Source organism: Rhinoderma darwinii, chromosome 2, assembly GCF_050947455.1.
Source record: "Rhinoderma darwinii isolate aRhiDar2 chromosome 2, aRhiDar2.hap1, whole genome shotgun sequence".
In the NCBI taxonomy this organism is placed as follows: domain Eukaryota; kingdom Metazoa; phylum Chordata; class Amphibia; order Anura; family Rhinodermatidae; genus Rhinoderma; species Rhinoderma darwinii.
In genome coordinates, this window is record NC_134688.1 from 37,384,184 (window position 1) to 37,445,131 (window position 60,948).

At 43.6% G+C, this 60,948-nt stretch overlaps 1 protein-coding gene across 1 annotated transcript; it reads right to left on the minus strand.

Annotated features, from left to right (window-relative positions):
- Positions 1-32,371: 32,371 nt before the first annotated feature.
- On the minus strand, positions 32,372-51,432 carry LOC142740473 (collagenase 3-like). Its single transcript, XM_075849974.1, has 10 exons — positions 51,289-51,432; positions 50,334-50,578; positions 48,810-48,958; positions 44,366-44,491; positions 41,268-41,429; positions 40,992-41,109; positions 40,285-40,418; positions 36,581-36,740; positions 34,830-34,933; positions 32,372-34,024 (listed from the first exon to the last, which is right to left on the minus strand). The coding sequence occupies exons 1-10, from the start codon at positions 51,406-51,408 to the stop codon at positions 33,924-33,926; spliced, it is 1,419 nt and encodes a 472-aa protein (XP_075706089.1). The 5' UTR covers positions 51,409-51,432; the 3' UTR covers positions 32,372-33,923.
- Positions 51,433-60,948: the final 9,516 nt, after the last annotated feature.

The window sequence follows — 60,948 nt, forward strand, 5'->3', positions numbered from 1 at the left end:
ATCAATCAATCACTAGCGGAAGTTAAGAAGAAAAAATTTCTCCGAGATTCTAAGGATTATGCTAATAATGAAGTGTATTCTTGGACTAGAGAGGACAGAACACCGAATAAATTCAAGTCCATTTTGAAAAAACGGAACTTTGGAAAGAACAGAGACATTAATGCCTCCAGGGTCAGTTTCAGTTCCATGGAACTGGAGTCAGCGACAACTTCTGACAGTGAGGACTCAAGTTCAAGACCACAAGTCAGAGACAGAAATCAATTCAAGGCCTCAAAAAACGGGGTCGAAGAGGGGGGAGAAAACATAAACCATTCAGAGCAGGACCAAGGTCGTCGCCTGAGACATCGGAGATTATAACACCTTTACTCAGTGTCATCAACTTGTCATCTACTGTTCTGACCTCAGCACAAGAAAAAGTGCTCTCCCTTGGTCTTAATTTTGCCCTCGCGTGCAATTTTGATCCCTTCAACACACTTAAAGACATTAACAAATTTGTCAGAGACCTCACTATCAAGAGACATTTCACCCACAATATGGAACCAGATTCAGACAGCCAAGATTCTGGGATAGAAAAAACATCTATTAAGGCTCAAAACCCCAAATTTTATCGATTTGATGAATTGAGAACACTTATAGATCTGGAGAGTTTGAGCCTAGAATCCCAGTCTCAGGAGGTCAATATTTCCACGGAATTGAAAACTAGTAACCCCAAGTTCTATCCACTAGAATCAAGAATTGAATCAATGGACAGATTTCAAATGGCTGTGGAAAAAGATCTGCAACTTCTTGCAGACTCCACTGTAACTACGAAATTTCCCAAAAATCTGTCCAAGGATTCATTTCTAGCACTTAAGTCTCTAGAAGACAACAAGGATCTCGTTATTAAAAAATCGGACAAAGGGGGAAGCATTGTAATCATGAATAGAGATGCATACATCGCAGAAGTCACCACTATGTTATCTGATAATGACACTTATAAGATCTTGGATCATAATCCCACCAGTAACTTTCAGATAAAAATGAAAAAATTAATACAAGAGGGTCTGGATAAGGGCCTTCTTACCTCCAAACAGTCGTCATACATTGATGTGGACTTTCCGACTATTCCAATCTTACATGCTCTCCCGAAAGTGCACAAGAACCTGAATCCTCCGCCAATGAGACCCATTGTATCCGGTATAGGGTCACTCCTAGAGAGATTTTCGGAATGGGTGGACTCCCTTTTGCAACCCTTAGCAACGAAGACTCCAGGTTTCCTCAGAGACACTCAAGATGTTCTCAGATCCTTTGAGAATGAATTATGGTCTCAGGATTTTGTTTGGCTTAACTGTGATGTCATCTCATTATATACTAATATACCACATACTATAGCACATGAAGCATTGGAATACCATCTGCACAAATATAGCCCATATAGTCATGAGCTTCAATTGTATATTCTAGATGTCTCACTTTTTTTGATGCAACATAATTTTTTTACATTCAACCATAAATTTTATCTCCAACTTAAGGGTGTCTCGATGGGGGCAAGATTTTCACCCTCTCTGGCGAATTTAGTGATGGCTTGGTGGGAGGAACGATATATTTTTTCTGATAAAAATATTTTCAATACACATATTTATTGGTATGGTCGTTATATTGACGACCTGCTATTTATTTGGAAGGGACGAATCTCAGACATTTCTTTCTTTATAAATTACCTCAACTCCAATGATGCCAATCTTAGATTCACCCATACTTTTCATCCTAATAACACCATTTTCTTGGATTTAGTTTTGGCAGGGATTGAGGGAGAAATAATTCAAACAAAAACACATCGCAAACCCGTTTCGGGGAATACTATTCTGCACGCGAAGAGTAATCACCCTAGACAAACAGTTACCTCCATTCCCGTGGGTGAACTACATAGGGCTAGACGTAACTGCAATACGGAGGCGAATATTCTTGCGGAACAAAATACTATCTCCAAAAGGTTACGCAATAGGGGATATCCTAACTGGATACTTGAAAGAGCATCCAGGATAACTTCCAAAAAAAACAGGGAGGACATGCTCACTAACAAAAAGAAATACCCAACATTGGATTCAAATAAACCGGCTATTATTCTTCAATATAGTAATCAATTCTCATTAATAAAGAATATTATCCTCAAACATTTACCTATTCTCAAGGAGGACCAAATTCTTGACAATATCTTAAAAGAAGGATGTAGAATAGTTGCCCGGAAAGCTCCCACGATAGGCAATGTTGTGGCTCCATCGATGCTACGACCAGATATACATAAAAGCTCGTGGTTGGAACAAAGGGGATTTTTCAAATGTGGCACACATCCCTGTAAAACCTGTTCCTATGTTTCCCCTAGAAAAAGCTTTTCGGACTCAACAGATACTTACAATTTTTTCATCAAGAATTATATTAATTGCAACAGTGAGTCTGTGATCTATGTGTTAGAGTGTACTTCATGTAATCTGAAGTACATAGGCTGCACCAATCGAAAATTTAAACAGAGGTTTTTAGAACATTTGAGTTATATTAGAAACCCTAATATTGTAAATACATCGAATGCAGCCAAACATTTTATCCAACACCATAATAGGTCCACAGACTCACTGAAATGCTATGCTATTGAAAAGGTATATACACCGAAACGGGGTGGTAATTTGAAACATAAAACGTTGGGCAGGGAGGCTTTTTGGATTTTTCGTCTAAAAACAAGGCACCCTCATGGACTCAATTTGAGGAAGGAACTTATGTTTTATTATTAGATCATTTCTTTTACAACCTCCATCTTGTAAATTATTGGCTTAGTTTCAATAAAATAAACATAAAGTTCGATCAAAAATATCAACAATCCAGAACTTGTTGGATAATAAACTTCCGAGTTTTCATCCAAGGATTTCCTAGTGTCGGGGTCAGCGTGCCTAGTTTTACCCCGACGGCTTTCCCTTGTATTAAAATGCGAATATAATTCCAACATGGGAAGGGACACTATAGTCCTGGCCAGCTTTGTTTTAATTTGTTACTATGAACATTGTTTCGTTATAGAAAAATATCAAATTAATAGCAAAGTAAATGTTCAATTTTGAAGCTTGAACCCCTTATTTGATAAGTATATAAACATATTCGTATGAGCGGTAGTTTTCCCTGTATACCTATGAGTTGTATTATATATCAATAAAAAGGTTTTTTGCCTTTAATTAACAACAAGCTCAAGGGGTAGTAAATGTTGTGAGATTCGTCCATACCATAATATATGGCCATTATTTCTGGTGCCAGAGGGTCAATACAGTCCATACACTCTTATTGTATAGGTAGTAGTAAACTAACAACCGTAAACTGTCAAATTTGATTTGTTGTACTTTGGGTACACTACACTACTTCGATGTCAAAACAAAAGTTTAAATGCATGGAGATATATACGCCAGTGCTAGTCACATTTTATTTCTTTTAGATTTTTCGCACCTAGGGTGCATTCACACTATCCTTTTTCACACCAAACTGTATTTTGATGAATGGGGTGTTTGTCATCTAGAGCTTATATCCGGTCGAGTCCAAACATACATATAATTTTGTTCCTTTTATATTTACGTCGTAACCCTCCCGTTTTTCAAAGATCAAAATAGACGTAGCTGATTGCTATTAATAAATATATAAGATAACCACATATATACTTACCACGATTTCATCCCGGGTCCTGGTGCTGTGAGTCACAGATATCTGGGTTTGACGGAGGATAGGACACGACGAGAGACTGGTCACGCGGTTGCGTTCCACCTCCAGTCTCCTGAACCGCAATTTAATACACCTGTATCAAACCGGATATAAGTTCTCACCCCAACAGTCAAATCACTTACTCTTCAGCCATGATTAAGGACGAGGAGATCGTCTGAAACGCGTAGGCTCCACACACCTACCTTTTCTCCATTCATTCACCTTTCCTCTGCAGGAGCCAAGTCTCCTGGTGTTTTTTACGTCATATCAATAAAATTGGAACGAGTTTCCATTTTAACTTACCTGGAAATTGGACTTATTTCTCCCTGCGCTGGATCACATCTACTGTCTTTTGTGTCTCTACTGACGTGTGCCGACACGGGGATCCTGGCGCAACAAGGGCACCAAATTCATTCACTGCCCTAAGGTGAGCTGGAGGTTCCCTCCTATCTTTTTTCTCTAACTGTTTCAGCACCCTGGACTGTGACTTCCGATCACAATATACATCAACCTGTAAAAAACATAGAAGTTCCTACTTACCGAGAACTCCCTGTTTCTTCCTCCAGTCCGGCCTCCCGGGATGACGTTTCAGTCCAAGTGACGACTGCAGCCAATCACAGGCCAATCACAGGCTGCAGCGGTCACATGGACTGCCGTGTCATCCAGGGAGGTCGGGCTGGATGTCAAGAGAGGGACGCGTCACCAAGACAACGGCCGGGTAAGTATGAATTTCTTTTACTAGGGAAAGGGCTGTCTCTTCTCTCTATCCTGCACTGATAGAGAGAAGGGAAGTACTTTCACCTAAATACGCAACGGCTAGTCCGCATAAATGTAATGCCCAATTTAGGCAGAACCGCAACAGAATCCGCAACGCAGATTATGTGCGGCATTGATGCGGACAGTGGCGGAAAAAATATGCCACGTCTGGTCATGCCCTTTTAGGTGCACATAGTTTAGTGATTAACTTTTCTAAACTTTTATTTGGGAGGGCATTGAAAAAAACAGATATTCCGGTATTGTCTTTCACATTTTAAATTTACGCTGTTTACGATGCGCTGTAAATAACATTGTTACCTTGATTGTATGGGTTAGTATGATTGCGGCGATACTAAATATGTATAGTATTTGTTTTACTACGTTTACTACGTTTTACGTTTGCACAGTAAAAACATTTAAAAATGAAAATTGTTTTTACAACGCCACATTTCAAGAGCCGTAACTTTTACATTTTTTACATCCGCCGATGTAGAACAATACAAGCTTAATATAATGCAAATATGAGATTAGTCAGGCAGCTGTATCTTGCACTGAATCCTGTATTCGTCAGGTCAGCGGGACTGATGGGTTTAGTGTCAGCGGGTCATATGAGTCTCTGGCAATACGGAAGGGGAGACAATACAAAAAAAATGGAAAACGAGGGAATACACAGACACATCAGCACATAATATATGATCCCAAAGAAGAGATATTCAATATCAGGGACCAAAGAGCAATATAATCATCATTCAACCATCGATGAAGGTCATCTCCATCCCAAAACTCAGCCCAAGTAAGTCTACCAGATCCACCATAGTCATCGGACATGAGTTCCTCCATCCTCCTAATATTGTTTATCACTACCACCCATTCACCCAAAGAAGGAGCAGTGGTTACAAGGTGTTGTTCTGATTGGTACCAGTGGCGTAACTACCACCGTAGCAGCCGTAGCAGCTGCTACGGGGGCCCGCGGCATGAGGGGGCCCGTGTCGCCCGCCGGCACGGGCCCCCACCATGGCCGGAGGCTCCGCTAGCAGCCGCTATGGCTGCTACAGCTCGACGCCACTGAACACTACGGCAGAGCAGGGAGGTATCTCCCCGCTCTGCCAGTAAACAAAAGACATGTATCCCCTATCCACAGGATAGGGGATACATGTGTGATTGCTGGCAGCGATAAGGAGAACGGGGGACTGAAAGTCCCCTGAAGTTCTCCATCACAAACCTCGGACTTCCGGGGTCTGTGTCGGCAGCTCCGTAGAAATGAATGGAGCGCCGGTCGCGCTTCGGCGCATGCGGGACCAGCGCTCCTTTCATTTTTATTGAGCTGCGCAGACACCGGAAGTCAGAAGTTAGTCATGGAGAACTTCGGGGGACTTTCGGTCCCCCGTTCTCCCTATCAATGCCAGCGATCACACATGTATCCCCTGTCCTGTGGATAGGGGATACATGTCTTTTGTAGGAAACCCTGTAGGTCGCATTTTTTTGGGAGGTTGGGGACGCTGAGTGAGAGTAATCCAATAATGGAGTAGCAACAGGGAAATCAAATTCCCCCTTCTTCTTCTCTGTGTCTGTTGTGCCTTAGAAAGATAAAGGCTGCTGTAAACACAGCCTCAGAGGGCATATTTCCCGTCGCTGTCATCCATAGGCTGTACTAAAGATCCACGTTCTACGAATACATAATAGAGCACCCCTAGAAGTCGACTGGCTTATAAAAGGGACATACACCGTTTTTTTTCTCACGGTGTAGATATCTACAGAGGGGGCTGTATGGCGTTATCTACAGGGGGGTTCTGTATGGCGTTATCTACAGGGGGGCTGTATGGCGTTATCTACAGGTGGGCTATATGGCGTTATCTACAGGGGGGCTGTATGGCGCTATCTACAGAGGGGGCTGTATGGCGCTATCTACAGGGGGGGCTGTATGGCATTATCTACAGGGGGGCTGTATGGCGCTATCTACAGGGAGGGGGCTGTATGGCGTTCTCTACAGGGGGGGTTCTGTATGGCGTTATCTACAGGGGGGCTGTATGGCGTTATCTACAGGTGGGCTATATGGCGTTATCTACAGGGGGGCTGTATGGCGCTATCTACAGGGCAGGCTGTATGGCGTTATCTACAGGGGGGACTGTATGGCGCTATCTACAGGGGGGGGCTGTATGGCACTATCTACAGGAGGGGGCTGTATGGCGCTATCTACAGGGGGGCTGTATGGCGTTATCTACAGGGGGGCTGTATGGCGCTATCTACAGAGGGGGCTGTATGGCGCTATCTACAGAGAGGGCTGTATGGCGCTATCTACAGGGGGGGCTGTATGGCATTATCTACAGGGGGGCTGTATGGCGCTATCTACAGGGAGGGGGCTGTATGGCGTTCTCTACAGGGGGGGTTCTGTATGGCGTTATCTACAGGGGGGCTGTATGGCGTTATCTACAGGGGGGCTGTATGGCGCTATCTACAGAGGGGGCTGTATGGCGCTATCTACAGAGGGGGCTGTATGGCGCTATCTACAGGGGGGGCTGTATGGCATTATCTACAGGGGGGCTGTATGGCGCTATCTACAGGGAGGGGGCTGTATGGCGTTCTCTACAGGGGGGGTTCTGTATGGCGTTATCTACAGGGGGGCTGTATGGCGTTATCTACAGGTGGGCTATATGGCGTTATCTACAGGGGGGCTGTATGGCGCTATCTACAGAGGGGGCTGTATGGCGCTATCTACAGGGCGGGCTGTATGGCGTTATCTACAGGGGGACTGTATGGCGCTATCTACAGGGGGGGGCTGTATGGCACTATCTACAGGAGGGGGCTGTATGGCGCTATCTACAGGGGGGCTGTATGGCGTTATCTACAGGGGGGCTGTATGGCGCTATCTACAGAGGGGGCTGTATGGCGCTATCTACAGAGGGGGCTGTATGGCGCTATCTACAGGGGGGGCTGTATGGCATTATCTACAGGGGGGCTGTATGGCGCTATCTACAGGGAGGGGGCTGTATGGCGTTCTCTACAGGGGGGGTTCTGTATGGCGTTATCTACAGGGGGGCTGTATGGCGTTATCTACAGGTGGGCTATATGGCGTTATCTACAGGGGGCTGTATGGCGCTATCTACAGAGGGGGCTGTATGGCGCTATCTACAGGGCGGGCTGTATGGCGTTATCTACAGGGGGGACTGTATGGCGCTATCTACAGGGGGGGCTGTATGGCACTATCTACAGGAGGGGGCTGTATGGCGCTATCTACAGGGGGGGCTGTATGGCGTTATCTACAGGGGGGCTGTATGGCGTTATCTACAGGGGGGCTGTAAAAAAGGCACTATCTACAAGGGGGGGGGGTTGTGTGACACCCAGGGGAGGGGGGCCCCAGTCAAAAGTTTGCTATGGGGCCCAGTCTTTCCTAGTTAAGCCCCTGATTGGTACTATTTTGGGGTACATGGGACTTATTGATTACGTTTTATTACATTTTTTGGCGGGGAGGTGGAAATAAAAGACATTTTGCTGTTGTTTTTTGCGTTCTTTTTGTATGCTGTTCACCTGCGGATTAATCAATGTGTTAACTTCATTGTTTGAGTTGTTACGGTCTCAGCGTTCCCATATATATATATATATATATATATATATATATATATATATACATATATGTGTGTGAATTTATTTATTTTTATACTTTTACTAAATAAAATTACTTTTTGCTGTTTTATATTATCTTTACTGTAATCTTTTTTTGTTTTTTCATAAACTTTAACAGTTTTTTTTGTTTGTTTTTTTTAGTCTCACTAGGGGACTTCACAATGCGATCTTCTTTACTTAGTATACCAAATTACTATTGCCTGTCAGTAATAGGCAGTTACTAATGGCAGAGTTGGGGGCCTTTATTATGCCCCCGGCTGCCATGGAAACCCATTGGCGCCCCGCGATCGTGTCGCAAGTGTTCCAATGGGGTGACAAGCACCCTAAAATGCAGCGGTCACTATTGACCTTTGGCATCTAAAGGGTTAAACTGCGGGAATCTGAGTACTCTCCAATTCCTGAAGTTCTGTCCGGAGCCTGGTTATGTATAACAGCCGTGCTCCTGCCGCTAGTCTCGTGGGTACAGTGGCAGTACCCATGAGATACAAGCGATGGATATATCCTTTACGATGCAGGAACTAGCATCTGCTTGTGATGGATATATCCGTCGCTCGTCATAAGGGGTTAATATAGATGGCGCATACTTAGTTTAGGCCGTCAATATTTGATCGTTTTGGGTCTGACTCCTGGCATCCCTGACAATCAGCTGAATGAAGGGTCGCGTCGATCCAAAGAGAGACACATCCTCTTTATTGTTCACTAGGCACAGCGCTGTACATGTGGTTGTGGCTGTGCCTGGTACTGCAGGTCAATGCAGATCAGTCCATCAGTAATGGGGGTTCAGGGAGAGATGTATCAGCATTTGTTGTCTGGACAACTACTCCACTTTCTACTTGCAGAACTTTTGACGCATCTCCCCCAATTGTGTGGTCGTAATATGGTCTTGGACATTTATTACTCTGTAAGACTGGGATAAATTAACCCCTTCCCTATTAGATGTACAGTTAATTCATAGCCGGGAAAGGGAACTATTGAGTGGGTTCACGACTACATCGATGCAAAAATGAAAATTTTGGAATGTGAGCAGACAAAACCCAAAAAGTAAAACCTGAAAAATGGCTGCGGCGGTAAGGTGTTGAGGATTAATTAAATACAAACAGTTTTTTTATATATATTGCTCCTATGCATCTGAAATTAAAAATGACGAAACTTTGCAAATAGTTTTGCTTAAAAATCTTTTACCGTTTTGTGTTTGCAGCTACTATGCAGACCTATGTGACTCCATAGTTACAGATTACAAACAAACCTACCCAATATAGATTGGCAAGATGTAGGGGACAGATGGAAGGGAATATGACTGCAGGATCAGACTACACAGGGCTTGTTTCTAGTCTTCCACCATGGAGCCACATAGGTTTGCATAGGAGCTGTATACACAAAACGGTAGAAGAGTATGTGATCAGAGGATTTTTATTTTATTTTAGAAGTATTGACGCAATAAAAATGGTTGGAAAAGTGTACAGATGGTTTCAGTGATTTTAGTAGTTGAGAGAACTATACGGCTTTCGGCGGGAATTCCGGGCTAAAAACCACGCCAAACTGTAGTGCAGTGTTTCGCCCAGAATGTCCGCTGCAGAGAACTGCAGCACTTAGCCGGCCTCACTCACCCCAGGAGACTTCTGCAGTCTGTGATTGGCTGCAGCTGCGGTCACATGGGATGAAGCATCATCCCAGGAGGCCGGCCCTCTGACGTCATCCAGGCCGGTCTCTTGGGATGATGTTTCATCCCATGTGACCGCCACTACAGCCTGTGATTGGCAGCAGCGGTCACATGGGATGAAACGTCATCCCTGGAGGCTGCGCTGGAGGGAGGAACACAGACTTCTGGGTAAGTATGTGATTTTTTTTTTCTGAGTTGCGTTTTTTGCAGCGGAATCGCTACGAATCCGCTGCAAAAAACGCAACAACTGCTATTTGTTGTGGGATTTACCTCCCCTTTGAATTCAATGGGAAAAACCCGCAGCAAATAAGCAGCGCTTACACAAATACAACTGACATGCTGCAGAATAAAATTCTGCAACGCAGGTCAATTTTTGAGCAATTTTCTGCTCCGTGTTTACGCAGCGTGTGGATGAGATTTGTTTTATCTCATCCACTTTGCTGCTACTGTATTTGCTGCGGAAAATCCATTGTATCCATTGTATTTAAGCAACGTGTGAACTGACCCTAAAACATAACTTAAATCAGGATCAGTACTACAGTAGATAAGTATTACAATGTTTTGACAAAGTGACTGAAAGTTTTATGTCTATTATATCTATTCATATATTGTGAAATTATGTTTGGGGGGAACGTATGATTTACAGGAGTTATTCAGACAATCGTAAAATCCTGTGAAGGTCCCCAAAATAGCAAAATAATAAACTTTATGATAAAATTCTGTCAAATCCTTCTGTCTGGCACCACTGGCCTCCATTGATCCTAGTCCTCGGCACGATGACATCTCGATCATAATCACATCACGCGACTCCAATAGCATATCGCTTATGTATCACATGTGAAACTGCTATAATTATTTTTTACTGTTAACTAATTCTGTGTTTAATAATAATAATGATAATAATAATAATAATATTAATAATAATAATAATAATAATAATATAATATTATTATTATTATCATTACTATAATACTATTCATAATAAAATAGATCTGCTGAAACCTAATCAAGCTTCTTGTCATTGAGGCGAAAACATATAGCACTGTAGTTGAAATATGAAGCTATACAACAGCAGCCTCTACTGGTCATACAGAATAACTAACATTTATCTGTCGCTTCATTTGCCTATTGGAAGGTCCCCTAATTAACCCCTTCCCGCCGCAGCCCTCTTTCAGATTTCCATTTACGTTTTTTCCTCCCCACCTTCCAAAAGCCATAACTTTTTTATTTTTCCGTCGATATAGTCCTATGAGGGCTTTATTTTTGCGGGACGAGTTGTAGTTTTTCGTAGCGCCATTTATTGTGTCATATAATGTACTAGGAAACAGGAAAAAAAATATTTCTGGGGGAGAAAATGAAAAAAAAAACAGCGATTCCTCCAATGTTTTTTGCGCTTCGTTTTTACGGAATTCACTGTGCAATTAAAACAACATGTAAACTTTATTCTGCGGGTCAATACGATTACAGTGATACCAAATATACAGTGGCGTAACTACCACAGTAGCAGCCGTAGCAGCTGCTACGGGGCCCGCGGCATGGGGGGGCCCGTGTCGCCCTGACAGGCACATTACATTATGTGCCAGGCCTGGAGGCACGGGCCCCCTCATGCCTAGTAGTAGCATCACGACACTAACGTTACACTAGGCATCCGGGGGGGGGGGCGGGGGCCCGGTGATAGCCGCGGGGGGGGTCCGGGGGCCCGGTGATATCCGCTGCACTGCACACTGTGCACTGATAGTCGAATAGGACAGCGATAGGTGGTAGGTGGAGCGCTCAGGCAGGGGAGAGGACAGGGGGCGGAGCTAAAGGGAACGAATGACGCGAGACTTCACCAGGACTGCCGGAGTACTAGTATCCCATAGGACGGGCGGAGGACAGTCACAGGACGGGAGGACGTGCAGACTGCAGAGGACAGGTACATCAAGTTAAAAAGTTCATGGGAGAAGGGAAAAGTTTTTAAGTAGAAAAATCTGCCTCATAATTCCTTCCGGAATTTTGAGGCATATTTTGAACACTTCCCGCGTTTTTCGTTGCGTTTTTTGTGACGTTTTTTGGCCATCGGGCCGTGGGCAGAAAAACGCAGCAAAAAACGCATTTTCTGCCTGCCATTATTGTCAATGGGAAGTCAGAGACAGAAACGCCCAAAGAAAGGGCATTAGGCTATGTTCACACAGAGTATTTTGACGAGTTTTTTGAAGCGGTAACCGCATCGCAAAACTCGTCAAAAACGGACAGAAAATGCCTCCCATTGATTTCAATGGGAGGCGTCGGCGTCTTTTTCACGCGAGCAGTAAAAATGTCTCGCGGGAAAAAGAAGCGACATGCCCTATCTTCGGGCGCTTCCGCCTCTGACCTCCCATTGACTTCAATGGGAGGCAGAGAAAGCGTATTTCGCGGTGTTTTATGCCCGCGGCGCTCAATGGCCGCGGGCAAAAAACGCTGCGAAAATCGGCGTGCAGGGAGTGGAAAATCTGCCTCAAACTTCCAAACGGAATTTTGAGGCACATATTCCTCCTGAAAAAAACCTCTGTGTGAACATAGCCTAACGCTTCTTTTTCCCGCAGGCGTTTTTTACTGCTCGCAGGAAAAATGTCATGGATTTCAATGGGAGGCACTTTCCCCCTAAGGGTATGTGCACACGGTAGCAGGCTTTTACGGCTGAAATGACAGCCTGTTTTCAGAAGAAAACAGCTGCGTCGTTTCAGCCGTAAATGCTCCTCCTCGTAATATACGAGGCGTCTGAGACGCCCGTAATCTTGAGCTGTGCTTCATTGAGTTCAATGAAGAACGGCTCAAATTACGTGGCAAAGAAGTGCCCTGCACTTCTTTGCCGAGGCAGTCAATTTACGCGTCGTCGTTTGACAGCTGTCAAACGACGACGCGTAAATTACAGGTCGTCTGTGCACAGTACGTCGGCAAACCCATTCAAATGAATGGGCAGATGTTTGCCGACGTATTGTAGCCCTATTTTCAGGCGTAAAACGAGGCATAATACGCCTCGTTTACGTCTGAAAATAGGTTGTGTGAACCCAGCCTTAGGGTGGGTTCACACGACCATGTTACGTCCGTAATGTACGGAACGTATTTCGGCCGGAAGACCCGGACCGAACACAGTGCAGGGAGCCGGGCTCCTAGCATCATAGTGATGTACGACGCTAGGAGTCCCTGCCTCGCTGTGATGTCAGGACCACAGCTGCGCTCCGGAGGAGGAATGTAAATACTGTCAGTTACTATAGTAACGGGGCCCCGTGTAGTTTATTACATGGACCCAGTAAGTCGCTTGCTCCCGTGAGCGGGTTTTAGCGCTCGCTGGAAAAAACGCATCCGTTTCCGTCTGTTTTTTTACACGTTTTTCTGCGTCAAAAAGCATGCTGAAAAACTCAGTGTGAATTCCCCCTAACACATATACTGATGCCTGCCCTCTGCCACGTTATATAACTTCAAACTTCACACACATTACATTAATGAAAGGGGTCCTCTGGGCATTTTATATTGATGGCCCATCCTTAGGATAGACCATCACTATCAGATCAGTGGGGATCCGTGATTGATGTGACTATAGCGTTCGTCTGACTTTTCCCAGTTAACAAGCACAACACCATACACACACGGGGCGACTATGCCTGGGATTGCATTCAAGTGAACGGGACTGAGCTGCAATCCCAGGCGCAGCTGCTACCGATGTGTACGGCGCTGTGCCTGGTAAACACTGAAGAGGCCAACGCGACGAGTACTACGGCCCCTCCAAAAAAGCTGATCGGCGGGTGTTCCGGGAGTTGGACCCCCGCCGATCTAATATTGATAACCTATCATAAAGATAGACCATCAATAAGAAATGTCCAGAGGACCCCTTTAACACCCTAACGACATGCCACGTACATGTACGTATAGCAGCCATCATGGGGAAGTATGGAACGGGCTGAGCGCCCCCATACTCAGCAGGTGTCGGCTGTATAATACAGCCCAGTGTTGCAGTGTAGCTTTAGGGGTCGCAGTAGTCACAATTGCGACCTGGCCCCGAAGGCAGTGAGCCCGTTGCCCAACGCGCCATGACTATTATAAATTACTATAGTAACCGGGGCCCTATGTAATAAACTACAAGGACCCCTGTTAGTATAGTAACAATATACTTACCCTCCTCGTTCCCGAGCGCAGCTTTGGTCCTGACATCTTTTTCACATCTTGACGTCGCGGCGCTGGATGGCGTCAGGACCTTTGGTGCGCCCAGAGCCGAAGAGAAGGGTAAGTGAAACATTACTATCTGTTGGGGCCCTGTATCTAAGCCTACCACATGTGTTACTAATGGGGTTTTTTTTTGTGTTTGTGATTTTTTTACAGATTCGGTTGTTGGACTACGTCAGATTTGAGGACTACTTCGATAACTACTTTTTTATTCAGAATAAAATGGTTAACGAGGGTTGTGTGTTTTTGTTTTATTTCAATAAAATATTTTTTCTGTCTTTTTATTTTTTAAACATTTTATTTCTACCTCTTTAGTAATGGCCACTGGCTGAATGACAGTGTTCATTACTAAGGAGGGACTTAGTGTTAGCTGATGCAGAGGCTAACACTAACCCCCAATATTACCCCGGTACCCACCGCCACCAGGGGTGCTGGGAAGAGCCAGGTATGATCCAGTACCTGACCATCTGTAGCGATGGCCGGGGACTGGGGCGGCCGCAGGCTGGTATTAATAGGCTGGGAAAGGCCAAATACAGTGGCCCTTCCCACCCTGGTAATGCCAGGCTGCTGCTGCTATGTTGTATCCGGCTGGTTATGAAAATGGGGGGGGACCCCACGTCATTTTTTTTTTTAAGTGGTAAAAAATCCCCCGCACCCCCATTTTTCATAACCAGCCAGATAGAACACAGCAGCAGCAGGCTGACATTACCAGGGTGGGAAGTGCCAATATTGTTCGCCTTTCCCAGCCTAATAATATCAGCCTGCTGCCGGCCCAGTGCCCGACCGCCGCTACAGATGGTCGGGTACTGGATCGTACCCGGCTCTTCCCGGCACACCTGGTGGCAGACGGTACCTGAGTAATAATGGGGGTTAGTGTTAGCCTCTGCATGACTAACATTAAGCCCCGCCCTTAGTAATGGACATTGTCAATCAGCCAGCGGGCATCAGTAAGGTGGTAGTAATAAAGTTTAAAAAAATGCAAGGACATAGAAAAAATATTTTATTGAAATAAAAAAAAAACACCACACAACCCTTGTTAACCATTTTATTGAGAATAAAAAGAACTCTGTCATTGACGTAGTGCGACAATCGAACCTGTAAAAAAAAAAGGCAAAAAAAATTTAGTAACACATAAAAAAGCAAAGCAATTATTATCTTACATTTCCTGGTCCAGCACTGGAGCCGCAATGTCAGTGAGCTGAGTCCTATACTGACTGCTGAGCTGTGTATCTAATCCTATCATGTTTTTTTTAAATTAACTATGAAATAACATAATTAAGTGATAAAAAAATGTTTTATAATATCAGTGCTTAACTGTTTGTTACATTATTTGTAACCCAGTAACTAAAAGGTTAATAAGAGTACACTTGGCACACAGAACTGATAAATGTTCATTGTAGGGAAGGCGGGAGTTGTGGCGCCATTGGTTACCGGGGGGGGGGCCCCAGTCAAAAGTTTGATATGGGGCCCAGTCTTTCCTAGTTACGCCCCTGCAAATATATATAGTTTTTTCTATATTTTACTACGATTACAAGTAAAAAACAAAGTGTAAAAAATGTAATTTATTTTGTGTCGCCAAATTCCGAGAGCCATAACTCTTTTATTTTTCCGTCGATTAAGTGGTATGAGGGCTTATTTTTTGCGGGATAAGCTGTAGTTTTTAATGATACCATCTTGGGGTACATGTGATGTTTTGATCACTTTTTATTCCTTTTTTTGTGGGTGACGAGGTGACCACAAAATAGCGATTCTGGGGTTTCCATTTTTTTTTTTTACGGCGTTCACCGTGCAGGTTAAATAATGATATATTGTAATAGTTCAGACTTTTACGGATGCAGCTATACCAATTATGTTTATTTATTTATTTTTTTACTATGCTCTAGGGGGAAAATGGGAAAAGGGAGGTTTTGAACTTTTAATATTTTATTTTTTTTACATAAAAAAAAATACTTTATTTTACAAATTTTTACTTTTTTTACTTTTTTTTCTTAGTCCCCCTGGGGGATTTCAACCAGCGAACGTTAGATCGCTTGCACGATATACTGCAATACTAATGTATTGCAGTATATCGTGATTCTGACAGGTTTCTATCAGAGGCAGGGCTTAGTAGGAGCACAAAGATGGCGGACCTGGGGACCCCCAGGAAACCATAGCAACCATCGCCAACCCGCGATTGCATTGCAGGGGGCACAATGAGCTGTTAGAGGGGGTCGCCCCCCTCTTTCTAAGGATTTAAATGCCGCGGTCGCTATTGACCGCGGCATTTAACAGGTTAAACTAGCGGGATCCCGCTCGTTACTGTGAAGTATCGGCTGTTACATACAGCCGACACCGGCATCGTATGGAGCAGGTTTACTACGTGAGCCCGTTCCATACTTCCCCTACCCGGCTATGACGTATGGATACGTCAAATGTCGGGAAGGGGTTAAATGGGTTTTCCAGTTGTATGTAAATAAGCTTAATCACTGTATAAACAAAAAGTTCTACTACTTTCTAATTTACTTTCAATTCCTCGCTATTTTCAAAATATTTGCTGTCAGTGAATGGGAACACACTTGATAACATTCAGAGGCTAAAACTATACACCGTGTTCCAAATTTTTATGCACATTGGATTTAAGTGTCATAAACATTAAATTATTAGTTTTTCAATTAAACTCATGGATGGTATTGTGTCTTAGGGCTCTTTGGATAATTGTAATCAATCTCAGACACCTGTGATAATTAGTTTGCCAGGTGTGCCCAATCAAAGGAAAACTACTTAAGAAGGACGTTCCACATTATTAAGCAGGCCACAGGTTTCAAGCAATATGGGAAAGAATAAGGATCTCTCTGCTGCCGAAAAGCGTGAAATAGTGCAATACCTTGGACAAAGTATGAAAACATTGGATATTTCAAGAAAACTTAAGCGTGATCATCGTACTGTGAAAAGATTTGTGGCTGATTCAGAGCTCAGACGGGTTCGTTCAGATAAAGGCATATTGAGGAAGGTTTCTGCCAGACAAATTAATAGGATTAGGAGAGCAGCTGCTAAAATGCCATTGCACAGCAGCAAACAGGTATTTGAAGCCGCTGGTGCCTCTGGAGTCCCGCGAACCTCAAGGTGTAGGATCCTCCAGATGTTTGCAAGTGTGCATAAAGCTATTATTCGGCCACCCCTAAACAATGCTCACAAGCAGAAACGGTTGCAGTGGGCTCAGAAATACATGAAGACTAATTTTCAAACCGTGTTGTTTACTGATGAGTGTCGTGCAACCCTGGATGGTCCAGATGAATGGAGTAGTAGATGGTTGGTGAATGGCCCCCATGTCCCAACAAGGCTGCGACGTCAGCAAGGAGGTGGCGGAGTCATGTTTTGGGCTGGAATCATGGGGAGAGAGCTGGTAGGCCCCTTTAGGGTCCCTGACGGTGTGAAAATGACATCTGCAAAGTACGTAGAGTTTATGACTGACCACTTTCTGCCGTGGTACAAAAGGAAGAACCGTAGCAAAATTATCTTCATGCATGACAATGCACCATCTCATGCTGCAAAGAATACCTCTGTGTCATTGGCTGCTCTGGGCATAAAAGGAGAGAAACTGACCTCAACCCTATTGAGAACCATTGGAGCATCCTCAAGAAAAATATCTATGAGGGTGGGAGGCAGTTCACATCAAAACAGAAGCTCTGGGAGGTGATTCTGACATCCTGCAAAGATATTCAAGCAGAAACTGTCCAAATACTCACAAATTCAATGGATGCAAGAATTGTGAAGGTGATATCAAAGAAGGGGTCCTATGTTAACATGTAACTTGGCCTGTTACGTTTTTTTTTATTGAAAGAGCTTTTGATTTCTGTAAATATGACCTCCTGATGCTGAAAATTCAACAAATTACCATATTAGTTCTCTTTACAACCTTTAAAATGTTTTGATCTCTGTTGTGCATAATAATGTGAAACAGTGCATTTTGAGTTTTTTACTTCTAAAAAAAATCTGTTATCATTAGGAGATTTGTTCAATAAAATTTGCATTATACTCCAACAGTTGATGGCTTGAAGATTATACTGACTGTCATTTTCATCGACTATTTAGGAAAATCAGCAAAAAATGACATTTGCATAATAATTTGGAACGCGGTGTACTGTAGCTAGTCCTGTTCTTAGTGAAGCAGTGGATACATTCGGATACAGTTTGGCAATGCTTTGTGTGCTAAATACACTATGTGGACAACAGTATTGGGACAACTGCACATTACACCTACACAGAGGCGTAGCTAGTGATTTAGCACAGGGGGGACAAACCATATCTGAGTGGGCCCCAACCCAGTGGCCCCCCAATGCATGTTTACAACTGAAGAGTGTGGGTATACACTCCTGTAGGCCCCCCAGGATTAGGGGCCCGGTCGCAGTTGCGACCGTTGCGACCCCTAGAACTACGCCACTGTGTATAGTAGTCTATGGCAGAGCAGGGAGATACCTCCCTGCTCTGCCATAGTGTTCAATAGTGTCTGCGATCAAAGGACGCAGACACTATTGAATGTGGCGTCGCTACCGCTGTAGTAGCCATGGCGGCTGATAGCGGGGCCTCTGGGCATGGGGGGCCCGCGCTGGCTGGCTGGCGGCGCGGGCCCCCTCATACTGCGGGCCCCGTAGCAGCCACTATGGCTGTTACAGCGGTAGTTACGCCACTGCCCATAATCCATGTATTTAACCCCCAGCATATTTGTATATTATCTCCCATCACCCGTGGGCACTGTCCTTTGCGGTGGCGCATGGGCATTGATGACGCAGGACACCGCAAACCAATAGGATGCCTGACAGCGGAATCTGAAAATATACAGAAGGCAGAGCGTGGTCTTAGCGGTGGTGGGGGGAGGAGTCTGCGCTCTGCCTTCTAATGTAGTGGAGTCACTTACTTTGTTGTTTGCACTGCGCGTATAAGTTTGGCGCATGCACAATGCAGACTTTGAGGAGAATTTTTTTTTACAAACTGTGTTTTTGTATGCCGGACAGTACGGGCGGGATAGAAAAAATACCTGTTTTTGCGTACTGTCTGTGAATTTACGGGTGGTTTGCAACCCTGGCCGCGGTGGTCATGGCGGGGGCAGCGGGATCGGCGACCATGGCGTTCGCGGCGGACCCCTCCGCTAGCTACGCCACTGCACCTACAGGAGCTTTTATGACATCCCATTCTAAATCCATAGGTATTATTATGGAGTGTGTCCCTCCTTTGCAGCTAAAACATCGTACACTCTTCTGTGAAGGTTTTCAACAAGATTTTGGAGTGTCTGTTGGAATTTTTGCCCATTCATCCAGAAGAGCATTTGTGATCTCAATTCTATTTCACCCCAAAGTGTTGGATGGGGTTGAGATCAGGGCTCTGTGCGGCCAGTCAAGTTCTTCCACACCAAACTCACCAACCATGTCTTTATGGAGCTTGTACACTGGGGCACAGTCATGCTGGAACAGAAAAATAACAAATTGTCAAAAGCTTTATTGCATTACATATAAGACAGATAAAGAATGAGTCACACAATGGACAAACCGTCATCACCGGGATAAATCAGATGGGGGATGTATAAACCACAATATGGGAATATTAATGTTAAATAGTGTATAGTGCAAACAGCAGACAAGGGAATAAGCAGAGTGGTCATACAGATCAAACAAAGCTACAAATCAAAGTATTCCATGGAATAATTAATAAGTATACATGATCAAGGAGCACACATGGATGTAGCAGGATAGCAATATATAAGACCAGCGTTAATAATCAAAGGCAGAAACTAAAAAAATTCTTCAATACAAACCCATGATTCTTTCAAACCGGGATAGTGCCAACCCCGAAGTGCGTTTTGGCACAGCCTATGTTTGGGCACGAAAGTAGCTGCACTAACATGTGTATAAACACTCACATCTATGTAGCCGGAGTCCCCAGGATCTTGACTTGTAGAACAACGGGAAATCTAGAATAAAAAAAAAGTCCCATATTACTTTTGTTGCCATTTTATCCCATTAAAAAATACAGCTTCAACAGTTCTCTTCATTTGAAGACTAAAAAGACGTAAGTTTGTGTCATACGTGTCACACCATTACGCCAAATATTTCCACCAATGGTGTATATATGACAGGTGTGACCTGTTAGATGGTCTTTCCTTTCAGGTCAAGTACCAATAAGTTTATCAACATGCCCACAACATATTAAAGATTTGTTGCAGAACTTGCCATTCTCAAATAAAATCTTGGCAAAAACGTAAAGAGGTTGTCTCATTATGATAACTACACATTACCAGCCGGCCTAGTGATCAGCTGCGAACATAGTTTTGCTGAGTATTGGTGCAATAGGACCTGGAGCTATGGTTATTGCTTTGAACTAGAAAATTACATATGTGAAGTCATAACACCCTAGGTATGAGAGTGATACCTATGTGTAAAACATATATGAAGTCACTGTATCTATGTATGAGTGGGTAATACCTTTGTGAAATCATAATATCCTATGTATGAGTGGGTAATAAGTATGTGATGTCATAATATCCTATATATGAGTGGGTAATACCTATGTGATGTCATATTATCCTTTTGTATGAGAATGATACCTATGTGAAATAATAATATACTTTGTATGAGTTCCTAATACCAATATAAATTCATAATATCCCATGTATAATGTGTAAAATATATATGAAGTCACTGTATCTATGTATGAGGGGGTAATACCTATATGATGTTATAATATCCTTTGTATGAGTGGGTAATACCTATGTGATGTCATAATATCCTATGTATGAGTGTGTAATACTTATGTGATGTTATAATATCCTATGTATGAGTGTGTAATAACTATGTGATGTCATAATATCCTATGTATGAGTGGGTAATACCTATGTGATGTCATAATATCCTAGGTATGAGTGGGTAATACCTATGTGATGTTATAATATCCTATGTTTTAGTGTGTAATACCTATTTTCTGTTATAATATACTATGTATGATTGGGTACTACCTATGTGATGTTATAATATCCTATGTATGAGTGTGTAATAACTATGTGATGTGATAATATCCTATATATGAGTGGGTAATACCTATGTGAAGTCATAATATCCCATGTATAATGTGTAAAACATATATGAAGTCACTGTATCTATGTATGAGTAGGTAATACCTATGTGAAGTTATAATATCCTATGTATGAGTGGGCAGGGCCGGGCCTTAGGACAGATGGCTCAAATGATCTGTCAGCGCCCCCACCCGCATCATTAAAAAGTGCCCCATAAAAAAATTATAAAGCCCCCCACAGTATAATGCCCCTTTAGTGCCCTCATACAGTATAATAATATTTAATAATAGAATATATTATAACCCCTTCAAGGACACAGTATTTTGTCCTCTAATTGTGCCCACACAATATTATGCCCCCTGTAGTGGCCCTACACAGTATAATGTCTGCTTAGTGGTCACCACACATTATAATGCCCCCCTTCACTGGCTGCCACACACAGCCCCCTTGTAGACAGTGCCCCCTATAGATTGTGCAATACAGCCTCCCTGTAGACAGTACGATAATCCCCCACCTCCCCCTTGTAGACAGTGCCATACAGCCCCCCACCTCCCCCATGTAGGCAGTGCCATACAGCCACCCACCTCCCCCATATAGACAGTGCCATACAGCCCCCCCCCACCTCCCCCATGTAAACAGTGCTATACAGCCACCCACCTCCCCCATGTAGACAGTGCCATACAGCCACCCACCTCCCCCATGTAGACAGTGCCATACAGCCCCTCACCTCCCCATGTAGACAGTGCCATACAGCCCCCCACCTCCGCCTCCTATTAATTTAATTTCATATGATACCTATGTGAAATAATAATATACTTTGTATGAGTTCCTAATACCAATATAAATTCATAATATCCCATGTATAATGTGTAAAATATATATGAAGTCACTGTATCTATGTATGAGGGGGTAATACCTATATGATGTTATAATATCCTTTGTATGAGTGGGTAATACCTATGTGATGTCATAATATCCTATGTATGAGTGTGTAATACTTATGTGATGTTATAATATCCTATGTATGAGTGTGTAATAACTATGTGATGTCATAATATCCTATGTATGAGTGGGTAATACCTATGTGATGTCATAATATCCTAGGTATGAGTGGGTAATACCTATGTGATGTTATAATATCCTATGTTTTAGTGTGTAATACCTATTTTCTGTTATAATATACTATGTATGATTGGGTACTACCTATGTGATGTTATAATATCCTATGTATGAGTGTGTAATAACTATGTAACTATTGTGCCCACACAATATTATGCCCCCTGTAGTGGCCCTACACAGTATAATGTCTGCTTAGTGGTCACCACACATTATAATGCCCCCCTTCACTGGCTGCCACACACAGCCCCCTTGTAGATAGTGCCCCCTATAGATTGTGCAATACAGCCTCCCTGTAGACAGTACGATAATCCCCCACCTCCCCCTTGTAGACAGTGCCATACAGCCCCCCACCTCCCCCATGTAGGCAGTGCCATACAGCCACCCACCTCCCCCATATAGACAGTGCCATACAGCCCCCCCACCTCCCCCATGTAAACAGTGCTATACAGCCACCCACCTCCCCCATGTAGACAGTGCCATACAGCCACCCACCTCCCCCATGTAGACAGTGCCATACAGCCCCTCACCTCCCCATGTAGACAGTGCCATACAGCCCCCCACCTCCGCCTCCTATTAATTTAATTTCATATATGTCATAATATCCTAGGTATGAGTGGGTACTACCTATGTCATGTCATAATATCCTATTTATGAGTAGGTAACACCTATGTGAAGTCACTATATCTATGTATGAGTAGGTAATACCTATGTGGAGTCATAATATCCTATGTATGAGTGTGTAATACCTATGTGATGTCATAATATCCTATGTATGAGTTGGTAATAACTATGTGATGTAATAATATCCTATGTATAAGTGGGTAATACCTATGTGAAGTCACTATATCTATGTATGAGTAGATAATACCTATGTGATGTCATAATAGTGGGTAATACCAATGTGATGCTGCATAGATGGCCCTCAGCCTTGCAGTTAGTGAAGCTGCATGTTTAGTTAGAGTCGGACAGAATACTCTGCTTATGTTCTTCATGTGGTTATTTACACCATCTTGTTAAATATAATAAAATTATCAGAGGTCCGTTTCAATAGAAAATAATGTTGTGAACGGAATTTCCTGGTGTGCCTGGACAGCCTAGCCCTGAATATGGCGATCCTATGAGCTAATAACGTTACTATACATAGATGTATCTAGAGGGGCATAAGTTGCAGCCTTCCTGTCGAAGACTGTGTGCATGCCGCCAACATACCACTTCCTGCTAAGATGGAATACCATAACACTATTGAAATAACTGAAACGAGACTTTATTTAAGTTTATAATGTGGGTTGACACGAGGGTCGGCCACAGCTTTATTATATATTTTTTCATTTTTTCCTTATTCTCTTATAATAATAAACGATTGAAAAATATATATCAACCATATTTTATTACCCGAATGCCAGCCCGCCTATGGAAGGGCATGTAGGTCAGATCTTTACCAAACACCGCCTGCTGTGACATAGGTATTGCAATACAGAAAATTGAAAACAGACAAACACATAAATAAACAGACCAAATCGTCCAAGTAAAAATACAATAAAAGAGTAAAAGAGGATGTACAGATATACCATTCGACCATATGTTATGTTTTGTATCTGGTCTCTCCTTACTCTTTTTTTTTATTATTTATTTTTTGGTATGTACATCTATATATTTTTTTGATTATTTTTTTTTTTTATAATACCTTCCTTTGTCGTGTTTTTTGTTTTTATATATATATTTTTATTTTTTTTATTTTAATAGAAAACACCGGGATAAACAGCCAACAGGGAGGGAGGGAGGATGCGACAAAAGAGGGAGATGTCCTCCCGCCCTTGCCTTATAAACCCAGGCAGGGAGGAGAGGGTAAACACGCCCATGCTCCTCCTAAGAACGCACTGTAGGAGGGGACCCTATAGCCCTATAGGCCATACCGCTAAAGAGGGAAAAAAGGGTGGGGGATGAGTAACTACACCTTGCCCTAGCCCTAATGGAGCCAGATTAACCCCTTACATGCCCACAGTCATAGGACCAGCGGCCAATAAGCCTGAGGGCCTGCAAGATATATTTTGGGAAATCCTTGCGACGTTTACCTCCACTGAAAGGCTCAAACGTGATGTGAACAGAGCTTTAACGCCTTCCCGACATTTGCAGTATGGATACGTCATGGAAAGCTAGTGCTTCCCACAAATTGCCGCACCCATACGCCAAATGTTTGGCACCGGCTCAGAAGCTGAGCCGGTGCCATCATCGTCAGATCTCAGCTGTATCTTACAGCTGACATCTGACTGTAACGGCGGGGACCGAAATTAGCTTCGATCCCCGCCATTAACCCCTTAAGTGCAGCGCTCAAACGCGAGTGCTGCACTTTAGGTGTTTGCAGCTCATCTGAACCCCAGCAATGAAATTGCCGGGGTTACGGTGGCTGCAATGGCAACCGGAGGCCTAATACTGGCCTACCGGTCTGCCTAGCATGGAAACCGGTCAAGATCCACCCGGCGGCGGAGCCTGATCGGCTTCCGTAGCTGCCGGCAAGATGGCGCCGGGTCAGGAGCTGATCCGGCGTCATCAGCGGTGGAAGTCAGCTGTATGTTACAGCTGGCATCCACCTGTAATGGCAGGAACCGGAGCTAGCTCCGATCCCTGCCATTAACCCCTTCGATGCAGCAATCGAAAGCGATTGCTGCATCGTAGCGGTTACTAGTAGATCGCCAGCCCTGACAGGCAATCGGGATTGGCGACTGCTGCTATGGCAACAGGAGACACAATGGTCTCCTGCTCTGCCATTACGAAAGCCGATTAGGCCCCGCCGGGAGGCGAAGCCTAATCGGCTTGCTGTCAGTGAATAACTGACAGATCTAATACATTGCACTACGTAGGTAGTGCAATGTATTCGAAAAAAATAAATCTGACAGCTGGACCATCAAGTCCCCCAGTGGGACTTGAGAAAAAGTGTAAAAAAAATATAAAAAAGTGTAAAAAAAAAAGTGAAAAAAATAATAGTTTGAAAACAATAAAAGTTGCAAGCAATAAAATAAGAGTAAAAGGGGGATTGTGGTTTATCAAGTCCTTTATTATTGAAAAAAAATAATAAACCATATGTATTTGGTATCGCCGTGACCGTAACGACCTTAGGTATCAAAATATTATACTATTTATTGCACGCGGTGAACAACGTAAATAAAAAACGTAAAAAACTTTACCAGAGTTTCTGTTTTTTGGTCACTTTGCCTTACAAATATTGGAATAAAAAGTGATCAAAAAGTCGCACGTATCCAAAAATGGTACCTATAAAAACTATAGCTCGTCCCGCAAAAAACAAGCCCTCATACAGCTCCGTTGACAAAAGAATTAAAAAGTTAGGGTTCTCACAACTTGGCTACAGAAAAAATACATTCTTTTTACAAAAGTAATTTTATTGTGCAAAAAGTTGTAAAACATAAAAAAGTGCTATAAATTAGGTATCGCCGGAATCGTACTGACCCGCAGAATAAAGTTAACATGTAATTTATAACGCATGGTGAACGCTGTATAAAAAAATAAATAAAAAAGCTGTGCCAGAATTGCGGTTTTTTGTTTACCTGGCATCCCAAAATAAGATAAAAGGTGATCAAAAAGTTGCATGTACCTCAAAATGGTACCAATAATAACTACAGCTCGTCCCACAACAAACCAGCCCTCATACCAATACGTCTATGAAAAATAAAATTAGTTAAGGCTCCAATAAGTCAGGAAATAAAAAAATAAGCAGTTGTGCAGGTCCGAGGGGAACATTTCTTCTGTTTCAAGAGGCGATTTATCAAGGACCTAAAATTAGGGACCAGGAAGGGGAGAGCCCAAACATATCCACTGCAAGCGAAGGTGCCCGTATTATACCAGGACAACACTTTCCCAGCAAAATTCCCCAAACTGCAAAGGTGCGGAGTGTGGAACAAAAGGGGGATAAGAAAGGACGCCATATATCAGTGCGACACCGGCCTGTGCAGAAAGTATTGCTTCACAGCGTAACACACATCTATGTATTATTTTATAATTTTTTTACCCCATTATTATACCACCTGACTATGCCCCTTATATACTCCGCCCGGCTTACATGTACCCCCACATTATAAATGGAAATACCAGCAATACTCAAACAAATCTACTACCAAGCAAAATCCGCTCTCCAAAAGCCAAATGGTTCTCCCTCCGCTCTGAACCCTACAGCGTGTCCAAACAGCCGTTTCCTTCCACATATATGGCATCGTCATACCCGGGAGAACCCTTTTAACAATTTTTGGGATGCGTGTCTACAGTGGCACAAGCTGGGCACGACATATTTGCCACTGAATGGCATATCTAGGGAAAAATATTAATTTTTAATTTGCACTATCCGCAGTGCAATCATTTATAGAAAAGACCTGTGGGGTGAAAATGCTCATTACACCCCTTAATAAATGCCTTGAGGGGTGCAGTTTCCACAATGGGGTCACTTCTCAGGGGTTTCTTTTTATTATTTCACATCTGAGCCTCTGCAGTTGTGAACCAATACTTTGTAAATCGACAAATTAGGCCTCAATTTGACATGGTACGCTTTCACTCCTAAGCCTGGTCGAATGTCCAGGCAAAAGATTAGTGCCCCATGTAGGATGTTTCTAAATCCAGGAAACCCAGCATAATAATTAGAGAGCTGTCTTGTTATGGTGGCACTACATATTGGCATATCTATGGAAAAAAATCCCATTTTCATTCTGGAAAATTCCGAAATGAACAGGAAGATACAAAAAGAAGGAAGTGGCAACGCGATAGTGAGGATTATAGCAAAGGCCGGATCTATAATTGGAACTACATCAGCGTGGCAGAAATACAGGTCAACAAAATGACACCAGAAAACGGAGGAGACCACAAGAGTCAAGTCAACTTAACAAGGAAATATCATCCTCATCCTCTTTTTTAGGAACCCCTACACTAGTATCAAAAACACACCAGGAGGAGGGGGGGGGGAGACATCAGCGATCGAAGAGGAGCCAGAACCATGAGACCGCAACCACCAATGACGTGGGGAGCAATACAAAGGAAGAGGACTTAGTGATCAACATCTCATCTAGAATTTTGAGTCCCAAGGAAAGAGTAGTTTCATGCTGAGTAATTACATTCCAGCACTTGACGCATTTGTTGCAGTAGTTAAGAGGGATGCTGAGCAGCTTAAAAAGACCAGTGTGGATATTCCTTTTAAACATCCCAATATTTCTAGGGATGATATTGTTGCATTGTAGGCACTGCTGACAAGTGTGGTACTGTGGTTGTCATGGACACGGCCCAATATGAAGGTGAGATAGTTAGACAGTTGAGTGATACAACTGTATATAAAAAATTAACCTTTGATCCCAAATTTAAAATCATGAGACGTATACAAAGTATTATAGACAAGGCTTTGTTAGATGGCATTATTGACAAAAATCATCTGAATATTTAATCATGGGAAACCCTAGGACACCAGTGTTGTACACGTTACCCAAAATACACAAGTCTTTGACTAATCCACCTGGGCGACCTATAGTCTCTGGCACAGAGTCTATTTCCAGTCATATAGCAATCTTTTTAGACAGGGTATTTAGGGTATTTTCAACAGAAGCCTTTTCTTATATACATGATACATCAGATTTCTTAAACAAGCTCAAGTCAGTATATATACCAGAAGATCAACATGTTATTTTGACATCATTTGATGTTGTGAACTTGTACACGTCGATTGAACACAAACAAGGTATACAGGCAATAGGCACATATCTTCAAGAAACTAGATATACTAATGAAGCCCAACAATTCTTTCTCGACTTGCTAAATATTATTCTAACGGATAATTACTTCTTGTTTCGGGATGATTTTTATATACAAATCCAGGGTACGGCGATGGGGTCCAATGTGGCCCCCACGTATGCAAATACATACATGAGATACCTTGAGGAGACGTTCATCTATGTGTCCCACCAGTTCAGCCGCGTCCTGAGGTGGTGACGATACATAGATGACGTCTTCCTCATTTGGATAGGTACCGATAGTGAACTCCAACTTTTTCATGCATTTTTAAATACTATCGACCCAACGGTGAAATTCACTCTGGTTAGTTCGGATACATCTATCCAATTCCTTGATGTATCAGTTAATATTCAGGAGGGTAGTTTGACTACTGAGCTCTTCATAAAATCTACAGATAGGAATAACTTATTAATGTTCAACAGCAATCATCCACGTTCCATGATAAAAAGTCTCCCTACAAGTCAATATATTCGTGCTAAACGTATTACCAGTGTAGACAATAAGATGGACAGCACTCTCCTGAATATGGAAAACAAATTCCTTTGTAGGGGCTATCCAATATTGTCCCTTAAACGTCAAAGGACAAAAGTGGAACAAATGCAGAGAGATACATTGCTCAAGACTCAGACACGTAGGTTATTACCTGCACGCATACCCTTCGTTATGGAAAATAGTGACTCCATCAATAAAATCATATTAAAATATTGGCCTAGGTTGAGACACGGTTTACCAAATATACTGTACCTGAAATCAAAAACAATCCCTTATTTTCATATCGGAGATCACCCAATTTAAAAGACAGACTGGTAAATTCCGATATAGGTCCTGGCAGAATAAATAGACAAACCTATTCTACCAAAAGTAATACAGGTTGTTATCCCTGCCTTAATTGTATTAACTGTTCCTTGATACAAAAAGGACCAAGATTCATCCATCCTCAAACTAAACGGTCATTTGACATAAGATTTTACTTGAATTGCATATCTGACCATGTTGTATATATTCTGGAGTGCCCTTGTAATTTATTGTATGTTAGAGAAACCTCCCTTGAGTTTGACACGGTTAAAACAACACCGATATACCATACGCAAAAAGCGGTTGGATCTCCAGGTATCAAAGCACTATACAGAGGCAGGTCATACGGAGAGAGACATACGGGTCTGTTTGATAGACCATGTACCAATTCCACGCAGGGGGGGTAATCGTATAAAACAGCTTAAATACAAAGAATCACAGCAGATACAGAGATTACAAACATTGAGACCTAATGGCCTCAATGTTGATTTTGTGACGTATGGTGTGCTTTAGGGATCAGCTTGCCCACAAGTAAGGATGCGTTGGTTATATACACTCTGTGTATATGAACTAGTGTACATATTTTTTATAATATTTTGCAAATTCTAATATTGGATATCTTTTTCAGATCATCTATAAAGACTTTCTCAAGTACCTACCGTGTCTACTTTGGACCCATTGTCCCGGTGTGTGTGTATAAAACAAGCTTATAAAAAGTTGTATGCTTTTTTAAAAATATCTGATGCGCTGTTACAAATAACATTGTCATTAAGGATGCCCCTTTTCTTTGATTACATTTGTCTTTAAGGATATGCTGTACAAATAGCTTAATAATATGTTACTTAAACTCCATTTTTATTAAGTTTAGATATATTCTCCTGCTAACATACACACTGTGCGTTTCAGCAGCGTTTTTTGCCAAGATTTATTGTTGATAATATTCACGTTTTTACGAACGAGCTCTCTTCTGCAGTGATATTAATTTACTTACCACTTGATACAGGACATGATTGTCATTTCTATAAGTATATATTTATTCTATAATATATTTTGGTTATATAGCCGAATATTTAAATCAGAGCTTTTACTACTTACATTTCTTCTGCAGCTAGGATGAGCCCGTCACGTAATTTGAACAGCGCATGCGCCGTTTTGACAGAGCAAACTGAAATAAAATTTACGTTACTAAGATGGCCACTGTTGGCTTCACAGTGATCATACGTAGGCGTATATGTGCGCATCGTATTTAACATATTATAGTGAATGGAGGTTAATATATGTCTAAATCGATACTTTATTCACATAGTAGTTCTTCATTTATACAGTTTACAATGAGTGGTTACTTTGTACATACGCTACTTGTTGCCACGCAACTATCGGGCATAGATTCCTTCACCAAAATGGCCACCCCTGACATCAGATTTACTATGCGCATGTGCGAGAGTGCGCATTAGATTCATGGATATATGTCATAGAAGAGCGCCGTTCCACTCCTAGGACGCCGGAAATACACACTGGAACATGGATCCATGGTATCACATGGTAAATGTTTTTCATTTGTAATGTATTGTTTACACATGTGAGCAGTTAATGTCATGCTCACCAATTAGCACTTCTGTACTTATGTATACAGCAATTAAATTTTTTTACATGGATGATTATGTGTCTTTATCACTATGTTGTACGTATATGGAAATTTTTCACCAGTACAATGTTTATATCATTGTCTTTTTCTACTTTTATACTAAATCACTTGTTAATGGGACCAATTGTCTGGTCCCCATATATTTCACTTTTGTATGCACTGTTTGTATGCTTGAAAAAGGCTCCATATGTAGAGCCGAAACGTTGCACAACGGCTAATAAAAAGGCAATTTTTTCACTGTGACTTGGAGTGCTGCCTATTTTTGGACGATTATAGATTTGGACCTGTGATCAAGCTCCTGGGGCACGCACCCATCCATTATCTTGACTGGTGCTGCTGGACGGTGGGATGGATAGATAGATAGATAGATAGATAGATAGATAGATAGATAGATAGATAGATAGATAGATAGATAGATAGATAGATAGATAGATAGATAGATAGATAGATAGATAGATAGATAGATAGATAGATATGAGAGAGATAGATAGATAGATAGATAGATAGATAGATAGATAGATAGATAGATAGATAGATAGATAGATAGATAGATGATAGATAGATAGATAGATAGATAGATAGATAGATAGATAGATAGATAGATAGATAGATAGATAGATAGTTATGAGATAGATAGATATGAGATAGATAGATAGATAGATATTAGATAGATAGATAGATAGATAGATAGATAGATAGATAGATAGATAGATAGATAGATAGATAGATAGATAGATAGATAGATAGATAGATAGATGATAGATAGATAGATAGATAGATAGATAGATAGATAGATAGATAGATAGATAGATAGATAGATGAACAAATGGATCCAGCAGCACCGATATAGTGTGGGTGCAAGCCAACGAGAGCAGACCAAGATCTCAATTGTATACGATACAGAAAATAGGCAGCACTCCGTTCAAGTAAAGGTGAAAAAAGAGGGTACTTTATTGTCCCATAGACAGCATATTGCTGTCTATGGGACAATAAAGTACCCTCTTTTTTCACCTTTACTTGAACGGAGTGCTGCCTATTTTCTGTATCATAGATAGATGATAGATAGATAGATAGATAGATAGATAGATAGATAGATAGATAGATAGATAGATAGATAGATAGATAGATAGATGTTTATAGATATTTTAGGGTTATGTCTCTTTTTTTCGTTCTACAGGAACATGCTATATACAATGATCCATCAGACTAACAATACAGGATTGCAGATGTCATGTACCTGCACCTGCTTATGATATTGGATCTTATTACTGTTTGTCAGGATATCTATGGTGTGTTCAGATAGCACCGGTATCCTTGGGTGCTCGAGGTAGGGTCCCAACCCGGATGTAGGTTAAGAATTGTAGTCGGCACACCTTGCTTGTGTTTCAGAAATTATATTTATTGGATTCTCAAGATGGATGCCAGAGGCTATATGTGCGACGTCGACGTTTCGGTCGTTTAGACCTTCGTCGGGCAATGAGCCGTACTGGGGACTCGATTGAGGAGTATCAATAATGGGTAGAAGCGCTGCTATGATTAGTAATCGGCGGCTTACCGCTCTTCATGGGCGCCCATGAAGAGCGGTAAGCCGCCGATTACTAATCATAGCAGCGCTACTACCCATTATTGATACTCCCCAATCGAGTCCCCAGTACGGCTCAGTGCCCGACGAAGGTCTAAACGACCGAAACGTCGACGTCGCACATATAGCCTCTGGCATCCATCTTGAGAATCCAATAAATATAATTTCTGAAACACAAGCAAGGTGTGCCGACTACAATTCTTAACCTGTTTGTCAGGATAGTTTGTTCTTAGATTTAATCTGACTCTTGAATAAAACACGCTGCTGCAGACGCTGAGTAATTCCAGTTTAGGAATCAGTGTTTTGCTTTGTCAGCTTTCCCCATGCTGGGTTAAGGAAGGACACAGAAAGATTTGCTGCCAACGAAGGAGTCATATTTCTGTGTTGTGCTTTCATCAGAACTTGGCAGAGAACCCAAAGTGTCTTTAAAGTCTTTTTTTCTACTTTTGTGGCGTACACTCAAGAATTTATGAGAAAACATCAAAAACACAGTGTCTTTATTTTCAATTGCAAAACTACAAACACATACATAGGAGACATGCAAGTCATAAAAGCAGACCTATAGCCTGCCCACAGAAAAGAAAGCAGTTTTTTTTTGGACGAACCGAAAGCCACATTGTGGCAGCTCCTATTTCATTTAGTGTCTTCTCTCTTTTATTTCACCAACTTTGTTTGCAAACTATCTCTCCTACAGAAGGAAGGAAACTGTCTCTCTAGTGCCACCTAGCCATAAAAAGCCATAAATAGCTAAAAAAATATATATCATTCAAAATAAAACAGTAGTCCATTGCAATGGTCATAAAAGCCTTTGCTCATGGCTTAATGTCTGCCAGCAGTATCATAGGTAACAAGGGCTCTGCCCAATTATTTCTTCGGTTACTATAAGAAGAGCATAGACATGCTCTGATATTTGAAGAAAATTACAAAAATGCTATGGGAGGATGCTTTGATCATGAGGGTCTACAGTGCCTTTAAATTAAATCTTCACCTTTTATGATCATGATATTTTTAGGTCCAAAATTATATGCTGATGAATTTCTTAATATATTTATAGTGGTCTGAACTCCATTATTTTTAATTTTTTTTTTATACTGCGCTCCAAGTCCCCTGCATAGACATACAAGATAAAATTCTGGCTACCTGCAGCCACCACTAAGGGAGCTTAGAAGCGTATTGCATACTGTGTTATTATCAACTTTAATAGTTAGACTGTGTGCAATAAGCTTGTAAGCTCCCTCTAGTGGTGGCTGCACGTAGCCAACATTTTATCTTTTACTGCTATGTCTATGCAGGGGATTTTTAACTCTGTATAATAAAAACGGAGTTCTAACTCTTATAAAGTTATATTAAGAAATGAATCAGTGCACAATTTTTAACCTGTTTATATAAAAATACACAAAATGGTATTCAAGGGTGGATATGCTACCACAGTTAAAGAGGTAGGGAATGGCATGACTTATAACTAAAGCCTTTTATACATGGTTGTCAGGCAGCACATACTCAAGTCTTCAACTCAAGGACACATTGGTACTGGGCTGAGACAGGGAGGCCTGGCAGTTCTCTACATCTTACCAACATATTGTTTAGATCTTAATAACAAAATGTTCAGATGAAGGACATTAATTAGAATATTATATTATCAATTGGGTAATATACACTTCAAAGACGTCAAAAAGTGGAGCTTTGCTTTAAATTTCAGAGTTTACCCCTCATTGTCATGGTCATGGCACAAAAATTAGCAAAGTACAGTACTTCAGTCATTATTTCCTAATAAAATAAATGGCAAAATATTGGATTCTTGCAAATTGTAAAAACATAAATAACAAACGGCAGTTATACCAACATTCTAGAAAATAAGAGGGAGCAAACAATTCCTGTAGTGTCTGTGCATCCTACAAACTGAACCACAATACAAATGTGTAATATTCACATTAAATCCTGTGTCATATAAATTATAAGAGTAAAGTACAGATTCCTGGCAGTAGTTTTTACAGATGACTCTCTGCCATGATGGGCACTGTTATGCCAAAGATTAGCACCACAGGATGGAGTTGGTCTTCAATAATCTGGTCACTTTCTTACTCCAGATGCTGTATTCGAATTGAAGGGGTCCATTGAAGAAGTAGATATAACCTACAATAGAAACAGATATAAGTGGTGACAAAATCTATAAAAAGATAGCACACATCAGACTCCATCTGCGTCTTCTACCACTACCCTTATTTAGAATCCTTTCTGATTGCAAGACAGCTTTGACTCACTTATTCAAGTCCTAGTGAGTTATCGCTCTTTTTATTTTATATGAGAAAATCGAGGTCTTAGGGTCAATCACTTACCCCGACCACTGGTCAAATATCATGGCCAATAGTGCGGCACCTCCTCCACTCCTCTCCTGTCTAGACCATAAGGAGCCACCAGAACTGGGTTGTCTCACATGACAAAGACCATAATGACTTTAAACCCCATCTAGAGCAAAACCTGACTACAACACTTTGTATATAGAGTTCCCAAATTCCATCCTGTTTGGAACCAGCATGATTCTATATTAGCAGTTTTTTCTGGATTGTTGGAGTTTTTTTTTAACATACTGAGGTGGTGACCTAACACGCATCCTCCAAGTAATCATCAGTCCCGCCAAATGTTTTCCTGACTTTTTTACAGCCTACCTAAAGATTTGAACCATTGGCATATACCGTATGATTTATATTTGGCTTGAGAGTCTTGGGGTATATTTCATGCCAATGGGTTTCTAGACCATTTGGCCCCAGATTAAAATTTAACCATAGTTAATTAAATTAAATGATCTTAAATTAAATTACTAATTTAACATTTAATACATAAATTGTCTAAATAAAGAAAACATTCAGTGAAAATATAACTAAAATAATCATTAGAGTTAAAAAGATAAAATCAAATAAAATGGAAACCCCATAATTACCATTTCTTTGATAAGCAGCGTCAACCTTTTCCCCAATACCCAAAAAGTAATCAGTAATCAGCCGAGGGTACCCTTTATCCATACTCATATCTTCTTCATCATAGCTGGAACAGAGAAGAGGATTGATCTTTTTATATATTTTTATTAACAAAATTGTAGATTTGTTCTTGGCTGCCTTCGCTCTTGAACCTGAGAAGTTGGCACAGGTAATTTCCAAGTTTAACTTATAATTGCGCACTAGGCTAGAGAGGCATCTGTTATGAATACAGTCGTGAGCACAGAAGCTGATGAATCTAAAATTATTAGTTTTGTACTGTTTGTATTTTTATGTTTTTATACCATGAGCGTCAATAAAAAATGATTGCTTTCAAAAACTCACTGGCCTGCTGCCATCACTGCGTTGTCGAGTCATATGCAGCTGTATACAAACTGGACCCCCTACTGGTGCCCATACATTTTTACAAGTAGCTTAAGATACAAGTTCTTAAAAAAGCACTAGCCAAATAAAGTATATATTTTTTATACAATTTAAGGCTTTGTTCACAACTTTGTCGTGGCTTCCTTTTACAATGGGAAACAGAACACAGTGCCGAATTCCTTGTATGACGAATACCACCGGTGCCCGATGACCCATTGACTCATAATGGGGTCCTACAAGATAAACATAAAATAAGTCTCCCAATAAAAAGAATAGCTTGGAAGTCCAGGAGTATCCAACAATAAATAATAAAGTCCAATTTCTTAAAAAATAAATGTTTACGATACTTTTTGTACTCTACCAGCAACCTAGATACTAAATAGGATGATAAGTGAAATTCTACACGCCTTACCAGGGATAAAATGTCAATTGATTCCCGTTGATATCCTCTTGGACATGCGCCAAGTCTTAAAAAGTCAAGATGTTAATCTCCTCACTATGAAAATGAAGCGACAGAGAGGGACAGAGCCCAGTAAAGCTTAAAATTACAAGTGACCTTTTTCAGGCCACCTTGAATGGCTTGATGCCCCAGAAAATGCCATTCAAGGCATAACTTGAGTTGGGTGTTTCTATCTGTATTGCCACCTGGATTTTATTGTATTATATGCTGGTTTTACTACTTGTTTTTGAGTATGATCAAAACTCTAAAAAAGTCAATTGGCTTTTTTAAGCTTTACTGGGCTATGTCTGTCTCTTTCAAAGTGAGGACATTAAGTTTTTGAGACTTAGTGCATGACCAAGAGGATATCAAATGGAATGAATTGACATTTTATTCCCGGCAAGATGTGGAGGATTTCACAGCTTAGTTTATTTTAGAATCGGGTTCATCGTTTCCGTTGTGGTGTTCCTCGTTTTGGCAGGAAGTATTCATGCAGGGCTATTCTTCCTGTCAAATCTGATGGAATCTGTGACAAAAGCTCCCTAATGGGGTTGTCAAAACGGTAGAACAGTCCAGCTGATCACAAGGTTTTACGCAGCTGGAACCCGCCCATAGAACAGCTGTAATCTATGCAGCAGTTGTTAAATTCCCCTGCAGCACCGCCACAGGGAAAATTGAACATTACATGCTGTCCATTGAAATCTGTAATGGACAGATATTAAAGGTCCTCCAGAACAAAAGGCGCTCTTTGTATCCACTCTGGCTAATAGATGAGGGTCTCCTCCGTCTTTTAGCTCAGAATTCCCTCCTAAGGTATTTGCACTGTAACAAGTCATATAGTTATTTCGGAAAAGAAAGTTGTAGTACAACTAATATGGATGGTGGTTTTCCTACCTCCAATATTTGTCGCCAGTGAAGAAATATGTTTTGCCATTAGCATCATTATGAACAGCTGCATCTATAGACTTCAGAGTTTTTGGAAAACCAAGTTCATATAATTTTTTAGGATAGTCCTCCATTATATCATATCCGTTAAGAGCCCAGAACTTCTTACCTAGAAAGGGAGGATTAAAATATCTTAGACAACAGCCTATAACAACTTTTTCAGAGGTGGGATGCAGGGTAGATTAATTAGGTGGCTGCCTAGAATGCCATTCACAAGGGTGCAATTTATGTTTTTTGTTTAAAACAAAAGTAGGTAAAGGATAGAGTCAGTAGAGAAGCTGCAGGAGTCAGTGGACCCCACTACAGATATGTGGTAGACTGGCCAGCTAGCCCTGCATTGAGAACTGTGCATGTCTTGAGAAGATAGGGATGAAGGGAAATGTGTATGTATATATACAAATACAAATATGTATTATAAACAAGAACACTAGGGATTGGTAGGGAAGAGGGGAAACAGGAGGCAATTAAATAATTATTGTCTATCCAACAGCTATTATAATAAACTTTTGGGAGGGGGCGCATTCCGAAATCCCTGCCTTGGGCTCCAAGAGAGCTTAACCCACTTATGCTCTCTATGGGTGTGAAAGTTGGAGAATAAAAAATAGACACATAAAAAGTATTGATGCCATTGGCAAATGGCATTGGCAAGGACTTTTATGATTACTATGGGTGGCAAAAAAAACTTTAAATGATCTTTGACCAGAATGTGTGGGGCTGTGTCAAGCTTCATCTTATTATGGGCAAGAAAACACCCTTGACGGATTCAAGAGAAAATAAGAAGAGGAAGACCCAAAAGAAGATGGATAGTGGCAACTACAGAAACCATGAACATGCTATTGAGAAGCCCATATGGAGACAGCACATTCTGGAGAAACGCTATTCACATGGTCACCATGAGGAAACCCATTTGTTGCCACTTAATAAAAGTTCTAATGTTTCTAGTAACAATAACATAGTAGGAAAGCGACATAAGCCACACAAAAGAAGGTAAAACTGAACTTCTGGGCATTTTAATTGATGGCCTATACTTAGGATAGGTCATTAATATCAGATCGGTGGGGATCCGACTCCTGGGACTCCAGGCGATCAGCTGACTGAAGGGGCATCTAGTTACAAATATAGCATAAATGACAATGCACAAAAGTGTAGATATGATAGAGACAGACCATGCGGCTGCTATGGGGCCCCTTGAGAAAGGCCGAGTCTGGTTGATCCCATCCCATTTGCTACTGGGACGACTCAACTCTCTAGAGAAACTACATTATTGGCAAACAAGAGAGTGAAGAATTGACTCTAAGGCCATGGAAAGAGCATGGAGGTGTAAGCCATGTACCATAATGGGAGCCTATTTTGTTCTTGGCTATGAAACCTCCCCTCTTCTGTACCATGTGACCATGACGTCACGTGAGGAAGAGCCGGTGCGGAAGAGCATGGAGGACTCCAGGTGAGCAGCAGAGGGGGGCCGTAATGTATGTGTGTTGCATTGTACTGTCTGTGTTTGCAGAGGAGAGGGGAGAGGGGGGGCTTTAAATTACAGTCCCCCCCCCCTCTCCTCTCTCCACTGCAAACACAAACTGCACGATACAATACATTACAAACTGTGGGTCGCGACCCCCTGGGGGATTATGTGGGGGGTCATGAATTGCTCACAGAGGTCCCGGTTCCAACTGTATTTGTGTCCTCAGAATGCAGATCCAGTTGAATTTAATGCTGGAGCAAGGAGCTGACGGCACCTTCCTCCAGCATTCACTGTGCCATGAGCCACTAGCGTCTCGGCACAGACAGGCGCGATGTAGTGACGTCATCGCGCCTGTCTGCGCCTAGTCACTCATAACATAGGGCAAAGGAGGAGAAGGATCTCCTCCACTCGTTGTGGGAACAGGGATAGGTAAGTAATTTTATTATTTTTCTATTATGCACATATGGGAGCATTATACTGTATTGGGGGGGGGGCTGATATGGTGGCAGCTATGAGGGGCATTATACTGTGTGGGGCTGCTATCAGGGCATTATACTGTAATGGGGAGCTGATATGGTGGCAGCTATGAGGGGCATTATACTGTGTGGGGCTTCTATGGGGGCATTATACTGTATGGGGGCATTTATGGGGGCATTATACTGTGGTGGGCAGCTATGAGGGGTATTATACTGTATGGGATCTGCTATGGGGGCATTATATTGTATAGGGGGGCTGATATGGGGGTAGCTATTGGGGCATTACACTGTGGGATGACAGGTATGGGGGCATTATACTGTATGTGGTGCTGATATGGTGGCAGCTATGGGGGCATTACACTGTATGGGGGGCTGATATGGTGGCAGCTATGGGGGCATTAAACTTTAGGGAGACAACTATGGGGGCATTATACTATGTGGGGCAGCTAAGGGGGCATTATACTGTGTGTGGGGCAGCTGTAAGTGGTATTATACTGTATGGGGCTGCTATGGGGGCATTACACTTTGGGGCAACAGGTATGGGGGCATTTTACTGTATGGGGGGCTGATATGGTGGCAGCTATGGGGGCATTACACTATGGGGAGACAGCTATAGGGGCATTATACTGTATGGGGCAGCTATGGGGGCATTGCACTGTGGGGCAACAGGAATGGGGGCATTATACTGTATGAGGGGCTGATATGGTGACAGCCACGAGGGCATTACACTGTGGTGGGACAGCTATGGGGGTATTATACTGTATGGGGGGCTGATATGGTGCAGCTAAGGGGGCATTACACTGCGGGGAGACAGCTATGGGGGTATTATACAGTGTGGGGCAGCTAAGGGGGCATTATACTGTGTGGGGGCAGCTATGAGGGGCATTATACTGTATGGGACTGCTATGGGGGCATTATACTGTATGAGGGCATTTATGGGGGCATTATACTGTGTTGGGCAGCTATGAGGAGCATTATACTGTATGGGCTCCGCTATGGGGGCTTTATACTATGTGGGCAGCTATGGTGGCATTACACTGTGGGGGTAACTAAGGGGGGCATTATAATGTGTGGGGCCTGCTATGGGGGCATTATACTGTATGGAGGAATTTATGGGTGTCTAATACTGTGTTGGGCAGCTATAAGGCGCATTATACTCTAGGGGGGCATTATTCTGCATGGGACTGCTATGGGGGCATTATACTGTATGGGGCTGCAATGGGGGCATTATACTGTGTGGGGCAGCTATGAGGGCATTATACTGTATGGGGTCTGCTATGCGGGCATTATACTGTGTGGGGCAGCTATGGGGGCATTGTACCATATGGGGGCAGCTATGGGGGCATTATACTGTATGGGGGGCATTATACTGTGTGGGGGCAGCTATGGGAGCATTATACTGTATGGGGAAGCTACGGGGAGCATTATACTGTGTGGGGGCAGCTATAGGGGGCATTATACGGTGTGGGCATCCATGGGGGCTGTTGGGCAAGGTGGCTGGGCATGGGCACGGTAGGGGTCTTGTGGTGTTGGGGAGGGGTAGGGGGGCCCAAGATGAATTCTTGCACCAGGACCCATGAGCATTTAGCTACGCCCCTGATTGTGGCAATGTTGTATTATTAAGCTTCGGCAAGCTTCCCATCCGGCATGGGGGAGAACAATATTTCAGTATGGGATTGGTTTATTGAACAAAATATAATAGCACAGTTTATGCACACCTCTAAAAATGTATATGAGATCCTTCTCTGGATATTCATAAGCAGCATCAATTTTATTTGGAAGCTCAGGCCAAAAAGACTTAGTCAAAACTAACTCTGCATCTGTCATCTGCGGATGAACCCTCCAAAAGAACCTGGAGAAAGAAGAGAATAGAAAGTATTGAGATTTAATAATCTGATTAGTGTCAGGAGCATACATACAAGGCCCCGGAGAAAATGTAGTCTTACATTCTAATAAATAGGCTATTATGTATTACATGTCTGGGCTGTGTCCTCCACAGAGTAAGTCATTCTTATTTAGCAACTCTCCATTCCCCATTCCCATCACAGACAGTCCCTTTAATATGGTAACTGGCCTTTTAAGACCCCTGTAGACATTATTTTGCCAGGGGAAGACACAGTTAGACATGTAGTATTTCATGGCGGTCATTCAAATCAATGGCCATCCATGTAACACATGGAAGGTCCGGGTCCGCCAAGGTGAAAGCAACATCTTGTTAGTGGCTCTCCACTCTGGCTCATAGAGTGGGGTCTGGAGCGCAGGACTCCCCTCAATTTTGTTTATATGCCCTAATATCACATAAGGACAAGGGTTGTTATAATGAGATAACCCCTTTAACAGCAATGAATATACTCATATATGTTTATATTTTAATTTTTATTTAATTATCCTCTAAAATGAGAAATTAATAATAGGTTCTACCAACCTGTCTTTAAAGATAAACTTTTCTCCTCTGAGTTCAGTGATTGCATCGATCGCTAGCTCTGGGTCACACTTTTCAGGTGTTTTAGGATGTTTTGGGTTTGGATCTCTGTTCCCAGGCCCTAGAATTGATATAAAGAATAATTGATTTTTGACCCTTTACATGTACAGTATATGTATCGTAGTACATGGTCAAAGTTTTCAAAAAGATCATCACATCTTAGGCCAATTTTGCTGAACTCGCAAGCATTAAGAAGAGAACATAAGATGCTCCACTCACCATATAGTTCTTGAATTCCTTGTACATCGTCATCAGGAAGAATAAAGCTGGTGGTTTCTGCATAACTATAAACTGGATACATCAAGGACCCGGGATCTCTGGAATGGTCAAGTCCCAAAGCGTGGCCGAATTCATGCGCAGCAACAATAAACAGATTGTACCCTGCAGAAGAGTAACATTCACTATCAATTATTCATCTCGTCCAATGGAATTTTTTTCGGTGGTAGTTATTTATTTCTAACTGAAACCCTTCAACTATCTTCTTTGTTAAAGAGGTTTCTAAGGTTTCTCACACGCCTAAAGTTTTTGGGAAAAACGTTGCATTTTCGGTGGCGTTTTTCCTACCTCTTATTTCTGTGTTTTTATTTGGCCAAAAATGTTGCAGCCAGATATTAGGCTAAAGTCTATAGTGAAATATAAAATGAACTACAAACAATTATTTTATATGTTTGTAGCATTTTGTGGCTTTTTGATGCTTTTTTTTAATCAGTGGCATTTTGTTTAAAATGCAGCATGCTCTAGGTATGGTGTTTTTTGGGCGTTTTTCTCATAGGCTTCTTTAAAGGACTTGAAAAATGCAGAATAAAAAAATTACAAATTTAATGAATAAAAAATATGACACCAAAAACAATTAAAAGCGCTGAAAATTCATGGCGTTTTTCATTAGCAAAAAAACAAACCAAACAGGCAGAAAAAAAAGCGTGTGTTAATGAGGCCTAACAAAGCATTTTGAGAAATTTTTTAAAGCCCCCCCTGTAGATAACGCCATACAGTCCCCCCTGTAGATAACGCCATACAGCGCTCCCCTGTAGATAACGCCATACAGCCCACCCTGTAGATAACGCCATACAGCCCCCCCTGTAGACTGTATGGCGTTATCTACAGGGGGGACTGTGTGGCGTTATCTACAGGGGGACTGTGTGGCGTTATCTACAGGGGGGACTGTGTGGCGTTATCTACAGGGGGGACTGTGTGGCGTTATCTACAGGGGGGACTGTGTGGCATTATCTACAGGGGGGACTGTGTGGCGTTATCTACAGGGGCACTGTATGGCATTATCTACAGAGGGGGCTGTATGACGTTATCTACAGGGGGACTGTATGGCGTTCTCTACAGAGGAGGCTGTATGGCGCTAACTCCATACAGCCCCCACTGTAGAGAACGCCATACAGCCCCCCCTGTAGGGAACGCCATACAGCCCCCCCTGTAGGGAACGTCATATAGCGCCCCCTGTAGGGAACGCTATACAGCGCCCCCCCTGCAGGGAACGCCATACAGTGCCCCCCCTGCAGGGAACGCCATACAGCGCCCCCCTGCAGGGAACGCCATACAGCGCCCCCCCCTGCAGGGAACACCATACAGCGCCCCCCCCCTGCAGGGAACGCCATACAGCGCCCCCCCCTGCAGGGAACGCCATACAGCGCCCCCTCCTGCAGGGAACGCCATACAGCACCCCCCCTGCAGGGAACACCATACAGCACCCCCCCCTGTAGGGAACGCCATACAAAGCCGCCCCCCCCTTGCAGGGAACGCCATACAGCGCCCCCCCGTAGGGAACGCCATACAGCGCCCCTCCCCCCTGTAGGGAACGCCATACAGCGCCCCCCCTGTAGGGAACGCCATACAGCGCCCCCCCTGTAGGGAATGCCATACAGCGCCCCACCCCCTGTAGGGAACGCCATACAGCGCCCCCCCCCCCCAAAACAATGCGACCTATAGTGTGTCCTACAAATAACATGCATCCCCACAGGATAGGGGATACATGTGTGAACGCTGGCAGCGATAGGGAGAACGGGGGACTGAAAGTCCCCTGAAGTTCTCCATGACTAACGTCTGACTTTCGGCATCTGCGCAGCTCAATAAAAATGAAAGGAGCGCTGGTCACGCATGCGCACAAGTGCGACCGGCACTCCATTCATTTCTACGGAGATGCCGACACAGACCCCGGAAGTCCGAAGTTTGTGATGGAGAACTTCAGGGGACTTTCAGTCCCCCGTTCTCCCTATCGCTGCCAGCGATCACACATGTATCCCCTATCCTGTGTATATCCTGTGGAGAGGGGATACATGTCTTTTGTTTAATGGCAGAGCGGGGAGATACCTCCCTGCTCTGCCGTAGTGTTCAGTGGCGTCGCGCTGTAGCAGCCATAGCGGCTGCTAGCGGAGCCTGCGGCCAAGGTGGGGGCCCGTGCTGGCGGGCAACACGGGCCCCCTCATGCCGCGGGCCCCGTAGCAGTCGCTACTGCTGCTACGGCGGTAGTTACGCCACTGTATGCATGGCTATGTTTTCAGTGTAGTTCTCACACACAGGTTTCCATGACTGATTACAAAGATGATTTGGCTCTCTCCACTCCATGACCCCTTTGTTAAAGAGGACCTGTCAGCTCTCTTGACTACTTACTCTTTTACTAGACACTTATATTCCTCATGAAATATCCATGCTGTACCACATGTTCTTAAAACGCTGCGTTGTGCCGTTCCTCTGTTATTACACCTGGAAATGTATTAATAAATCAACACTTGGGCATTACCATTCCCCTTGTCAACAAGGTTTCGGCACTGATTGGGCAGTGTGAGACTGTGTAGGGGCATACCATTTATTTAAACATTTCCAGGAGGAATAAGAGGAACGGCACAAGAGAAACTCTAAGAGAAGCTGCTCCAAAATTGCTATTTTCTGGAAAATGCAAGTATTTGCTAAAACAGACATTTCAGCAAAGGTGACAGATCCTCTTTAAATACAATGAGGGTCCCAGGGGGTCCCAGGCTCTTCTTCAAGGCCCCCACCGATGTGACCAGAGGCAGTTTTGAAATGTAAGCTTTTTTGAACCAACACTAGAATATAGACATATACACTAGGATATAGTACTAGAATATATACATGAATACATCTGAAGATTTATCATTCTATATTTTTAATGAGATTAGCGAACCTGTGAAAATTTGTTTCGTCTGGACTGAAGAACATTATCTCCGGTGACACTAGTCTGGATTTGTAGGCTGGAATTTAATAGACTTTGCCCATTGAGTTTACTAGATCCATGTGATGAAGTTCTGTACAATTTCTACTAGAGTCGAGAACTGAACTAGAACTGTTACCTTTAAAGTCATTCGTGAAAATTTCATCATCATCAAAGTGAGTGTCTCCTCCAAGTTTGTCTCCTGGGGGAAAGGCATGAGCTAGCAAACCATTAGGGCCATCAAATGGGTAGTAATCACCATGCTCTGAAAAGAAAAGAAGACATCAGCACCCAAAGATATATAAGGGACCTGAGGGAGGGGTGGAATGGGGTAAAAAAATAAAATTCAGTGGAGTTTTTTTGTGGTCCTGAAGACAAGGGCTGCCTAGGGAATGACTATGACATCAAGTCTGCCCCAGGACCTTCACAGGCAGGACAACCTGATGATCTAACCCTCCTTTAGGCACATGGATAGGCAATTAGGCATATTTAACCTAAGCCTGTTAGGGGTAGTTGTTGCTCATTTTTTTTTCCTTTTATCTGTTAAATAATTTATTACACTGCTTTAAATGATGGTGATCCAAATATAATTAGCAGCTACTTTACTGTTGTAATATGCCACCTGTTTATCTCTGGCACATTATGCCTGCTGGATTAGGTATGACTAATGTTTTCAGGAATTATGGTAGAACAATATTTTGTTCCCTAAGAAAACATGAAAATCTTAATGTAAAGTGCTGCTGAATATGTTGGCACTATATCAATAACGGTCATTATTATCCTTATTATTGTCATCCTCTAGAGACTGGGTTTAGTTCTGAAGTTTCCAGTGCTCTGCATTCGACATATTACAAATATGAGCATATCAGCATATTACGTCTCCACGGCCGTTCATTTATTAGCAATCCTCAGGCTTAGAAAGCGGAAGAAAAGAGTGTAAATTCTTAGCTGTGGTTTCAGTGGTTTTGTACTCAAGGCTTCATATCTGTGAGGGTTAGGTGTTAGCGTGCGAATCACACCACATTATTTTTATTTTTTTGAATATTTCCAATTGTGGGCCTCACAGTGCACTATTATGCCACGTTCACACAGTGCAGATTTGATGCAGATTTTGCTTGTTTTTTTGGGGGTTTTTTTTACGCCAAAACCAGGAAGGAAACTAAACAGAAGAAATATATAAATTGAGGCCTTAAAGTGTCTCCTCTCCTGGATCCAATTTTGGTTTTGGCTGAAAAAATGCATGTAGAATCTGCATCAAGCCTGCACTGTGTGAAAAAAGGGTCACAGAATAATTAAGGGTCACTATTATTTCATCTTCTCTGCCTCTCCCGTCCAAGGTTTGAGGTGCTGCTGGGAGATGTGGCCAGCTTGTTAGGTGGTTAAGTTGCCATGCCCAAAGTCTCTTCTGCAGAAGTCCTATTGTTTAGAACGGGAGCTGTGTAGCAGAGTTGTTTCCTATCTGACTACTGCATCCAGTGGCGTAACTACCGCGGTAGCAGCAGTAGCGGCTGCTACGGGGCCCGGGGCTTGAGGGGGCCCGTGCCGCCAGCCGACACGCCCACCCAAATGCCCGGTGGCGCCGCTAGCAGCCGTTATGGCTGCTACAGCGGTAGCGCCGCTACTGTGGGGCCCCCGACGCCGAGCCTTACACAGGCCCTCTCATCATGCCTGTAGGTGTCGCTAGCACCGGAGGGGGCCCCAGTGCTAGCGGCAGCCAAATACATGTATTAGCACTGAATGGCCGGGCATGTTCCGTGCCTGACCATCCAGTGCCTTACAATGACACTGATTGGCTAGCGGCGCGATGACATCATCGCGCCGCTTCCATGCTTGGAAGGTGCTGATTGGCGGGGCAAGTCATTCTGCCCCGCCAATCAGCGTCATTGGAGGACGCTCGTTCAGCTCCTGCAGACATGCTCAGAAGAGAGCATGTCTGCATCGCCAGTGAACAGCGTGGGAACCGGAGAATGTGAGTATGTCAAGTTTATTTTTATTTTTCCTCAAAAATGTGAATGGCATTTTCTATAATGGGGGGGTCTATCTACAGGGGGGGGTCGTCTTTATGTGGGCTATTATATATAGGGGGTCTATATGTGGGGCAGTAGCTACAGGGGGGTCTATATGTGGGGCAGTAGCTACAGGGGGGTCTATATGTGGGGGTGTGGGCCACTATATACAGGGGGCTCTATATGTGGGCCATTATATACAGGGGGCTCTATATGTGGGCCATTATATACAGGGGGGTCTATATGTGGGCCACTATATACAGGGGGGGTCTATATGTGGGGCACTAGCTACAGGGGAGGTCTGTATGTGGGGATGTGGGCCACTATCTACAGGGGGGTCTATATGTGGGGCAGTATATGTGAGACACTATACAGGGGTGGGCTATATGTAGAGCACTATCTATAGGGGAGCTATTTTTTAGGGTACTTTCTATAGGGGTGGGCTATGTGTGGGACACTATATACAGGGGTGGGTTACCTGTGGGGCACTAGCAACAGGGTGGCTATATGTAGTGCACAGTCTACAGGGGTGGGCTATATGTGGGACACTATATACAGGGGGAGCTATATGTGAGACACTATCTACAGAGGTGGGCTATACGTGGAGCACTAACTATAGGGGAAGCTAGTGTAGGGCAGCATGGTGTAGGGCAGCACGGTGGCTCAGTGGTTAGCACTATTGCCTTGCAGCTCTGGAGTCCATATGTGGGCACTATCTACAGGGGGCACGGTGTGTGTGTGTGTGTGTGTGTGTGTGTGTGTGTGTGTGTGTGTGTGTGTGTGTTTGTGTGTGTGTGTGTGTGACAGTTATATTTAGATGTGTTGAGAATTTTAACTTCGTTTATAGGGCAGAAATGTTTTAAAAGTGAGAAGCTGAAGACATCTAAACGGAAAACTGCAGAAATGGGTCATGGCCGGGAGAAATCCATCATAGATGTCTGAACCGGAGGGAGAAGAAAAGAACTAGAATCTGAGACGTCACCGGTGAGTCACTTAATGTAAATGTTTATTCTGCCTCTAATCAGTATTGTAGTCACTGTATGATCTGCAGCGAGATGATGGGTGGTATGATTTTTTTTTGTGAAACCGCATCTCCCAGCATATCCTTACCATTGTTCCGGCCATGCTGGGAGCTGTAGTTTTACACCGTACAAACCTATACGCAGTGACGTAACTACCGCTATAGCAGCCGTAGCGACTTCTACGGGGCCTTCAGCATGAGGGGGCCCGTGGCACCCGCCGACACGGCCCCCTCCCATGGCCGCAGGCTCCGCTAGCAGCCGCTATGGCTGCTACAGCGCGACGCCACTGAAGGGGTTGTTCCTACAAAAGACATGCATCCCCTATCCACAGGATAGGGGATACATGTGGGATCGCTGGGACGCCCAGCGATGAGGAGAACGGGGGACCGAAAGTCCCCCCTAAGATCTCCATGACAAACCTCGGACTTCCCGGGTCTGTGTCGGCAGCTCCGTAGAAATGAATGGAGCGCCGGTCGCGCTTGTGCGCATGCGTGACCAGCGCTCCTTTCATTTTTATTGAACTGCGCAGACGCCAGAAGTCCGAGGTTAGTCATGGAGAACTTCGGGGGACTTTCGGTCCCCCGTTCTCCTTATCGCTGCCAGCGATCACACATGTATCCCCTATCCTGTGGATAGGGGATGCATGTCTTTTGTAGGACAAACTATAGGCGTTTTTTTTTTTTGGGGGGGGGGGCTATATGGCGTTATCTACAGAGGGGGTCTGTATGGTGTTATCTACAGAGGGGGTCTGTATGGCGTTATCTACAGGGGGCTGTGTATGGTGCTATCTATAGGGGGCGCTGTGTGGTGGAATCTATAGGGAGGCACTATCTACAGGGGGGGGTTGTGTGATACCCAGCAGAGGGGGGGCCCCAGTCAAAAGTTTGCTATGGGGCCCAGTCTTTCCTAGTTACGCCCCTGACTACATCTATTGAAATGAATGGAAACCCTAAGAGGAGAAGTTTGCATTCTCTTGTCAGTCCTTAGTTCTGTCAAGTGGGCCGTACCTCCTCGAGTACTAATCCAAACCGGCACAAAAGACACATGACTATGGCAGTAATGTACTCAAGACTGACGGGTATGGAGAATGGTGAGAGGTGATCAGGAAGTGTTCTATATATTTTTATTTCCAGGTGAACAGGTGGCAAAAGACAGTTACCCATAGCCCCCAAAATGGCTGCTAATAGTTGAAACTACTACCCCAATTACAGTAGGCAGAGCAGATTGAGCACATGCACATCTTTTATAAACGGGCAGAGAAAAACCTCTATTTCTGATTATTATTTCTTAGGAATTCTTGTATTGGGACCTTCAAAGGTGTCTCCATTATAATGAAACCATTTTTAGGAACATCTCGCCACTAATCTCATGTATTTAATGCATAAACCACTGATTTACATCTAGGTGGCCCTACAGGCTTTTTTATCCAAATCCAGAGGGCAGTGATTTCCATTATATTATATTATATTATATTATGGGATTATATATATAGTTCTGTAATACATTTAAAGTGTCTTTATACCTAAGTTTCATTGTAATTGTAATATCTTCTTACCTTTTTTTCCAAAAGAAACCATAATATCTGCAGTGCCGGACCGCAGTCTGGTGAAATTTAATGGGGTGACATCACTCCACACTTTCAGTGCCCTCTTAATAGCTCTGTCCACATCTGCAGGTGGTAAATCTGGGGTGTAGTTTACAATTCTAGGAAATAACACATAATACATTTCAGTTAAGGGAGAGTACACATTTCCCAAACAGGTATATTAAGTAAGGAATTAAACTCTGCAGGTCACGTCAAGAAGCTGAAGGGGCATAAGAAGTTTCAGGTCACCCAAAAATGAAAGGTACTCTCCAAGTCCTGTGGGCAGACCAAAATGGTGTTCACCGTTGTTAATTTTAAAATAATTTTTTAGGTATTTTTCCTAACTTTTTTTTTTTTAATTTTGTTGTAATAATTTTTGAGTTATAATGTGGGCTGAGATGGTGAATGACATGGTATGATGGCTGCAAAGCTTTCTCCTACTCTACTATCAGCCAAGTGCCAAACCTAATTGAGATGAACCAAGGGACCACTGACGATTCAGGCAATAGGGCAGTGCCCAAGGGCCCATTGTCAGTTACTATATTACTTAAAATTTAAGGGCTGGGCCTGCAAAAGAGTACAAGGCATAAATGCTACTCAAATTCAATTTACTGACCCAAATCAAGTGTTTCATGGCAATAGAGGTTAGTAAGGGGACCACAAACTACATATCCCTGAGGGTCCAGATCACTCTCAGGCCCCCCTGAGCTAAACAGTTATCTGAAACTGATTGCTACTTTAAGGGCGGATTCACACGAACGTGATTTTCGACCGTGCAACCCGCGTGGTTTTCACGCGGGTCGCACGGACCTATACAAGTCTATGGAGCAGTGCAAACAGTCCGTGAGTTTTGTGCAGGGTGAGTCCGCTGCGTAAAACTCACGACATGTTCTATATTTCTGCGTTTTTCGCGCATCATGCACCCATTGAAGTCAATGGGTGCGTGAAAACCACGCATGTCACACGATAGCACTTCCGTGCGAACAACGTGATTCGGGCAACAGCTGTCAAAGTCTGAATGTAAACAGAAAAGCACCATGTGCTTTTCTGTTTACAAACATCCAAATGGAGTGTCATAATGATGGCGGCTGCGAGAAAATCACGCGGCTGCGCATTATACACTGATGACACACGGAGCTGTTAAGTGCCTTTTGCGCACACAAAACACTGCGTTTTTTTGCACACGCTCGTCTGAATCCGCCCTAATAGCAATGTATATGAGGTTGTCATTAAGCACAACCATAGTAGCCAGTCGACTTGTTTCAGATTACGTAGGTCTTTAACTTAAGTCAAAAGTGGTAGAAAGGGCAAGGAGACTTAGCATTACCCAAACCACATGTTTTCTACCTTTTACTACTACAGTCAGATTTATGCAAAAATAAATATGGCTGAAGAAATTATTTAAAAATTCAATATACAGAGAAGTCAACAATACAGATGTGTTACCATATACATTGGATAAATACAGAGGAAGGTACGTAATTATAGAGATACCTGTAGGTGATATTGTATCTGGGCCATTTAAGTGTCCTTGGGAAGAAGTTGTATTCTCCTATATCTGGAACCCCACATCTCGGCTGTTTCATAATGTCCAGAGTTTCTTCATTCAGTTTGCCTGTCACATCCAGGCCAAAGAAGGCTTGCATCTCCTTTAGCTGGGCCGTCACACTGTTAGCTCCGCTCTTTCTCAGAATCCCGATGGGGTTGGATGGAGATCTGTACAAAGTGCTTAGATATTTCTAGGAGCAAAGTCAAATAAACTTTAGTAGAATTGAATGGATATACATGCAGTGGTATACACAGAGAACAGGGGGCTTTAAAGCAACAATAAATATTAGGCCCTTTTAAGCTGCTGCTTGACACCACCACACAACCGCCCTTGGTGCTTTTATCCTATTTTTCAAATACATTGTTTCCTTCCTTGTTTGCTAACAAGAAAAATAGGGATGAGACCAACATAGAATATACCCTTTATTTCCAAGCGCTCCCATAACAGCCCCCATAACAGCCATATGGGCTGCCTCTATCGTACACATTTCTGCCTGTTGCCCTCTAATCAAATGAACGCTAAGGTTTAGCCATTAATATGATCTACATTCTTCCAGGTGTGTAGGCCACATCCAGCCACAGACTAAATTGAGAGGTGGTCAGCTCTTTCCATAACTCCTATAGTCTTGAAAAGGGAAAGGCACGCACATTAGTCGTTTCATCCAGCCAAAGGTTGGCCAGGAGACCCCGATTGGTGGGAGTCCTATAAAATATGGATAAGCCATAAATGTCTGAGATTTGAAAACTCCTAGTAGTTAATAATGGTAATAAAATTTTTTAATAAGAGATACCATAACAAAAGCAAATAGGATACCGAACTACACTATATACACTATAATCTTAAAATGTAAAATCTTCTGCACTGAGAAAGGCAGATACAATGTAAAAGAACCATACAGACCTGTGCAAATCGAACATCTTTCCCAGTGACTTCAGAGCTGTCGTCCACAGGAATAGGGATGGAGAAACTAAAGCCAAGACTGACCGTCAGCACAATAAATGCTAATATTGTAGGTGTCATGTTTGGTTTCTTATGCCCTGTACCTCTACTGGCAGCATATGAGTCTCCTTATATAGTGTAAGATGCATGAGTCACTCCATTGAGACATGCTAAAACTTCTAACCAATGGATGGTAAATATGATTATTCCCAAATCCTCCCAGAAGACATCCTGGTTTGTGGTGTGGAACAGAAAAACTTCTACATCTGTGCCCTACTAAGAGGATATTTTAAAGTAAACATGCCCTCAGCAGATTTGTGTACGGGAAGTACCGAGTTGCATAAAGTGCCACAAGATGCTGGGTTTTATTCATTAGTTTGCAAAATAAACTTTTTACTCTTTGAAAGTTAAAAAAAAAAACCTTGAAGGAAAAGATTATTGTGGACAACTCACCGTAAGCAAGAATCTTGTCCAGACAGCAAGTTGTCACAAGTTAACAGGAAGTCAGAGATAAGCATAAGAGAATTTATAGTACATTAAGGTTTATATTAAAAATAGTAGATAGATAGATAGATAGATAGATAGATAGATAGATAGATAGATAGATAGATAGATAGATAGATAGATAGATAGATTATTATTTTTATAATTTATTTATTTTTTAAATACATTCCTTTGTCGTGTTTTTTGTTTATATATATATATATATATATATATATATATATATATATATATATATATATATTTATTTTTGTATCATATACATCTATATATATTTTTTTTAAATTGTTGTATTTTTTTTTGATAATACCTTACTTTGTCATGTTTTTTGTTTTTATATATATATAGATTTATTTATTTATTTTTTAAAAGAAAACACCGGGATAAACAAAACAGGGAGGGAGGGTGGGACAAAAGAGGGAGATGTCCTCCCGCCCTTGCCTTATAAACCCAGGCAGGGAGGAGGGGGTAAACAAACCCATGCTCCTCTTAAGAACGCCCTGTAGGAGGGAAAAAAGGGTGGGGGTGAGTAACTATACCCTGCCCTAGCCCTAATGGAGCCAGATTAACCCCTTACATGCCCACAGTCATAGGACCAGCGGCCAATAAGCCTGAGGGCCTGCAAGATATATTTTGGGAAATCCTCCCGATGTTTACCTCCACTGAAAGGCTCAAACATGATGTGAACAGAGCTTTAAATAACTATTAGAAAGATAAATATGGGATAGATAGATAGATATTAGATAGATAGATAGATAGATAGATAGATAGATAGATAGATAGATAGATAGATAGATAGATAGATAGATAGATAGATAGATAGATAGATAGATAGATAGATAGATAGATAGACAGACAGACAGACAGACAGATAGATGATAGAAAGATAGATAGATAGATAGATAGATAGATAGATAGATAGATAGATAGATAGATAGATAGATAGATAGATAGATAGATAGATAATGCCACAAAGTATATGTCTAAAACGTACACTAAAAACGCAGTGTGAATATAGCTTTAGATACTCGCTAGTACTACTACCCCTCTCTGACCCTTATCTAACTCACAGAGGCAGACCAGCAGTTATAGTAGTACTGTAATAATCCACCATGAAAGCATGGCTTTATATATTACATGCTGGTTTTGTGTGGGAATAAATGCAATTTGAGCAGTTTATTCATTACATTGCTCTCATCAATTTTGTTTTCACAACAAACCTGCATGAAATCACGGCCTGATATATTACATTGCTAACATCGCTTACCACATTTTCAGGGACCCCGGATATTGTAGACACTGAAGCGCCTAGGGAAAGTGTCAGGGACTGCGAGGGGTTAAAGAAAGAATGGAACGTTTAAATAATGCCCAGGACCAGGATTGGTGAACAAGGGGTAAGAGGGGCGTGGTTAAGGAGATATAAGGCTGGGGTTTGGGGCAGAACGCCCTCTTACCTTCAAGCTGCAGCGGGAGAAACATCCTCCGTTTGGAGCTGGAAGATTCGGAGCGTTTTTTCTTGTCGGTTCCTGTACGGATGGCAGAGGATCTTTTGCGGCAGGTGGCACAGCGGGTGGCCTTGGAGGGGCCCGCCTGGCTGGAATCCCTGTTGGCGATGGGAAGAAGGGGAGGATCGGATCCAGTCGTGGAACAGCCGGGAGCGGCTACCCGAGGTAGGCCGCAGCATGTTATCCGCCCCCCTGCTCGCTTAAGCCCCAGCCCCGTTCCTGTTCGGGGTGCAGTGATGGCTGCACCGCTGCGCGCGGGTCCCGATGCTTCGTCGGGTGACATAGTGCCGCCTTCCCCCCCTTCCACGCGTCGCGCTGGCGTCCCTCCCCATAGCGGTAAGAGGGCTGCGGTTAAACCGGCGCAGGCGCGGTACACCCTACCTCGATCCGCAGCTGCGGGAACGTATGAGGCAGGCGACTTACTGGACAGTGGAGTGAGTATGGCGGGTCCAGGAGACTGGTCCGCCATGGTTGCCTACCATGAGGCATGTTCGCGGGAACTGGGACTTGCTTCCGGTTCCCGCGAGCGGCCGGGGCTGACGTCATCACTCCCTGGTCTGTCCTCTGTTCAACCGGAAGTGGTTGGAGAGAGGGCAGAGGCGGGACTTCCGGTTCGGCGCAAGTCGGCAAGGAAGCAAGATGGCGGCGCCCATGCGAAGAAGATGGCGGCTGGGACACAGTAGCGGGCGGTGAGTACTCAGCCCAGCCCTGTGGCAGGGGCTTTGGCTGCTCCTGCTGCTCCGAGCCTCCGGTCTTCTCCGGTCCCCCACCCGCGGGGGTCGAGGCCGGGTAGGGATGGTTCTAGTGAGTGTAGGGTCAGGGAAACGTCTGGTCCAGTTTGCCCTTCTCCTGCCTTGGCTCATTTTTCTCCCGTAGGTTCGGTGAGGGAGTGTTCCAGACGAGGGAGGAAACGTAGTTCTGGAAGACATCGTCGCCATGGCCATCGCAGACGTCGCAGATCTGGTGACGAGAAGAGGCATGGTCGGCGGTCTTCCTCATCATCCAGCAACAGATTCTCCTCCTCGTCATCATCATCCGCCTCATCTGAGTTGCGGAAGAGGTCTTCGCGGAGATCGTCACGGCCGCAGGGACGCAGTCAACGCCAGGAGGTGCATCACTTGTCGGAGGACCGCGAGCAGCTGACCCAGGTTGTTCCTCCCGCCGGGTCGGGGGTTCAGGCCGTGGTTCCAGTGCCGCTGCTAGTGGCTGAACGACCCTCTGGAGTCGGTGGGACCTCTGGGAATGGTGAGTCAGCCTGCGGTGACGCATGGCTTAATAAATATAATATATCTGGTACTGATCTGATTTCTGTTTTAAAAGCCGTGGTGGCTGGTTTGAATGTGAATGAGGGAACGTCTGTTCCCTCTGTGCCACCAGGGGGGCTAGGCTCCCGTCTGAGAGAGAAACTAATTTAGCTAGTTTAACGTTTCGGGATTCCTTGTTCTGTGGGGTCGCTCCTCTCGGGATTCATTTGTCTGCGGAGACCAAGGATAAAATTTGGAGGAATGAATTTGTGGATATTTGGTCCTTGGTCTCCGTGGAGCAGGTGACTGTCGATAAAGAGCGGGTATTTGAGAGAGGTTCAGATAAGAAAGTTAAGGTTGCAAAAACTTTTGCCAACTGGGTGCAGTGTTATGCTACACTGGCTCATGTTATTTGCCAGCGCTACCCTGCGAAATGGGCTGAGTAGTTTGTTTATTTTGACACGATTTTCAGCGCCCACAGGCTGCACAGGTGGTGCAGCCTGGTGGCGTTACGATGAGGAATTTCGGCGTCGTTTGGCTTTGTCGCCGGATATTAGTTGGGCTTCAAAGGCAACGGATGTTTGGTTGCAGCTCATCTTAGCGCAAGGCAGCAGACAGCAACGCCCCTTTCACAGTGCGGCCGCGGCACCAGGTCCCGCCCCTGGAGCTGCGGCCGCTAGGTCCACGGGAGCCTGTTGGCTCTACATCGAAGGTCATTGTCAGTTCTTTGCCACGTGCAAATTCCGACATGAATGCTCCATCTGTGGGGGCGCTCATTCGGCGCTCAGGTGTTTCCGGAGAAGTAAGCAGCCGGCCAAGGCACCTCCTTCCGGCGCAGCAGAGAACGCCGGTGAACATTCTCGAGATGGGCCCGTGGTTAGAGCGTTACCACAGGAGGCGGTAGGCAGAGGTTCTCATTAAGGGGTTTTCTTATGGTTTTATGATTTCTTTTGAATATGCTGCAACATTGTTGTTGGCCGACAATTTGAAGTCGATCAATGAGAATGTTGGTGTCGCGCGTCTGAAATTGGCTAAGGAAGTTGAGTTGGGGAGAAGGGCAGGTCCATTCTGCGAGCCGCCGAATCCTAACCTATGGGTTTCCCCCCTTGGCCTAGTTCCTAAAAAGGAAAGGGGGAAGTTTAGGCTGATTCATCACCTTTCCTTTCCCCGTGGTGGGTCGGTCAACGACGGGAACTCCAGGGAGGATGCGGCGGTTTCGTATACTTCTTTTGATGTTGCGGTGAGGTTGGTGCAGGCTGCAGGCCAGGGCGCGTTTTTGGCTAAGTCTGACATTGAGGCAGCGTTTCGGTTGTTGCCAGTTCATCCAGATTGTTTTCACTTGCTGGGTTGCTGTTTGGACGGGGCCTTTTATGTTGATATGTGCCTTCCCATGGGATGTTCTATATCTTGCAGTTATTTTGAAATGTTCGCTTCATATTTGGAGTGGGTAGTTCGCTTTGAGTCTGGGTTTTCCTCGGTCATTCATTATTTGGATGATTTTCTTTTTGTGGGCCCTAAGGGCTCCGGGTTGTGCAGCACGTTGCTGCGGGTGTTTCGGCAGATGATGTCTCGTTTTGGGGTACCTATTTCAGAGGAGAAAACGGAAGGCCCAGTAACCGTGTTGTCTTTTCTGGGCATTGAAATAGATACCGTCCAGATGATATTTCGCTTGCCCGATGACAAATTGGCAAGTTTGGTGTCCCAAATTGACCAGGTCATGGGGTCTAAAAGAGTGACGTTGAAACAGTTACAGTCGTTATTGGGATTGCTGGTGTTTGCCTGTCGGATAATTCCTATGGGTCGTGTTTTTTCTCGGCGTTTGTCATTAGCTACTAGGGGTATATTAAAACCGGATCATTTCATCCGGGTAACGTCTTGGATGAAAAAGGATTTGTTTGTTTGGCATTCGTTTTTGAGTTCATTTAATGGGCGGTCGGTTTGTCAGGAAGCTGAGTTGTCTAATGTGGAGCTGCAATTGTTCACGGATGTGGCTGGGAGTGATGGTTTTGGAGCAATTTTGGGCCGAAGTTGGCGAAGTTGGTGTAGGTCCCCTTGGCCCTCGCATTGGGGGGATTTAGGGTTGATACGTAATTTGACGTTGCTAGAGTTGTTTCCTATTATAGTTGCAATAGATTTGTGGGGTAGCAGGATGGTGAATAAGCGGATTGTATTCTGTACAGACAATATGGCGGTTGTGCACGCGGTGAACGGCTTGTCGTTTAGTTCATTGCCGGTGTTAGCTTTATTACGATGGTTGGTTTTGAAATTTTTGGAGCTGAATGTGTGCTTTCGTGCGAAACATGTTCCGGGAGTTCGTAATGTGATGGCCGATGCTTTGTCTCGTTCACAGATGTCTTGGTTTCGGGAATTGCACCCGACAGCTTTGGCAGAAGGGGAGTCCCCCCTCTTCACTTATGGGCCCTGGTCGAGAACAACTTATGAGGCTGTTGAGGGGTTCTGTGGTACCAGCGACTTGGAAGAGTCATTGCAGAGCGTGGGATCGGTGGTTGGAGATTTCGGGGGGCGGTAATTTTCCATCACAGGATAGTTGTCACCTTGATATCACCCTTACGTGTTTGGTACAATTACGTCAGGAGGGTTGTAGTGCGGCCACTGCAGGTAAACATTTAGCAGTGGTGGCCTTTATGTTGAAATTGTGGGGATGTAGGGATGTTACAAAAGAGGAACAAAAGAAGGAGAGGATCCAGCGATGAATGATATAAGTGGGGAAACTCGGTTTCCACTTTATTGAGAAATAAGCAAAAAAAGCTCTAACGAACACCAGGAGGAATAACAAGGTGGTAGGGATGGCAAGTAGATGAAAGCCTACGCGTTTCAAGCACTGACTGTGCTCTTATTCATGGCTAGTCTCCTTCTTTTGTTCCCATTACCTGCCGTGTGCCGTCGTGGAGATCCAGGCGTGATTCGAACGCAGGAGCGTTGAGCTGGAGGTTTCCTCCCATCCCCTATTTCCCTGCTAATACTACTGCATGTTACAAAAGAGTTTGTCATTAAGCAGGCAATGAAAGGGTGGAGAAAAGAGGCGTTTTCCCAAGACACGAGGCGGCCAGTATCTTTTGCGCTCCTGGGTTGGCTTCTATCCATTTTGGGTTTTGTTTGTCGGGATGAATATGAGGTTTCTTTGTTTGGCGCAGCGTTTTCTTTGGCTTTCTTTGCTGCATTGCGGGTTAGTGAGCTGGTTCCACCCAGTGTGAACACACGCGGTGGGCTTCTTGGATCGGATGTGGTGGTGTTGGGTGATTCCCTCCGGGTCTGCGTTCGGAGGTCTAAAACGGATACGGCAGGGAAGGGTGCTTGGTTGTCGATCGGGAAGATTGGGGGCCAGTATTGTCCTGTAAGGTTGGTTCAAGAATTTGTGTTTGTCCGGGCGGCCGGGGTTCAATTCTTGACACATCAAGATGGTTCGTCAATGTCGCGCTTTCAATTTGAAGCGGTTCTTAAGGCTGGTCTGAAATACTTGGGGCTGCCAAGTATTGGTACGCATTCGTTCAGGATTGAAGCTGCCACAGAGGCAGATGCCTTAGGCTTGGATTCAGTGGCTATCATGCGTTTGGGTAGATGGAGCTCGAATAGCTATAAGTCGTATGTGCGACCGGATTTGGTTTTAACGTGTGATTAGTTATTGTCGTGTTTTTTCCTTTTTACTCCCTTGTGTCGTGTTATTCTATCCCTGCCTGTATCTCTTTTTCTCCCAGTTGACCTGGTATTTAGTTCGATTTTTCTTTTGTTAGGGTCTCGCCGCCCCCAGGCGGTCCGAGCAGTACGGAGGCCGCTTGGTCCGAATTTGGGCCTCTCACAGGCCGACGTCCACTGGAGAGGTGTCCGGGGACTACAGTGGGTGCAGTTGCTGCCAGAAGTAGTGGCAGTTACGAGGCACACTGACGGACCTGTTGTCCTGATCATTCACGCCGGGGGGAATGATATCGGACAAGTTAAAATGGCCGAGTTGTTATCTTTAATTTGGACTGATTTGGCGCGTTTTCAGGATCTGTTCACTCGCTGCGTGGTGGTATGGTCTGAGGTAGTGGCGCGGACGGTGTGGCGGGGTGCCAGGTACTTGGCAGCGTTGGAGAGAGTGCGCAGGTTGCTTAATGTGCGGGTGTCGCGGTTCGTTCGCTCGATAGGTGGAGTTGGGCTGCGGCACCAGTCCTTGGAAGGGGATAATTCTGATTTGCTGGCGCCGGATGGGGTACACCTCAACGATATCGGGCTCGATATCTTTCTGTTAGATTTGTTGGATGGTGCCGAGAGAGGACTGGCGTTGCTTGGTGGGGGTGGTCGGGGGACTGAGTAGGTTTCTCAGTTCCCCTCCTTGGCAGAAAGTACGGCGAAGAAGACGGAGTTAGTACCCTACATGCCTGATGGAATACAGGGAGCATGGGCATTTCAGGAGAAGGAGGAAAGAAAAATATATATGTCTTCATGCCGATGGTTGTTAATAATAATAAAGCTGTGGCCACTTCCACATTTCCATAAAGAAGGTGTTGGTGTTTTATTTCAATTAAGGATGGACAAGGTCCTGGGCAGGTAAGGTTGACAATGGGTCCTTGCAGTCCCCTTAGGAGAAGCTGGGCAGTGTACATTATGTGTGCACTGTGACATGACTGTGTGTATTATCACTTCACTGTGACATCACTAAGTGCATTATCCCTAAGCTGTGACATCACATTGTGAATTATCTCTGTACATTAAAAACACAGGACATAGATCATCAATGTTTGAGCGGTGGGGGTCAAGTATATGGGATGAGCTGCAGTTCCAGGATGAGCTGCTCTGCCTATGTAAACAATGAAGGGGATGCAAAACTTCCAGGAGTGCAGCTGATCGGCAAGAGTTCTGGAGGTTGGACCTCCCCCTATGACATTCATATACCCTGAGAGCATATAGAAAGGTGATGTATTGTGATCATGCAGATTTTCCTACCATCCTATGTAAAAACATACAGTACATAAGCATTGGGAAATGCCCATAAGTTGTTCCACAATGAAGAGGAAGGGAATGGAGGAAGGAGTCTCAGTCATATCCCAATTACTAACATCACTGTAATATCATAAAAGTATAAGAAAAATAAACAAATATAATAAATGGGGGCTCTATATAATCAAATGGGGTATTTTTTTTTATAGTAGGCTTGATTGATCTGTAAATTTCAGAGATGTAAGTTATATCTATATTATATGTAACCATCTCCTGTAGGTCAGTCCAAGGACGAAGCAGGACAAGGATGATAAACACAGAGTGAAGAAATGTACTTTTTTATGAAAAATAATATCAATAACACATAGGCTCCATGTCCGGGCAGAACATTAGACATGTAATACACCCGCTACATCCTGTGGGGATGTCTATGTTGGGAATGGCTTGGTATGCAATCACTCAGATTGTGTGAAAAATGATCCAAATGAAAAAGTTAGGAAATTCTTTTCTAGTAATTCTACACCTTCTGTGTTGCAAAATCTGCAAATCAAATTAAAGCATGTCATTCTATTTATCTGCCACAAAAAGATTCTCCACCATTTAACACCATATTTTTAACAATATGTGTACATCCTCGGCAGGAGGTAATTCCTGCATGATGTAAATCAAGGTCATCGTGTGGACACAACCAGCGGCGTCATTAGCACTAGGCACTTGGGGCAAATGGCCCGGATTTTCTGCTAGTGCCCCTGGTCTCCACCCAGGATCGGTATTAGGGGGAGGGGCCCCATCCTCTCAGGGTCCCTGTCCACTATAGCAGCCATAGCGGCTGCTACAGGGCCCGTGGCATGAGGGGGCCTGCGCCGCCCGCCACATAACATTAATGGGCATGGCAGCACGAGCCCCCTCATGCCTGGTGGCTTCGCTAGCACTGGGGGGAGCCAGGAGCTAGCAACAGACACATTCAATTGTATCTGTGTCTTCAGGACACAGATACAATTTAATTCTATAGGCTGCAGTCCACGCTAGGCCTGCAGCCTATAAGACGCTGGGCAGGCCGGCTTGATGATGTCACTGCATCACACTGGCCTATGCAATGGTCCCGTCTAGAGGTGGGGGAGCGCACTGTCAGGAACGGGGCCAGGTAAGTACAATTTATTTATTTGCGGGGGCTGTGTATCTAAAACAGGGGGATGGCTGTGTGGCACTATCTACAAAGGGGGTGTGTGGCACTATCTACTAGGGGGGCTGTGGGGCACTATACGGGGAGGGCTGTGCAGCACTATCTACAACGGGTGTGTGTGGCACTAGCTACTGGGGGGCTGTGTGGCATTATCTACTGTGGGGATGTGGCACTATCTACAAGGGGGCTGTGTGGCACTATCTACAAGGGGTGGGCTGTGTGGCACTATCTACAAGGGGAAGCTGTGTGT

What these genes read in the sequence shown, in the direction of transcription:
- LOC142740473 (XM_075849974.1), bottom strand. Translation starts at nt 51,408, where the DNA reads ATGACACCTACAATATTAGCATTTATTGTGCTGACGGTCAGTCTTGGC. An exon ending in AGATACAATATCACCTACAG is followed by an intron (nt 48,959 to 50,333) that starts GTATCTCTATAA and finishes GTTATTTCCTAG; the next exon opens with AATTGTAAACTACACCCCAG. An exon ending in ACTGGCGACAAATATTGGAG is followed by an intron (nt 34,934 to 36,580) that starts GTAGGAAAACCA and finishes TCTCTGTTCCAG; the next exon opens with CTATGATGAAGAAGATATGA.